Genomic DNA, 58,070 nt, shown 5'->3' with positions numbered 1-58,070 from the left:
TTTATCTGTGTCTCTATGCCCAGAATCTCTAGCTTTTGAAATGTTCTGGACACGGAAGTGGTTTTCCTTTTAAAGAAGGCTATGTAACTATTTTCCATGCCAGACTGATCAGATAAGAGACCAGATTGATGGGCCCAGCCTGAAAGCTTTTGCATTCCATGGGAGGGAATCTCAGGGCTAAGACAGGATTTTTTTTTCTCACATCTTGTCTCTTCATAACCCACTCTTAGGAATATGGTATTGAATTGTCCCAAACCATGGATTGTCATAAAAGGCCAAAGGGGCAATTAGGAGATCTGCTCCTAAGCTCCATCCCTATTCTGGGCCAATATGATTTTTATTTATTTGCTGCCTTGGATAGCTGCACCATGTGGGTCCCACCTTCTCCAGGATGCCAACTGCACTAGCTCTGTGCGAATGACGTATCTTGTGCATTTTTAATTTTTTTCGTAATATAAATATTCTGGTTTTGTATTTTTGTGTATTTTAATCTAAGGCCCTCATTCCTGCACTGTGTTCTCAGGTACATGAGCAATCTCAGGGATAAATCAGCAGCAGCTCCTGGTCTGCACAGCAGGAATACTTTTGTTTGATCATCATGGAGAAAAAATATTTGAAGTGGATAGACTATTGAACTACCTCATTATTATTATTATATATTTTCTTTTTTTTGGCCAATTATGAGCTAGCTTTTCTGCTGTTAAATCATTTTGAAACCCCTCCATCTTTAAAGTTTTCACTGGGGGCGAGGTTTTCCCTGGGTTTTCCTATAGGCCCTATAACTTGATCTCCCCAAGATTGGAAACTGGTTTGAACAGGAAAGGTGGTGCAGAGAAGTTAGGGGAGGCTGGGCCAGGTTAAAGGCACCAAGAGGAAACCAATATCAAGTGAGGTCTGTGTGTGATAGAAGATTACCAGACTTCTAATCCCAGGGCTCAGGACTCTTTACATCTCAGATCCATCCTTCTGGATTGGGCTAGGCCTACCGTGCACAACAGGGTGTATGTGTGTTTAAAAATTTTTTTTTAAGTTTGAGTTCATAAGTATAGTTTTCAGAGGATACCTCTGTATCTACTTTGAGATGCCCAGGTATGGATAATATTAAACAGGGACCAAAATCCAGAACCTTTAACTCTTTGGCTTCCAGATGTTTCCTTTATGGGGCCCAGAGCCAGTGTCCTGCCCTGCTGTATTGGTGATTCATGTCATGGTAGCCAAAGGAGAAAAGGGGGGGAGGGGTTCATTTACTTGCTGTGATCACTGCAAACCTCTACCTCACTGTGTTGAAACGGGGCAAATGCAATAGAGACCGCATTGGGTGATATGTGTCTGATCCTGGGTTCGTTTCTCCCTCAATTTGCAGCCCCTCTAGTTATTGTATTTGTCTGGGCTTTGTAGAACTTATGGGTAGCTAATTTGGTGATTGCTAGGTGGCCTAGTTTGTGTAAATATAATGTGTTGGTCTTTCTATGTTCTTTTGGGGTTTTATTGTTTACAAAACTTTTGTATGAGAAAAATAGCCAAAGCATCTTTGACAAAAGGTTCTGCACCAGGCAAAAGGATCTGAAATAAGCTTGGGACCCTTGAAATGGGGGTCTTGTAATACCCTTTCTCTTGTGCTCTCCTGCCCCATTTCCTATTTTAAATTAGGTCTTTTTTCCTTCAAATTTATACCATCCCTGCATTTTCTTCCCATTTCCTCAATTCCCCTTCCCCCCCCCACCACTGCCCCCTTCAAAACCTACACAAACTTGCATATGAAAGTTTGTAGTATATTACCCTAAGTCTTAAAATGATTTTTGAGGGGCCAGAGAGGTGGCGCTAGAGGTAAGATGTCTGCCTTGCAAGCGCTAGCCAAGGAAGAACCTCGGTTCGATCCCCCGGCGTCCCATATGGTCCCCCCAAGCCAGGGGCGATTTCTGAGTGCTTAGCCAGGAGTAACCCCTGAGCATCAAACGGGTGTGGCCCAAAAAAAAAATGATTTTTGCAAAAAAACTATTAGAAGCTAAGGAAACTCTATCCCTTATTCCCAATTTCTGATGAAAGACTATCACTATTTTTTCATGCCAAACACATACCTTAATTTTAGGGTAGAGAGCAGCAATGAATGGGATCAGGAGACCAAGGAAAGGGAAGATGAATGTATATCCAAGTCACTCAGGAACTTTTGTGTAGGTGTAAGAAATTTAGGTCAAAGTGGCCACAAGATTGTTTAATAGGAGACGGACGAATGTAACTCCATGTTTACTGCTAGAAACCAAAGCTTTGTGTGAAATCTTGAATTTATGGGGAGGGAGGTTGGGAGAGTAGGGAAGCATGTACCTGTCTATTCATTCCCTGGTCCTCTTCCCTCATCCTTGAACTGCAGGAGACTGGAGCCTGTGGGCTTTGGTGACCCCATCCTTGGGAAATGTTTATTTGATGATTGATTTTTCTGTATTGGTTACTTCCTTTCTTTCCCCTTTGCTATCATTTTGCCACATACATGCTGATCCTTTTCCCATTCCCCTTCTGTGCCCTGGGAAAATACAATGAATAAAAACTTATTGGTACTAAAACTGTCATTTCTTTGTTAGATATATAGAGTACTTTTCTCACTCCTTATTTCCTACCTTGGATTGGCACCTGGAAATCACCAAAGAACCATTCCAGTTCTATTGAGACATTTTGTTAGGAATGAGTCTTGAAGCAGTCTTCTCAGCACCTCATTAGAGTGGAGTTTTGTTTCTAGTTCAGGTCTTTTGTCCTTTCCTTGAAAACTTCCGCATTCAGGAGGGGATTAGGAGTTTAGCATGCCTATGAACATTTAGCTCCCCTCTTACAATATGCAGGGAAGGAAATAAGTATTATCAGAGAAACATGGTCTCTATATGTAATTATTATTTGGCCATACTCAGCTATTCTCTGGGATTACTTTTGGCTATGTGCTGGGGATCAAAGAAAGCTTTGATAACCTCTCCAGGAATGCCAGCAAGTCAAAGCTGACCATGGGAACTGCAAACTAATGCTGTCAATGAACTAACTACAAAATGAAAGTGGAAACTTACCAGGATGAAGAGGTATAAAAGTGAAAGTCTTTATGGGTACCCATTTCTAGAGCTTTCTTTGATCATGTTGTTCTGTTATAAGTGACTCTTTGTGCTCAAGAGATGTAAGAGTAGGGCAGTTGCTTTGTATGTCTCCAACTGGCTCAAATCCCTGTACCTCGTGTGATACGCTGAGCGCAGATTCTGGAGTAAGCCTGGCACCAGCAGGTATCATGTGTCACTACCACCCCCCATCAAAAAAAGAAATCCAAGCAAAACCCTTATCAGTAAGTGGAAGCCATAATGAACCAATGCTGTATCTTCCTTTAACACTGCAACTTGTTTTTGGGCCACACGGGTGACACTCGAGTTATTCCTGGCTCTGCACTCAGAAGTCACTCCTGGCAGATTTAGGGGACAGTATGAGATGTCGGGATCAAACCTCTGTCAGCAATGTGCAAAGGTAAACACCCTACCTGCTGTATCATTTCAGCTCCAAGAAAATTTTGCAAGTTTTTGGAGGTATTTTGGGGTTTTTTTTTTTTTTTTTTTTTTTTTTGGTTTTTGGGCCACACCCGTTTGACGCTCAGGGGTTACTCCTGGCTATGTGCTCAGAAATCGCCCCTGGCTTGGGTGGACCATATGGGACGCCGGGGGATCGAACCGAGGTCCTTCCTTGGCTAGCGCTTGCAAGGCAGACACCTTACCTCCAGCGCCACCTACCCGGCCCCTATTTTGGGGTTTTTTGTTTGTTTGTTTTGGGTTTTTTTTTTTTGGGTCACACCCAGCAGTGCTTAGGGGATTACTCCTAGCTCTACGCTCAGAAATGGCTCCGGGGACCATATGGAACCAATGACCTGTATGAATGGCAAACGCCTTACCTCCATGCTATCTCTCTGGCCCTGGTTTTTGGTTTTTGAGTCACTCGGAGGTACTTGGGTTACTCCTGGCTCTGCACTCAGAAATCGATCCTGGCAGGCATGGGGGACCATATGGGATATCTGGATTCGAACCACTGGCTGCGTGCAAGGCAAACGCCCTACTACTGTGCCATCACTCTGGCCCCTGATCCTGCTTTTTTATTTTATTTATTTTTGAATTTTGGGCCACACCAAGCGATCCTCAGGAGTTAGTTATTCTTGGTATTTGGGAGACTACTGCCAGGGAATCCAATCCCGGTAGGCCACCTGCAAGGCAAGAGTGCCCACTGTGCTATCTCTAGCCCCTGTCCTGCTTTGTTTTCTGCTTTTGGGCCACAACCAGGGCAGCTCAGGAAGTAATTATGGCAGGCTGGGGTGGAGGGCATAGGGGATGCTGATTATTGAACCTGGTTCATCCCTACTCGTGCTATCACTACCGCCCCCCCTCCAAAAAAAGGTTCTGCCTTTTTTTAGATGTTAATTTTTTTACATTTTTATTGTAAAAATGAATTACAAATCTTTTGCATTAATAATGCCTTTATTTTTGTCTTTGGGCCACACCCGGCGGTGCTCAGGGGTGACTCCTGGCTGTCTCCTCAGAAATAGCTCCTGGCAGGCACGGGGGACCATATGGGACACCAGGATTCGAACCAACCACCTTTGGTCCTGGATCGGCTGCTTGCAAGGCAAACGCCGCTGTGCTATCTCTCCGGGCCCCATGCCTTTATTTTTTTGAGTAGGCCCTGCAATTTTTGGGGGATTGTTTTTGGGCCACGCTCAGAGGTTACTCCTGGCTCTGTGCTCAGAAATAACTCCCGGCTTGGAGGATCATATGGGACGCCGAGGGATCGAACCGCGGTCCGTCCTAGGTCAGCCGCGTGCAAGACACGCCCTACCGTCTGTGCCACCACTCCAGCCCCCAAGGCCCTGATACTTTGCAAATCCCCAAATCTGAGTATCAAGCCTACAGCACCTTGCACAAAATAGACAATAGGTTTGTGAGAGGTTAGAGACAAACGATGAAATGCAATAAAGACAAACATTTATTTGGGGGGCGGTTACGCCCGTCAGCGCACAGGGGTTACTCAGAAATCACTCCTGGCAGGCTCAGGGACCATATGGGGTACTGGCTATTGAACCCGGGTCGGCCGAGTGCCAGGCAAACGCTCTCCCCGCTGTGCTCTCTTCAGCCCCAGCAGACATATTTTTTTTTGGTTTTTGGGCCACACCCTGTGACGCTCAGGGGTTACTCCTGGCTATGCGCTCAGAAGTTGCTCCTGGCTTCTTGGGGGACCATATGGGGCGCCGGGGGATCGAACCGCGGTCCGTCCTAGGCCAGCGCAGGCAAGGCAGGCACCTTACCTCCAGCGCCACCGCCCGGCCCCAGCAGACATATTTTTAAGAATCGTACCAGAGCTCTAAAGTCCAGTACAATCCTTTTCCAGTCACCACTAGCCCAAAAACCCTTGCAGTTCTGAAGTGGGCGAATAGCAGGAATAGCAGGCCTCATTGAAACGTCCCTGCATGGAAGCCGTGTGCCCCCGGGGTGGCCTCTAGAGGGCGCCTTCGCCAACCCCGGCCCTTTGCGGCCTTAGGAGCCAGTGCGCCCGCCCCGGCCCGCCCCGCGGTCACGTGAGCGCACTCCACTGCCCGGGAGCGCGAGGAGTCCATTCCAGCCGCTCCCGCGTGGCCCCGCCCATCTCGTGAGGCCGGCGGGGGCGTGCTCGGCGCTCGGCGATGACGTATATTCCCCGCGCCACGTCATGAGGAAGTGTTAAGCCTCTGGGAGCAGTTAGGAGAGAGCTCTTGGGGCGCAGCGGTCCAGGAGGTGCCTTGAAAGGCCAGAGAGGTGACTGGGTGGGGGAGGCCCCGGGGAAGGGAAGACGTTTTTTGGGGAGAAGGGTTTCGTGACCTTAAGGGCTGAGCTGACTGGTAAGTGGTAGGGAGGAAGGTGGGAGACGGAAGGAGCCCAAAGTAACCAATGCAGAGACGAAGGAAAAGAATGTGAGGATTCGATCCTATATGTCTGTTATCTATCATTCATTTCTCTATGTCTATTTTACAAATTCTAGAACAGAGGCTCTCAGTCCATTGTCTTTGGTTGCCGATACTGACTGTTCCTACAGCCCCGTTGGATCTGACCTCAGTCTGCCATAAATGTTTGCAAAATGTGGGTGTCATCTGATTCTCCTTTTCTAATCTAGGGTTACGTGACCACTGTCATTTTCTTTCTGTGTTCAATTCCGGGCCAGGAACTATGTCATGGATCAAGGAAGGAGAGCTATCTATTTGGGAACGTTTCTGTGGCAACATTATAAAGGTGAGGAATAATATAGTTCCACAGCACTGATTGATTTGCCTTTGGGGGACTTGAGTAATTTCGTGCCAAGTTTTGTAATTAGAGTTGAGAAATCAGTGACATTAAGTGGAATTTAAAAATGGGATGAGGCTCTTAAGAATTGCAGTGTAGGAGCCAGAGAGATAGCATGGAGGTAAGGCGTTTGCCTTTCATGCAGGAGGTCATCGGTTCAAATCCCGGCGCCCCATATGGTCCCCTGTGCCTGCCAGGAGCAATTTCTGAGCCTGGAGCCAGAAATAACCCCTGAGCACTGCCGGGTGTGACCCAAAAAAAAACCACAAAAAAAAAAAAAAAAAAAAAAAGAATTGCAGTGTAACATTCAGGTTTATATTTCCAGCATCACTGTGCAGCATGAGTTAGGTTTTCCTTATAAAGACTTAAATTTACTTTCCAGCATTTTTGTTTGTTTGTTTGTTTGTTTTTTTATTTCCTGAGTTTTGTGTGTGTGTTATTTTATTCTGTTCTTTTTTTTTGGGGGGGGGAAGGGAGCACAATTATCAGTGGCAAAGTGTTGTTCCTGGCAACACTTAGGATAGGGTACCATGGGGTGCCAGGGATCAAACTCAGGCCTCCAGCACACCAACCTTATATTCCAGCCATAGAGCCCTATTCCTGGTCCTTCTGTTATTCTTAGTACTGTTCTTGAAATTTAGATAGGATAGCTATTCTTTTGGGGGAGAGGAATACCCAAATATGCTCAGGGCTTAATCCTGACTCTTGGTTGAGAAATCACTTTTGGCAGGGCTTGGAGAGAGAATCTGCTGGGTCTGGCTACATGCAAGGTAACATCTTACCTGCTGTACTATCTTTCAAGCTCAATTACTCTTTTTCTGGTGGAGTATTACAGCAAAATGACTAAGGGTCTGTACTCTGAACACACATGAATTAAACCTATGATTACGCTTTTAAGAAATAAATGAAACTGTTCTTATTTACTACTATTTGGAAGTGTCTTTCAGCTACTTGAGGACTCAGTATTTCTGACATTCCCAAATATTCCTCAACTTTTTCTTTAGGAATTAGGACAATGGTTAACACCTGCATGAAACAGGTGTTAATATTAGCACTATTCGGCTTTTCTTTGTATATTAGCCACTGACTGTCTAGCAGCAGATATCAGTGAATTCTTTAGTCAGGTAGACACACTTTACTCATGCACACACACTCATAAATATATGCACAAATGATAGGTGATCTCCAGGTCAGTAGGGAAGTCACTCCTTAAGGAACCATTGCAGAAATGTGTTAGGAAGTACAGGTTCCATAACATGAATTGGAATTATTTTTAAAATCCTGGGCCCAGAGAGATAGCATGGGGGTAGGGCATTTGCCTTGCATGCAGAATGATGGTGGTTTGAATCCTAGCATCCCATATCGTTCCCTGAGCCTGCCAAGAGCAATTTCTGAGCACAGAGCCAGGAGTATCTCTCCAGCCCCAAAATTTAAATTTTTATTAAACTTCAGTTGTTTGAACCACTTGTAAAATTAGAAAATTCAGAGATAGTACACCAAAAAAGATACCCATGTTTTACTTGGCCAACCTGGTTTAATCCTTGGCAACACATATGATCCCTTGAGCCTTCCAGGAGTGGTTTATGAACAGAGCCAGGTTTAAGCCCTGAGCACTGCTGGGTATAGTTTCCCACTCTGCATATCCCTCAAAAAAAAAAAAAAGGGAAGAATAAAAAGAATAAACATCTAGCATAGGGGGCCAGAGAGAGCATAATGGTATGCTTGCCTTGCAAGCAGCTGACCCCTGACCAATGGTGGATCGAATCCCGGCATACCATATGGTCCCCCATGCCTGCCAGGAGCAATTTCTGAGCAGAGAGCCAGGAGTAACCCCTGAGCATCACCAGATATGGCCCGAAAACCAAAAAAAAGAAAAGAAAAGAAAATCTAGTATAGGGGCCGGAGCAGTGGCACAAGTGGTAGGCGTTTGCCTTGTGCATACTAACCTAGGACGGACTCAGGTTCTATCCTCCAGCGTCCCAAATGGTCCCCCAAGCTAGGAGCGATTTCTGAGCGCATAGCCAGGAGTGACTCCTGAGCATCACTGGATGTGGCCCAAAAAGAAAATCTAGCATAATAAGACCCACATACTTATGCCCGCATACTGAACCCTGTGGAATTGTATCATTTTTTGTTTTTGTTTTTGAGTCACATCTGGCTGCACTCAGGGGTTACTCCTGGCTCTATGCTCAGAAATTGCCTCTGGCAGGCACAGGGGACCATATGAGATGCCGGGATTCGAACCATCATCCTTCTGCATGAAAGACAAACGCCTTACTTCCATGCTATCTCTCCAGCCCCTGGAATTATATCTTATATGCAGAATGCCCTCTGCATACATTTTTTTTTTTTTTTTATCATAAGTGTCCTCTCTTTCCCTTCTGAGTGGAAACTCATGACACCAAAGTGGTGGTGAGGAGTTTCTGGTCACATTGCTTCTTTTTTTTTGTTTTGTTTTTGGTTTTTGGTTTTTGGGCCACACCCAGCAGTGCTCAGGGGTGACTCCTGGCTGTCTGCTCAGAAATAGCTCCTGGCAGGCACGGGGGACCATATGGGACACCGGGATTCGAACCAACCACCTTTGGTCCTGGATCGGCTGCTTGCAAGGCAAACGCCGCTGTGCTATCTCTCCGGGCCCCACATTGCTTCTTAATTGTGGAGCTTCTGTGAACCACTCAGCCTCTGAGCTTTACTTTTATCAAGATGATACTTTTATGAAGATGATATTGGGCCTAAAGTATAGTGTGTAGGCACTCGCCTTGCATGTGGCCAATCCTTTACAATCCCTGGCAACGTATATGGTTGCCCAAGAACCACCAGGAGATACCTCTGTGCAGAGACAGGAATAAGCCCTGAGTACTGCCAGGTATGACTCCAAAGCAAACAATCTTTTATAGAAAAGATTATAGGGTTTTAAGCCAAAAATTTAGGTGACATATAAAGAGCTCATCATATCTGAAGGGTAGTAAATAAAGGTTTTATATATGACTTAGTAGTGCTTTATATACTTTCATTGGGTTAAAAGTAACGAAATAATGACTAAAAAATTTCAAAATAAGCCTCTTCAAGGTTATATATAGACTCCAACCAATCGGCTTGGGTACAGTGTCACCCCAGATCCCAGGGAGTATCTGAAGTATTCATCACTTCCCCCTTCACAGTTAGGCCCGATGCCCAGACACATTGCATTTATAATGGATGGGAACCGTCGCTATGCCAAGAAGTGCCAGGTGGAACGACAAGAGGGCCACTCACAAGGTTTCAACAAGTTGTCTGAGGTGAGTGTAGGCAGTCAAATTCAGGACAAATGTTTTGGATGTTGGATTACATTTGAGTTTTGTTGTGTGTATGCGTGCATTATTTGTTTTTGTTTTTTTTTTGGGGGGGGGGTCACACCTGGCAGCTCTCAGGGACTACTCCTGGCTCTACGCTCAAAAATCACCCCTGGCAGGTTCGGGGAACCATATGGGATGCCGGGATTCGAATCACTGTCTTTCTGCATGCAAAGAAAACGCCTTACCTTTATGGTATCTCTCCAGCCCTTGAGCTGATTTTTTTTGGTGGGGGGTCAATCCTGGCAGCGCTCAGGGGTTACTCCTGGCTCTACGCTCAGAAATCGCTCCTGGCAGCCTCGGGGACCATATGGGATGCCGGGATTTGAACCTCTCCTGCATGCAAGGCAAACGCCTTACCTCCATGCTATCTCTTCAACCCCCTGAGCTGATTTTTTTTATTTGTTTTTGTTTTGGGGCCATACCCGGCGGCACTCGGGTCACTCCTGGCTATCTGTTCAGAAATAGCTCCTGGCAGGCACCGGGGACCATATGGGACACCAGGATTCGAACCAACCACCTTGGGTCCTGAGTCGGCTGCTTGCAAGGCAAACACCACTGTGCTATCTCCCTGGCTCCTTGAGCTGATTTTTTAAATCAGGGGTGATGTCTGGATTAATGGCTACGATAAGCACGTTTTGCAATGCATAGCTTTTCGAAGCAGGGTTTGAAGCAGGACACAGCAACTCTCAGCTACAGAGACATACAGAGACATAAACACGGGGCTTAGCTTGTTATGACAGTATTTGCCGAGATCAAATGCGCCCCCCTTTACTGAGCCCCAAAGGGGGCACGCTCCACTATTTGAGAAACACTGCTCTAATTCAAAACATGCACTCAAACCCTTAGCAGCTGTATGAACTGATTTAGTACCTTTAGCTCCCCTTACCCCCATTGGAATGCTTTGTATCCTACTTTAACAGTCATCAAAGGTAGCAGTGAAGGGGTGGGGATGGATCTGTCTTGTATGAGGCCAACCAAGGGATGCGGCCATTCCATCTGGTAGGGGCTAGGATATGGGACTTTGATCCTTAACTCTGAATGGAAGAACCCCTGGCATCTCATATGGTGTTCTGAACATCACTATGTTGTTCTGCTTCTTGCTTAGCTCTCATTAGCAGTTGCTAATCCAAAATAAATCAACAAAATTAAGAGGCTGGAGAGAGGCACATGGCTGACGAGGGACAGACCCGGGTTCAATTTCCAGTATCCCATATGGTCCCCTGAGCCTGCCAGGAGTGATTTCTGAGCACATAAGACAGGAGTAACCCCTGAGTGCTGCCAGGTGTGGCCCCAAAACAACAAACAAAATTAAAATGACATCTTTTATTTTGTTGTTGCTTTTATTTTTTTATTTTATGGGGATGTGGTAGATTTTGTGGGCACACTTGGTGACCATACAGGATGCCAGAAATTGGATTCAGGTTGGCCTCGGTTGCATACAAGGCAGTTGTCCTGTCTACTGTACTATTGCTCCAACCCAGCTTTTAATTTTTAGCTCATCATTTGCTCAGTATACCAGAATAATTAAACTATAGTTTGAATAGTTCTTAAGTTTTTATATTGTTCTTTTACCACCTTGTGAAGTCTTGATCCCAGATTATAAATAAGGATATTGATACGCAGAGAGATTGAATGATTTGCTTGTGATCACATAATAAGCACATGATATGCATGATAGAGACAGAATTCCCTTTCCAGTAGATCTCAATGGTACTAGCACAGTAGTATCAAGTTTACATTTTTCAGTTTCTCGGCTGGTGGCTTTCTGCATATTTGCTTCATTACTCTGGTGAACACTCATGTTACCTTAGCTTTACCCAGATTGATTTTTTTGTTTGTTTGTTTTTGGGTCACACCCAGCAGTGCTCAGGGATTCCTCCTGGCTCTATGCTCAGAAATCACTCCTGGCAGGCTCAGGGGACCCTATGGGATGCCAGGATTTGAACCACTGTCCTTCTGCATGCAAGGCAAATGCCCTACGTCGATCCTGTCTCTCCAGCCCGGCTTTACCCAGATTTCAGGAGAATAGTCTGTTTCCAATCCTAGACACGGATTTGGGGCAAAGTATCTTTTACTTTCCTTCCCCACTCTTTCTTGTACCCTGGCTCATTGTCTTCTCCTCTCTCAGACTCTGCGCTGGTGTTTGAACCTGGGCATCCTAGAGGTGACGGTCTACGCATTCAGTATTGAGAACTTCAAACGCTCCAAGAGTGAGGTAGACGGGCTAATGGATCTGGCCCGGCAGAAGTTCACCCGCTTACTGGAAGAACAGTAAGATGCTGTCGGAGGGGAGAGCCCGGCCTTCACCCCTCCGCCTCCTCTTTGCCCTCATCTCACTCCAAGGCTTAGTTAAGGATCTTCATCCTGCTCCTACTAGCCAGAACTCTGGTTTCTTTGAAGTAGTGTTTCCTTTCCTTTCTCTGAAAGGGGCCGCTGATTTGAGGAGATGGAGGAATTCATCATATCTACCCCAGGCCATACATTGTGATCAAGAATGTAGAATGAAAGAAACGTTGAGAAAGTTGTTTTCTGCTATGACATCTCTAAACAAAAGCTACTCTGTCTCCTGCTTATTCTCTTGGAAGAGATAGGCAGTGCCTAAGAAACCTTTCTGGGAAGAGTTTGTTCTTGCTTAGTCCTCATTAGCAGTTGCAAGTCCAGAAAGGGTTGCAAAATGGGTGGACATTTAATGGGGATTGTTTGCTTTAGCCTGTGGTGCTTTCTCTAGCTGGGACTGCCCGAGTCTGCAGTACTTGTTCTGCCTGGCACCTCCCCATACTGGACCCGGAGGCTTCAAGAACAGAGGGCATTGGGGCCGAAGTGGTGCTGCAGGGTGTAAGGCGTCTCAGCCTAGGACAGACTGTGGTTCGATCCCCCAGCGTCCCAAATGGTCCCCCAAGCTAGGGGCGATTTCTGAGCATATAGCCAGGAGTAACCCCTGAATGTCACTGGGTATGGCTCAAAAAACAAACAAAAAACAAGAGCAGGGCATAGAACTCCCACAGAGCTGCATCCAGGACTGTGCTGTAGTTTTTGTTTTGTTTTGTTTGTTTTTGTTTTCCCTATCCACTGTACTATCACTCTGGCCCCCAGTGCTATCATTTCTTTCCCCTCCGTGGGTCAGTGTCAGAGTAGTTGGTTAGTCTTGCTTCTCTCTGATGCATTAGGGTAGTTAAACTCTGGCCTAGACTTTGCCCTCTTGGTCCCTTACAGAACACATGAGACTCAAAAGTTCCCACCCCATGACTAGAGATGGGGCACAGTTCAAGTGTTTGGATATTTTGGCACTTTACTCTAAGCCTTTTGTAAGTTTTTACTTGACCCTAGCAGGAATTCTCTCTCATTCACATTATCTTGTGAGAAAGCTAATAGGAGTGCATTGTTATGAGGAAAGTGGGAGCTGATAAGTTTTGGACTTCCCCATAAGTCACCAGGACTCAGACTAGTGGTGCCAACAGGCATACCTGTGTGAGTCCAGAGCCACTGTCCTTGCCACTGCAAGACAGGAAGCTGCTTTGGTGGTTTCTAACAGGTCAAAGTGTGGCCGAGGTGCTGCCAAGGCTGTGCTGATCCACCAGGACTAGAGAAAACCCTTTTGGAAAGTGACCATGAAGTCCTAAAAGAAGAAGATAGCCCAGCCCTACAGTGTCCTTTTTAAGCTCCTATTTCCAATCATGAGATGTTCTGTTTTCCATAATATTTCCAGGTGAGAGAATCTAGCTTTGAGTTGGCATGTACTGTGAAGAGTTTGGGAGTGGCTGTATGGAGGCGATGTGATGTTATAAGGACAGGCTCTGCAATTGGACTCCTTAGGCACAAATTCTGCCCTACTCACCAGCTCTCTGATCTGGAGCAGATTACTTAAGCCCCCTGTGCCTCATTCTGTAAAAGGGAAATTTATAGTGGTGTTGGTGTAGGATGAACATATGGGTCATGTGGGGCTGGAGAGATAGCATGGAGGTAAGGCGTTTGCCTTGCATGCAGAAAGTTGGTGTGCTGCCAGGTGTGACCCAAAAACCAAAAAAAATAAGAACATTGGGGCCGGGTAGGTGGCGCTGGAGGTAAGGTGTCTGCCTTGCAAGCGCTAGCCAAGGAAGGACCCCGGTTCGATCCCCCGGCGTCCCATATGGTCCCCCCAAGCCAGGGGCGATTTCTGAGCACATAGCCAGGAGTAACCCCTGAGCGTCAAACGGGTGTGGCCCAAAAACCAAAAAAAAAAAAAAAATAAGAACATTGATATTTATTTATTTTTTTTGGTTTTTGGGTCACACCTGGCAGTGCTCAGGATTACTCCTGGCTCTACGCTCAGAAATCGCTCCTGGAAGGCACTGGGGGACCATATGGGATGCCGGGATTCGAACCACAGTCCTTCTGCATGAAAGGCAAATGCCTTACCTCCATGCTATCTCTCCAGCCCCCCAAAAAATTGATATTTAGGTGTTATCATTAGTATATTTCAACTGAACATAGAAAAGAACTAATCATACAACTCCTGTCTTTAAAGTTATTTTCCATTTGTCAAAAAGGAGCAAACAAATAGCATAGGCAGAGATTCACACAACAGACACTGGACTATTGTCCTGACATGGCACTTGTTGGATGTATGGCCTTGGGCCACTCCTAGCCTATCTAGAGTCTCTTGTTTCTGCTGCAGAATGGAGGGAATGTCATGAACTCCTTTCTGGAATGCTGAGGGCTGTGTGTGTGGTGCTTGGGAAGCAATGCCCATTACACAGTGAAGCTATCACAAGCTAGGAACTGAGAATCTTTTGTTTGTTTGTTTTTGGATCATATCCAGTAGCTCTCAGGCGTTACTCCTAGCTCTGTGCTCAGAAATTATTCCTGGCAGGCAAAGGAGACCATATGGAATATTGGAGATAGAACCAAGGCAATATTCCAATATGGAATATTGGAGATAGAACCAAGGGTGCAAGGCAAACACCCTACCTGCTGTGCTATTGCTCCAGCCCCAGAAACTGAGAATCCTAATCTTCTCAGCCTCTGTCTTTCTGTAGTGCACAGGGACTCTTCAGATGCTCAGCCTTGCCTTCTTTCCCCAATCAGGGAGAAACTACAGAAGCATGGAGTATGTATCCGGGTTCTGGGGGATCTGCATTTATTGCCCTTGGATCTCCAGGAGCTGATTGCACAAGCTATGCAGGCTACCAAGAACTACAATAAGTAAGTGTTCAAGAGTTTCTCTTCCGCTCTCCCTTCTCTCCTCTCTCCTCTCCCATCCTCTCCCCTCTTTTTCTCACTCCTCTTTTCCCCTCTTCTCTCCTCTCTTCCCCTTTTTTCTCTCCCCTCCTCTCCCTTTTCCTCCCCTTCCCTCCTTTTCTCTCCTCCTCTCTCCCTTCCCTCCCGTCCCCTCCCTTCTTTTCCCCTCCCCTCCATTCTCCTACCCCTATATTTCCTTCTCAGCTCCCCTCCCTTCCTTTCCCCTCCCCTCCCCTTCCTCTCTCCTCTCCCCCTCCCTCTCCACACCTGCCCTGGGCTCTAAAAAAAAAAAAAAAGAGTTTCTCTTCCTGGGGACCTCTGTTTATCTTTAATGGCAGCTACTTTCAGGGAGCCAACCTGGGCCTGTATTGGCCTGCATTTGTACAGGAGACAATGAAGGTGGATGTGAATTCTTCAGTTTCTTCCTTCCATCTGCAGGGCAGATCAGAGATGGTTCTGTAAAGCCAAATTTAAATGTGTGCACTATGTCAGTTTTTCCTCCTTAACCATGTACTTCAGGTTTTTTTTTTCTTTTTCTTTTTTTTTCAGGTTTTTTTTTACAAACAGAATGAGTTGGAATGCTACAGCTGTGGCATCGCTATCTTTGAAGATAGATGTTTCAAGACATTTCTGTCCTTTACACAGTGGGTGGTAGTAGTTCAGATGCATAGGGGAACAGTTCACTTATCAGACCTCATATTGTGTGGCTATGGAATATAATATATGTCATTGTCATAGCGGTCTCTTCTCTGCCCTAACTGCTCTCTCCCCTCTCTGCAACAATCTTCCTACCATTGACTAGTCCTGGATCTCATCTCTGTTGTCTTTGGATATTATTATAATACTTTTATTATTATTATTATTATTATTATTATTATTATTATTACTATATCCCACATATGAGTGGAATCATTCTGTCCCTCTTCCACTGACTCATCTTGCTCAAGATAATAATATCCATATCCATCCATGTATGGGCAGATTTCATGACTTCATGGGGCCAGAGGTAGGGTGTTTGCCTTGCATGCAGAAGGACAGTGGTTTGAATCCCGGCATCCCATATGGTCCCCTGAGCCTGCCAGGAGTGATTTCTGAGCATAGAGCCAGGAGTAACCCCTGAGTGCTGCCAGGAGTGACCCAAAAAAAAAACAAAACAAAAAACAAAACAGAAAAAAAGATTTCATGACTTCATTTTTCCTAACTGCTGCATAGTATTATGTGAATGTACCACATTTTCTTTTTCTACTCATCTGTTCTTGGGCACTTGGGTTATTTCTAGATTCCAGCTACTGTGAAAAGTGCTTCAGTGAATATAGAAGTGCAGGTGCTTTTTCTTTTTTTTTTTTTAATTTTTTTCTTTTTTTTTAATTTTGAGAACAAAGATGCAAAGAAAGAGGACAAATTAAAGTTACAGTGGAAGGACAATCACCCATAACATAATTCTCAGAAGAAGTCCCCTTGCTGATATCTTAATTTTGAACTTTCAGCCAAAGAACATTAAGATAAATAAAACAGAATCCATGTACAATTACTTTGTCCCTCAAGTCCCCAGATTGTAACACATTATAATATTTCTTAACAGCACACAAGGCAGTCTAAAGCCATAAAACTTACATAACTCCTTAAACATTAGAGGCATAGTATTTTTTACATTTCCATGTACATGCATATTAGCTTAAGTTAACCTCAAATTTTAAGTGTTTTTTTTTTTTTTTAAGGATTAGAGTCAAAGGAGCACAGTAAAAACAGTGTTAGAGTGGCAATTGTTGTTTGCATAGGCCCACCAAAATATGAGGGGCATGGAAAGGAATAACCTTGGCCTAAATACAAAGAGACCCTACCCCTGAAGTTTCCTGGCATAAGACCAACTCTAGGCTCCAGGCAAGCTAGATCGGCCAATCCAAGACATTGTCTGTAGTGCCAACACACTTTTCATACAGTCTCTGTTGTTGGTATCATGTTTCTGTATTAAAGATCCTGAATCTGCATATCCTACATTGAAGTCAGGATGTGGAGTGTCCTCTCGTTTCACCTCACCATTAAAGGGCAATGCAGAGAGCCCTGTCCTGTAAGCAGGTCGTTGTTGTTGTTGTTAAGTCTTCTCAGTGTTAAGGGAAGTCTCTTTTGAGCAGGTCGTTGTCTGAGCAGTGGTAGGGTCTTCCGTGGTAGAGGATTGCTTCCAGGTGATGTTATAGACATTCCTGGATGTTTCGTGGATGGCTTCCCTGGTTCAGGGGTGAATGGAAAATGCCCTTCCTTCTGAGGTCTGCTAGGTCGTTATGTCAATGTTCAGGGTATAAGGTCCCTTTGCACTACAAGATTTGTGTGTTCCAATCTCTATTAGATAGGATCTTATTTGTATGTATAGTATTTTCCCTTTTTTTTTTTTTTTTTTTGGTTTTTGGTTTTTGGGCCACACCCGGCAGTGCTCAGGGCTTACTCCTGGCTGGCTGTCTGCTCAGAAATAGCTCCTGGCAGGCACGGGGGACCATATGGGACACCGGGATTCGAACCAACCACCTTTGGTCCTGGATCGGCTGCTTGCAAGGCAAACACCGTTGTGCTATCTCTCAGGGCCCAGTATTTTCCCATTTTAATGTGCCTATGCAAAAAAGGAGCAATGCCACGTGGCGTTATTGGCGCATATGGGGGCCATAAGAACAAGTCCAACAATCCCCATGACATGGTTCAATCATAAGCATTAACCTGGGGGACTCTTTCACCAAAATTCCTTGTTGAACAGCTCATAAAGAGAAGATAAAAAGTGGTTAAAGGGCCCGGAGAGATAGCACAGCGGCGTTTGCCTTGCAAACAGCCAATCCAGGACCAAAGGTGGTTGGTTCGAATCCCGGTGTCCCATATGGTCCCCCGTGCTTGCCAGGAGCTATTTCTGAGCAGACAGCCAGGAGTAACCCCTGAGCACAGCCGAGTGTGACCCAAAAGCAAAAAAAAAAAAAAAGTGGTTAAAATCGTCACTGTATAAGAGAATATTTAGAAAAACTTTTAGCTGTCAGAGAAAAAACACAAAATATTCTAAAGAAATACGTGTCCTTTTTATGTCTTTTGAAACAGTTTGGAGTTGTTACACACAATGCACGGCTTTGGTCTGTGATTAGGATTGTGCAGAACTGAACTTAAAATGAGTAATGTGGGTTAGTGATGTTTGGGGGTGGTGAGAGAGTTAAGGAGTAAAAATGAGCTTTGTAGGGGTGTGGGAAAGGGCAGAATACAAAATGTACATTCTGGATACGCAAAACATAACATAAAGATAAGGAATACTCTTAATACATGCAGTGCGTGGGGGCACTAGCCCCCGCGCGTTTTTCCATATGCAGAATGGTCAGAAATTGCCAGTGACAAACAGCGCAACCGAGCAAATCTCAGCACACCCGAAGTTAGGACCAACCATTTCTGGCCGCCTGGGCTGCCACCCAGAAGGCCTGGAGGGAAAGAGGGGAAGGCTGGGGACCTATCAAGGCTCCCAGCGCACCCAAGTTAGGGAGAAGGCCTTTCACATGGGGTCTCCCCAAACCCCATGCCAGCTAGAGCTAGCCTCCAGCTCAAGAGAGGATAGAAAGAGAGCCGGAAGCCAGGATCCGCCCGCCCTACACCCTGTGCCCTTTCCACCCTAGAGCTGGGGGAAGGGCGGGGAAAGCTTGGGACCCCATCCAGAAAGGACCCTCCCTCCCACACCCACCTTGTCTGGCTGCCTGGGCTGCCACCCCAGAAGGCCTGGAGGCCGGGGCAGAAGAGGGGAAGGCTGGGAGCCTATCAAGGCCCCCAGTGCAGCAGGTGCTTTTTCTGTGTTGTGTTTTTATTCCCAGTTGTGCTACTGCCTAGTCATATGGGAGCTCAATTTCTAGTTGTTGGTTTTTTTTTGGTTTTTTTTTTTTTTTTTGGTTTTTGGGCCACACCCGGCGGTGCTCAGGGGTTACTCCTGGCTGTCTCCTCAGAAATAGTTCCTGGCAGGCACGCGGGACCATATGGGACACCAGGATTCGAACCAACCACCTTTGGTTCTGGATCGGCTGCTTGCAAGGCAAACACCACTGTGCTATCTCTCCGGGCCCTAGTTGTTTTTTTTTAAGACATATCCTTAATTTCCAAAATGGCTAGACCACTCAACAGTCCCACCAGCAGTGAATGAGAGTCCCATTCTCCGCATCCTTACCAGCACTGGTTGTTCTTACTCTTTTTGGTGTCTTTGTGGTATGTGGTGTGAGGTGAGATGTTGTTTTGATTTGCATCTCCCTGATGATGTGGAGCATTTTTACATATCTTTTGGCCATCTGTATTTCTTCTTTTAGGAAGTTTCTATTTATGTCTTCTTCCCATTTTCTGATGGAGTTAGATGATTTTTTTCTTGTTAAGTTCTACCAGTGCCATATATATATATATATCTTAGATATTAGCCCCTTATCAGATGGATATTAGGTAGACAATTTCTCCCAATTTGTAGGCAATTTTTGTATCTTGGTCACCATTTCTTTTGAGTTTCAGAAGCTTAATTTAATATAGTTCCATTTGTTTATCTTTACACCCACGTGGTTGGTCAATAGTGTTTCATCCTTGAAGTTGCCTTTAGCTTCAGTGTCATTTTCCTCTATGTACCTTACAGTTTTAGGTTTAATATGAAGGTTTTAGATCCATTTTGATTTTACTTTTGTGCACAGTGTTAAAAAGGAGGCCCTTGGGCCAGAAAGATAGCACAGTGGTAGGATGTTTGCCTTGCATGCAGCTGACCTGGGACAGACCCTGGTTCAATTCCCGGCATCCCATATGGTCCCCCAGACTGCCAGGAATGATTTCTCAGCACAGAGCCAGGAATAACCCCTGAGTGCCAACAGGTGTGGCTCAAAAACAAACAAACAAAAGAGGCCCACGTTTATTTTCTTCCATGTAGATGACCACACAGTGAGTTTTGTATTCCTTGAAAACTGTTGGCAATAGGGATGAGAAGATTGGGAGTATCATTTTTTTTCTTTTTTTTAGCCAGTTTATTTAAGAATTTAACAAAAAAAGAACAACAAAAAACCACCCTAATTCAACCACATATAACTAAATACAGAACTTGTTCAGCTTTATGTCTATCAGTTTTGCTAGTAAAGGTCATCCAATCTCACAAAATGTAGCCAATGCAGTTTTATTGCATGAAACCCCCCTTTTTTTTTTCTTCCAGAAATTACAGATGCAGATGGTCGGGACACCGTGTTGTGGCCCATCAGAGTTGTGTTGTGTCACTGTGGGAGTGGGCGGAGCATTGTGGGACCAGCAGTACAATTTGTGCCTCATGGGGTAACTGTTGCCAATGGACATTCTACACAAAGCAGCACTACGAAAAGGGAAAGTCATACAAGAGAACAGACAGCAAAACAAACCAGTGTTTTACAACCTTTGTTTTTTGTTTTTACTATTTTTCTTATTACAAACATTTTATTCCAAGAAAGTTTGAGAACGTAAGAACTTCACGGTTTCACCTTTTAGAGGTGGCAGTGGATACGACTTGTTAAATGTCAGTGGATGTCACTTGGTAGGTGTTTGTTCTTCCAGGAAGAGTGAGTGATTATAGTGATTATAGTCCTTGGTTCCTTCTCTTATAGTATGTGATTCTGTTCTTGCTTTACTAGGTGTTTCCTGAATGTCTGCTTTGCATATACATCCCGTCATGAGATCAGCAATGCTGTGAAAGAGATGGCCTGGGGAGTGGAGCAAGGCTTGCTGGACCCCAGGTACAGTTAGTAGCTCTGCATTGATAACTTGTCAGGAACACAGGTCTGCAGCAGATAAGAAAAGCCTTCCTAAGCCATGTGTTTGAGCCAGAAACACAGTAAGGATGTGTTTGGAAAGATTCAGGGGAAGAAGAGGGAAAGATGGTCCCAGTCACTCATCATTTAGAATTGGCTTCTTTTTTTTTTTTTTTTTTTTTTGGTTTTTGGGCCACACCCAGCATTGCTCAGGGGTTACTCCTGGCTGTCTGCTCAGAAATAGCTCCTGGCAGGCACGGGGGACCATATGGGACATCGGGATTAGAACCAACAACCTTTGGTCCTGGATCGGCTGCTTGCAAGGCAAACGCCACTGTGCTATCTCTCCGGGCCCAGGATTGGCTTCTTAGGGCTTGCTCAGAACTTCTCTTTTTACCACTCAACAAGATGCTCCAGAAAACTGGTCTCACAATAGGTAACAGAGTTGAGGTGTTTAATTTAAAATGATCTTTATCGGAGTTGGAGCAATAGCACAGCAGTAGGGTGTTTGCCTTGCATGCTGCCGATTAAGATGAACCCAGATTTGATCCCCGACATCCCATATGTTCCCCCATGCCTGCCAGGAGTGACTTCTGAGTGCAGAGTCAGGAGTGACCCTGAGCACCGCCGGGTATGGCCTAAAATTAAAAGATCTTCCTAAAAAAAAAAAAAAAAAAAAAAGATCTTCCTGTGACCAGTGAGATAGTACAAGTTGGTAGGGCCTGCACAGCCAAGCCAGTGTTGTCAGAAGTGGCCTTGGCCCCCAGAGACTTGCCTGGGAGACCCCCTTTCCTATTAAGAAAAAAAAAGTATATAAACTTGGGACAGGAGCAATAGCGCAGTGGTAGGGTACTTGCCCTGCACACACTAACCTAAAATGCCCTGCACACACTAACCTAGAACGGACCGCAGTTCGAACCCCTGGTGTCCTATATGGTCCCCCAAGCCAGGAGCGATTTCTGAGTGCATAATCAGGAGTAACCCCTGAGCGTCACCAAGTGTGGCCTAGAAAGCAAATAAAGAAATAATAAAAATAAAATAAAATAAAATAACTTAAAAAACAAACAAACAAACTTGGGGCCGGAGAAATAGTGTAGCAGTAGGGTGCTTGCCTTGCATGCAGCTGACCCAGGACGGACCTGGTTGGACCCCTGACTGTCACTGGGTGTGGCACCCCCATAAAAAACTAACTAAGGGGCTGGAGAGATAGCACAGCAATAGGGCATTTGCCTTGTATGCAACTAATTCAGGACAGACAGTAATTTGAATCTCGGCATTGCATATGGTCCCCTGTGCCTGCCAGAGGAGTTTTCTGAGCACAGAGCCAGGAGTAACCCCCTGAGCACTGCCGGGTATGACCCAAAAACCAAAAAAAAAATCCAAGAAACAAACTCTGCAATGTTATATTCTTTATTAAGTATTGTTTATGTGAAGAGATTCAAGACATTTTTATTTTATTTTTGGGGGTGGAGTTTGGAGTCATACCCCGTGATGCTCAGGGAACCAGGAATCAAAACCCAATTAGCCATGTCCTTCAGCAAGTACCTTATTCAATGCACTCTCTCTTTCTCTGGGCCTAACTTTATTCCATTTTATAGAGAAGACACCTGAGAGCAGAATGGAGATGACTTCCCATTGTCAGACAGCTGGATTCATCTCTGTAGTTGTCCAGTTGCAGAGTATTTCCCGGGCCCCTCTATTCAGGATCTTGGGACACAGGGATTTTTTTTTTATTTCCCTCAGTATAATGTTTTACCTGGTTAAAAAGAATTAAAATCAAAAGTTGCTGGGAGGGCGTGGCTGGATGGAGAGATAGCACAGCAGTAGGGGCATTTGCCTTGCATCCAGCCGATTCAGGACAGATGGCAGCATCTGTCCTGCTGAATTCCAGCATCCCATATGGTCCCCCGCTCCTGCCAGGAGCAATTTCTGAGTGCAGAGCCAGGAGTAACCCCTGAGCGCTGCTGGGTGTAACCCCAAAACCAAAAAAAAATGTTGCTTGGGGTTCACGAAATTAGATAAGAAGTGGGGCCCTAAAAAAAAAAAAAAAAGAGTGGGGCCAGACAGATAGCAGAGCAGCAGGGCATTTACCTTACACGTGGCCGACTAGGGATGTACCCAGGTTCGTTCCCAGCATCCCATATGGTCCCCTGAGCCTGCCAGGAGCAATTTCTCAGCTCAGAGCCAGGAGTAATTCCCTGAGTGCTGGTGGATGTGGCCCAAAAGAAGAAGAAAAAAAAAAAAAAAAAAAAAAAAAAGGAAGAAAAAGAAAGCCAGAGAGGGTGGTGGATAGAATAGTATAGCAAATAGGGCACTTGTCTTTGTTCATGGCTGACCCAAGTTCAATTCCTGATATCTCATAATGTCTTCCCGGGCACTGCTAGGAGGATTTCCCAAGAGCAGAGCCAAGAGTAACCCTGAGTATCACTGGGTGTGTCAAAGGAAAAGGTGGGGGGCCGGGCGGTGGCGCTCGAGGTAAGGTGCCTGCCTTACCTGCGCTAGCCTAGGAGACGGACCGCGGTTCGATCCCCCGGCGCCCCATATGGTCCCCCAAGCCAGGAGCGACTTCTGAGCGCATAGCCAGGAGTAACCCCTGAGCGTCACCGGGTGTGGCCCAAAAACCAAAAAAAAAAAAAAAAAAAGGAAAAGGTGGGGGGTAGAATTGTACATACATGCTATTACATGTATGAATGAGACCTAGGTTCAGTCCCTGGCACCAAAAAATAAAACCAGATGCAAGCTTGCCAATTAATGGTTATTTTCTAACTCTTGGTTTGAGGGGTGATTTCATGGTTATTATTACACCTTTCTTTTTTTCTATCTTTTTTTTTTTATTATGGGTGGCTGTGTGCTCAGGGATCACTTCTCTTGGGCTCAGGGGGCTATATGGGATGCCAACGATTCAAGGGTTGGTCATGGGCAAGGCAAGCACACTACCCACTATACTATCATTCCATTCTCATATTGTACTTTCTAAGATGTTTCATATAGTATTTTCTGTGAGTGTGGTGGGATATGTGTATATATGTGTCTGTATTCCTGGCTCTGAATTAAGTAATACATATTTGGGGTGGGAGTTTGGACCATACCCAGTAGTGGTCAGGAACTATTCCTGAGAGGGGGATAGCCTACACTCTGTAGTGCTCAGGGATTACTCCTTCGTCTATGCTCAGGAATTACTCCTTCTGGTAAACTTGGAGGGAATCATAGGATGAGATGCCTAGGATCAGAACTTGGTTGGCCCCGGGCAAGGCAACTTGCCCTTCAGGACTATTTCTGATTTTGCATAGGAGTGACACCTGGCCGTGCTTGGGGAGATACATATGCAGTACCAGGATCCTATTGGGGTCAACTGCATGCATGGCAAATGCCTTGCTTCTATCCTGATTTTTGTAGGTTTTTTTTTTTTGGCCACACCCAGTGGTGCTCAGGGCTCATCCTTTTTGGTTTGTTTTTTGTTTGTTTGTTTTTGGGCCACACCCGGCGGTGCTCAGGAGTTACTCCTGGCTGTCTGCTCAGAAATAGCTCCTGGCAGGCACGGGGGACCATATGGGACACCGGGATTCGAACCAACCACCTTTGGTCCTGGATCGGCTGCTTGCAAGGCTATCTCTCCGGGCCCTCAGGGCTCATTCTTTTTTTTTTTTTTTTTTTGTGGTTTTTGGGTCACACCCGGCAGTGCTCAGGGGTTATTCCTGGCTCCAGGCTCAGAAATTGCTCCTGGCAGGCACGGGGGACCATATGGGGCACCAGGATTCGAACCGATGACCTCCTGCATGAAAGGCAAATGCCTTACCTCCATGCTATCTCTCCAGCCCCTCAGGGCTCATTCTTGAAGAGCTTAAGAGGCCATCTTTGTGCCCAGGTTCAAATCCAGGCAAGTGTATTACACACTGGAGTGTACTATCACTCCAGCCCTTAAATAAAGACAGTAAAGAAAATGTTTATGCAGGAGAGAGAAGGTTCTTTGGCAAGCTGATCTAATATATATTCATACCAGGACTAGAACTCTGATCTCAACTCCTTGTTCAGAGCACTTTTTTTTTCAGACCACATTTCAGTAACTCTAGCCTTTATCTCCTGCTTCCTGCCCAGCAAGTTTTTCCCGTATCTGTTTCTCAATCCTCCATGGCTTAGTAACTTACCTATGTAGGACCAGTCATGCAGACAGTGTGGGCTGGGCAGTGTCACCAAGTAATAAGGCTAATGGCTCAACCCACCAGTTTGTGGAACTTGGTGTTCGACTTAGATTGGGAGCCCATCAAGCCTGAAGCTGTGCCCTTTTCATGGTCAAATTTGCACAGATCTACATCTTTTTGTTTTGTTTTGTTTTGGGGTCACACCAAGAGGTGCTCATGGCTTACTCCTGGCTCTGTGCTCAGAAATCCATCCTGGCAGGCACAGGGGACCATATGGGGTTCGAACCATTGTCCGTCCTGGGTTAGCTGTGTTCAAGACAAATGCCTTACCATTGTGCTATTTCTCAGCCCCAGATCCACATCTTTAGCAAAGACAGTGAGTTCATTATAATTAGGCTCTGCCATTCTAGTAGTTGAGATTTTCCCTCTTCCTTCATTAACACCATCCAACTTCTTAGTTTCCTTTATCCCAGAGTATATGCTTTCTAGCAATATTAAAGTGTTTCTTCGAGTCTAGAGTAACAGAAGAAGTTAAATTGACCATAAAGGGTCATGAATAAACTCTTTGACTGAGATGCTTTGAGTAGATCACTTACTCTTCTTTCTCTCGCCAGAAGATAGAGTTGGTAATTTAAAAGAATTGCTAACAGTTACACATTTTTTTCTGCCCAACGTTTTCTTGGTCCTGTGTATATTCTTTTATTTAATTCCAGATTCTGAAGTATTTTCCCCCCCTTTCCTTTTTGTAGTTGTGATGACCAGAGGTTGTACAGTTGTGGAGCTTACCAGGGCTTACCAGAGCTTACCAAACATCTGGTAGTGATCACTACAATGCACAGATCAGTTGTGGTGCTCACTGGGCTTGCACTCATTTAGGTTGTGGTTGTTGTAGTGTTATTGTTGTAGTGCTCACCAGGGATCACACTTTCAGCCATGAGGATGCAGCCCTGGGAGCTGTGCTGCTCAGGAGATGGAGACATACTGTTGTAGCAAAAGGTTGTGAACTTGAAAACTTCTGGGCTCATATGGTGGTACTAGCTTCGTGTTTGTAGACTAAAAGTCACTGATAGTCCCCTAGGGTTAGGGAGTTGTCACTGTTGGCAGTCCTTTGGTGGTCACTCTTGGCTGTGCTCAGGAGACCATGCAGTGTCAGGAATTGAGCCCAGTTTTGTTTTGTTTTTGGATCTCACCTGGTAGTGCTTGGAGCTCACTCCTGGAAGCCTTGGGGGACCATATGGGATGCTAGGATCAAACCCTGGCCCATCCCGGGTTGGCTGCATTCAAGGCAAAAACCCTACTGCTGTGCTATCACTCCAGTCCTATTTTTTTTTTTTTTTGGTTTTTGGTTTTTGGTTTTTGGGTCACACTTAGTGATGCTCAGGGGTTACTCATAGCTCTACACTCAGAAATTACTCCTGGTAGGCTTGGGAACCATATGGGATGCCGGGATTCAAACACGGGATCATTTAGGGTTGGCTGTGTGCAAGGCAAACGCCTTACCGCTGTGCTACTTTTCTGGTTCCAGGCCTTCTGATTGCTAAGGGATCACTCCAGGCAGGTTCAGGGGACCATATGTGGACCAGGGATTGAACCTAGGTTGGCCCTATTTGCTGCACTATATCATATCACTCTGGCTCATGAAATACTTCTTTTTTCTTTTTTTTTTCTTTTTCATGACATATATTTTTTAAAATTTATTTAAAGGAAATTATCACATAGTTGACACAATTGGTCATAATACATTTGTTTCAGGAAGAATAAAGGCAAAGTTTTTTAAAAAAATAAAAAATCTAAAGAGGGGCCCGGAGAGATACCACAGCGGCGTTTGCCTTGCAAGCAGCCGATCCAGGACCAAAGGTGGTTGGTTCGAATCCCGGTGTCCCATATGGTCCCCCGTGCCTGCCAGGAGCTATTTCTGAGCAGACAGCCAGGAGGAACCCCTGAGCACCACTGGGTGTGACCCCAAAACCAAAAACAAACAAACAAAAACCTGGTTCATCTTTTAGGGCCCGGAGAGATAGCACAGCGGCGTTTGCCTTGTAAGCAGCCGATCCAGGACCAAAGGTGGTTGGTTCGAATCCCGGTGTCCCATATGGTCCCGCGTGCCTGCCAGGAGCTATTTCTGAGCAGACAGCCAGGAAGGAGTAACCCCTGAGCACCGCTGGATGTGGCCCAAAAAACAAAACAAAACAAAAAAAATCTAAAGAGATGGAAGAGAAAGAAAAGGTTCAGTAGCAAGTATATTTTTGAAAATCTTTGAATCACCAATTTACTCATTAAAGGCTTAGCAAAAGGTTTAATAAGCTTTTCTTCTTTTTTTTTTTAAGGATGAGAGTTAAAGAAGTACAGCAAAAACAGTGTTAGAGTGGCAATTGTTAGAGACTGAGCGTAGTGTAATGGATACGGCAACTGCTCTCTCCTGCAGCTTACCCCGGGCATTCCGCGGTTCGAATCCCGACCTCCCACATGAGCTTGGCTTCTGGCTGAAGAGTGGCAATTGTTGTTTGCATAGGCACAGCAAAATATGGGGGACATGGGAATGAAAAGTCTTGGCCTAAATACAAGGAGACCTTACCTCTGAAGTTTTCTGGCATTGCATTTTTCTTTTTTGATTGCTGTTTTGGGGCCACACCTGTTGGCATTCAGAGATTACTCCTGACTCTGCAATAAGGAATCACTCCTGGCAGACTTGGGGACCATATGGGATGCCAGGGATTGAACCCAGCTGGCCATGCTCAAAACAAATACTTGTGCTATCACTCTGGCCCCTCATGAATATTTTATTTTAAATAGTATAGATTTTAGGGTCAGAGCAATAGTATAGCAGGTAGGGCACTTGCCTTGCACGTGGCTGACCTGGGTTCTGTGCCCAGTATCCCACATGATTTCGTGAACTAGACTGCTAGGAGTAATTTCTGAGTGCAGTCAGGCGTAACCCCAGAGCATTACCAGGTGTGGCCCCACATAAAAATGGCAAAGAAAAATAAAGAGTACAAATTTCTCTCAGTGAATATGCTTTTTGTAATTATAAAGATTATATAGAGGGCCGGGCGGTGGCGCTAAAGGTAAGGTGCCTGCCTTGCTGGCGCTAGCCTTGGACGGACCGCGGTTCGATCCCCCGGTGTCCCGTATGGTCCCCCAAGCCAGGAGCAACTTCTGAACGCATAGCCAGGAGTAACCCCTGAGTGTTACCGGGTGTGGCCCAAAAACCAAAAAAAAAAAAAAAATCTTGGGGCCGGGCGGTGGCGCTAAAGGTAAGGTGCCTGCCTTGCTGGCGCTAGCCTTGGACGGACCGCGGTTCGATCCCCCGGTGTCCCGTATGGTCCCCCAAGCCAGGAGCAACTTCTGAGCGCATAGCCAGGAGTAACCCCTGAGTGTTACCGGGTGTGGCCCAAAAACCAAAAAAAAAAAAAAATCTTGGGGCCGGGCGGTGGCGCTAAAGGTAAGGTGCCTGACTTGCCTGCGCTAGCCTTGGACGGACCGCGGTTCGATTCCCCCAGTGTCCCATATGGTCCCCCAAGCCAGGAGCAACTTCTGAGCACATAGCCAGGAGTAACCCCTGAGCGTTACCGGGTGTGGCCCAAAAACCAAAAAAAAAAAAAAAAAAAAAAAAAGATTATATAGGGGCCAGAGAGATACCATGGAGGTAAGGCATTTGCCTTTCATGCAGTAGGTCATCGGTTTGAATCCCAACGTCCCATATGGTCCCCCGTGCCTGCCAGGAGCAATTTCTGAGCATGGAGCCAGGAATAACCCCTGAGCACTGCTGGGTGTGACCCAAAAACCACACCAAAAAAAGAAAAAGATTATATATGTTCATTAGAGAACATTTACAAGCTGCAGTATATATACAGATAGAAAGTGAACTCCTTAGAAACACCTCAGGTAATGTTTTGATTTTACGAGGTTCCCTCTAACTCTTCCAGTGTGCCTGTGTGTCTAGACTAGAGCCAGCTTGCAAGGCAAGTGATTTACTCAATGTAATATTACTCTGTCCTCCCCCCAAAAATCTTATTTTTGTTTGGGAGGCCACACTCGGTGCTCAGAAATTATTAAGATAGGGCCAAAGCAATAGTACAGCAGGTAAGGTAGTTCCCTTGCATGCAGCCAACCCATATTCAACCCCAGTATACCATCCGGTCTCCTGAGTTTTACGGAAATATCTCCTGAGCAGAGCTGGATGTGGCCCAAAATCTCACTCAAAATAAATAAAAATCTAGGGTTTAGAACAGAGTTTCCTAAACTTAATTAACCCTTTTCAAAAGAAAAAATAAAAACACTCAGTGTCTCCCTGGAAATCTACTTTCCTTAAGCAAAAAGAACAGAAAGTGTCCTTTTAATTGCACCTGAAGCTGCTACCAGCATTCCCTAGGGTGGAATCATTCACTTTTGGAATCATTTCACAGTTCTGGTCCCTTTTTGTTGTATATGTTTTATTAGCTGGAATATTATGGGGAATCGGAGCAATAGCATGGAGGTAGGGCATTTGCCTTGCATACAGAAGGACAGTGGTTCGAATCCTGGCATCCCATATGGTCCCCCGAGCCTTCCAGGAGCAATTTCTGAGCATAGAGCCAGGAGTAACCCCTGAGTGCTGTCGGATGTGATCCAAAAACAAAAAAACAAAAATCAGCTTATGGATACCTCCATCATACAGACAAGCAGTATGCCTAGAAAAAGCAGACTAGGGGCCCGGAGAGATAGCACAGTGGTGTTTGCCTTGCAAGCAGCTGATCCAGGACCAAAGGTGGTTGGTTCGAATACCAGTGTCCCATATGGTCCCCCGTGCCTGCCAGGAGCTATTTCTGTGCAGACAGCCAGGAGTAACCCCCTGAGCACCGCCGGGTGTGCGCCCCCCCCCCAAAAAAAAAAAAAAAAAAAAAGAAAAAGCAGACAAGTATTTGCCAACAGACATCTACAGTATGGCCAATCTTAGTTCAGTCCGTGGTATATTGACTCTCATATAATGGTCCCTCATATATTGCCAGGAATGAGCCCTGAGTAGTGTGTGGCCCAAACATACACTAAAAATAAACACTAACAAAAATAGTTCATAGTATTTTGTCAGCTTGCTGAATCTAAAGATATATGCATAACATGACATGTTTCAATGAATGAAAGACAGTGTTCTAGTGGACACTTCTATTTGGAGTTAATGTATTGAATGATGTTCCAGACTACATGGATAGCTCAATGGCAGAAAGTTGTCATCATCGTGAGAAAGAGATATGTGCTTATCTTCTGTCTTTTCCTCACTCACCATAGCGATGTCTCTGAGTCTCTGCTTGATAAGTGCCTCTACACAAATCACTCTCCTCATCCTGACATCTTGGTACGAACTTCTGGGGAAGTGAGGCTCAGTGACTTCCTGCTCTGGCAGGTAGGTACCCTCAGCCACTGTACACCTACTGGGAAACTGCGAGCACGTTCACAGCTTAGATTAGAGTGACTCATCCCCATTCCTACCCCTGCTGGCATCCAGGAACTTGGGGGAAGCAGTTGGCTAAAACCTGGAGAAACATCCAGGACATGCTGATGATATTTGTTTTGCCTTTCTGGTTAGTCCCTGGCTTTGTAAACCTGTGGGTCTTGCTTTCAGGAATGCAGACATCTCCATAGAGGAAATATTAAAGCTGTTTAGCCATAATAGAAACAGGGAGCCCTGAAAAAGAACTGACTTCTGCATTATATCCTTGAACATAAATTTCTGTCATGGTAACCTCCCGAGTATCATAGCACCTCTGGGTACTGGCTTTACAGTTACTAGTTTTTCTAAGAGTCAAGGGTCACATCTATGTAAGAACAATCCACAAGGGGCCGGAGAGATAGCACAGTGGCGTTTGCCTTGCAAGCAGCCGACCCAGGACCTAAGTGGTTAGTTTGAATCCTGGTGTCCCATATGGTCCCCCGTGCCTGCCAGGAGCTATTTCTGGACAGATAGCCAGGAGTATCCCCTGAGCACCGCCGGGTGTGGCCCAAAAACCAAAAAAAAAAAAAAAAAAAGAACAACGCACAGTTGTAAAACTATATACTTTTAGGGGGCAGCCATTGCCTCTCAACCTCAGTGATCACAGTGTAGATGACCCTTCCAAAACCCTTATCCAGATGTTGGTTTGTTTGAAAATATCTATCATTTGTTAACTTAGCCCATGGAGAACTTGTAACTTGGGATATTCTTGCTTGAGGAAAAACTAAGGGGAAAGCTGAACTCAGAAGCAGTTCACATGATAAAGTTGCAGACATTTAAGTGCACCTCACTTACAAATGAACAGAACTTCACTATGAAAGATACTTTCAGTCTTTTTTCTTTCTTTTTCTTTTTGTTTTTTGTTTTTGGGCCACACCCGGTGATGCTCAGAGGTGACTCCTGGCTATGCACTCAGAAATCACTCCTGGCTTGGACCATATGGGATGCCAGGGGATCGAACTGCGGTTTGTCCTAGGCTAGCGCCACTGCTCCAATCCCTACTTTCAGTCTTTTTTTTTTTTTTTTATGGTAAAAAAAGAGAGAGGGTGCCGGAGAGATAGCATGGAGGTAAGGCATTTGACTTTTATGCAGAAGGATGGCGGTTCGAATCCCGGCATCCCATATGGTCCCCCAAGCTTGCCAGGAGCGATTTCTGAGCATAGAGCCAGGAGTAACCCCTGAGCACTGCTGGGTGTGACCCAAAAATCAAAAACCAAAAAAAAAAAAAAGTGAGAGAGAGAGAGAGGGCTTTAATATGTTGAGATGTTAGCCTTAGCCATGAGACACATTTGTATATGCATACTTTCAGTCTTAACTATATTGAAAAAACATGTAAAGAGTAGCTAATGGTTTTGTGCCCTACTATCATTTCTAGGACGTTGCTTCTGGACACTGAAAGTTGTTGTTTTGTTTTTGGGTCACACAGAGCAGCGCTCAGGGGTTATTCCTGGCTATGCACTCAGAAATCATTCCTGGTAGGCTTGGGGGACCATATGGGATGCCAGGATTCAAACCACCATTCATCCTGGATTGTCTGCATGCAAGGCAGATGCCCTACCACTGTGCTATCTCTCCTGTCCTCCTGGACACTGAATTTTAAGAGAGTACACTGGTGGGCCAGAGTGATCATTTAAGGATTAAGGGTTGTGCCTTGTATGCTGTTGACCCAAGTTTGATCCCTGAGGCTCCATAAAGCTCCCCAATCCCACTAGTAGTGATTCCTTAGTGTGTGGCCAGGAGCCAAATGTGACCCCAAAACAAAAACAGAAAAAAAAGGGACTATACTAGTAACTATAGCACTTAACAGAATCGCCAGGAATCTGGAACTTGGAGTCTACAAAGAATGTGTGAAATATCATGGTCTGGAAAGGGGATTATATTAACTATATAATCTCAGAGGAATAAAAGAAAAGAAGTAGACCAGTGAGATGGTTAAAATTCAGTTTTCAGCACTTTAGTCCCCTGAGTACTAATAGGAGTCACCCTGACCACTGCTTGTGATCACTGCTAGTGACCCTTCCCTCCCCAATTTTTTTTCCCTCCCAATTTTTTCCCTCCCCAATTTTTTAATATGTTCCTCCTTGTTCTTTTTGTTTGTTTTAATTTTTATTGGGATAGGTATGAGTCATATCCATTTATGTTGGGGGTTGCCCCTGGGGCTCTTGGACCGTACAGGGAGTGAACCCAGACCTCCCAAATGAAAAGTGAACATGCAAGCCCTTGTTCTTTTTCTGTGCTGTGAGTACAGAAATAACCACATCTAAAATGACCCCCATCATTTCAAAACTCAGAGCTTGTTGGCAAACACAAGTCCTCATAACCTTGGGAATAGATAAGTGAACTTAATCTAAACTTCAAACATTTCAAAGTATGTCACTTTGAAGAAGAAATTTACTTATTTCTGAGTAAAGACCTGAGACCTTGGTGAATGTTCCAGGAAAACTGACATTGAATTAGTTGTCCACCAGCTAACACTGTCACAAGACACTGAATTCCCACCATTAATGCTATCTACAGTTGCTGCCAAAAATTTCCCAAAAGCTTAATTAGTGTTTATTATTAAAGTTCTTCCAGTGCTGTGCTCTCGCTGATGTATGTATATTGACTTGTTACACATTCATAAACCCCTAAAAACTTAATATTCTGATCACCCAATTTGGCAGTGGGGGTTGGGGTGGGGGACTACAACCTGCAGTGCTCAGGAATAATCATGGCAGTGCTTGGGGGACCTTTTGTGGTGCTGAGGATAGAATAGAACCAAGGTCAACACCACATAAGACAAGCACCTTTTTTTTTTTTTTTTAAGACAAGCACCTTGGGTCCAGAGAGATAGCACAGCGGCGTTTGCCTTACAAGCAGCCGATCCAGGACCAAAGGTGGTTGGTTCGAATCCCGGTGTCCCATATGGTCCCCCATGCCTGCCAGGAGCTATTTCTGAGCAGACAGCCAGGAGTGACCCCTGAGCACTGCTGGGTGTGGCCCAAAAACCAAAAAAAAGAAAAAAAAAGACAAGCACCTTAACCCCTATATAAGCTTTCAGGTCCTTTTTTTTTTTTTTTTTTGGTTTTTTTGGGCCACACCCGTTTGACACTCAGGGGTTACTCCTGGCTATGTGCTCAGAAATCGCCCCTGGCTTGGGGGGACCATATGGGACGCCGGGGGATCGAACCACGGTCCGTTCCTTGGCTAGCGCTTGTAAGGCAGACACCTTACCTCTAGCGCCACCTTCCCGGCCCCTCAGGTCCTTTATCATCTAATTTTGCATTTGAGGGAACTAAGGCTCTGAGAGGCTCCCTCAAGCCAGAAGGGTAGGGTTGTGAATATATTTTGAAAGGTATGTGTTGACCTCAGAATGTGTGTGTGTGTGTGTGTATTTTGGGAGGTTGTGAATATATTTTGAAAGGTATGTGTTGGCCTCAGAACACGTGTGTGTGTGTGTGTGTGTGTGTGTGTATGTGTGTGTGTGTGTTGAAGGGTTGTCCGTAATTCATAGCAGAGCCTCTGGTGTGTGTGTGTTTCTCCAGTGCATCATACATGCAAAGCAAGCACCCTGTACTGAGCTACATCGCCTGCCCAGCCCCAGCCCTTACCCACTGTGCCATACTCTGTTACTTAAAAATAACAGTGGCAACTACCAGTTGTTCACTGCTGACTTTTATCAGACAGTGTGTCTCCCAGATGACCTCTAAGGGCCAGGAGCCAATAACATAATCCAGATGTTATTTCATAGTCCTAAAATTGGCTCTGGGAGAACTGGTGGAAATGTTGGCCACATATCCTTTGCCTTGCTTTCAGGCAGGTGATCTAACTGCCTCAGATGACCCACCACCACCAGGGAGTGGAGCAAAGGTGGCAGTGACAACTGCAGCTCATAATGCTCGAACCACCTCCTCTCTGAGCTTAGGGTCTGCTCAGCTGCCCCCTTTTCTGGAAGCCTGACTGGAAATGTGTCCTAGCAGCATGCTACTAAACTGTTTGATTTACTAATCTAAACCTCTTCTACTTTTCCCAGACCTCCCACTCCTGCCTGGTATTCCAGCCTATTCTGTGGCCAGAGTACACATTTTGGAATTTGTGTGAGGCCATCCTGCAATTTCAGTTAAATCATAACATGCTCCAGGTAAGTCAGGACTCACCCAACTGGTTGGAATGAAAGAAAAGGTGAGCATTAATTGACCACCTACGATATTCCAGGAATTTGATAATCGTGTGTGTGAGTGTGTGTGTGTGTGTGTGTGTTAGTTGTACTGGGGATTTAACTTAAAGCTTTACCTTGGGGGCTGGGCGGTGGCGCTAAAGGTAAGGTGCCTACCTTGCCTGCGCTAGCCTTGGACGGACCGCGGTTCGATCCCCCGGTGTCCCATCTGGTCCCCCAAGCCAGGAGCAACTTCTGAGCGCATAGCCAGGAGTAACCCCTGAGCATTACCGGGTGTGGCCCAAAAACCAAAAAAAAAAAAAAAAGCTTTACCTTTTATAAGGCAAGTATTCTTCTGAGCTACAGCCCCAACACTGATCATGATCGCTACTATTGCTAATTAGTCAGATATAAATTCAAGACATTTTGGGGGCCAGAGAGACAGCACGGAGGTAAGGCATTTGCCTTTCATGCAGAAGGTCGGTGGTTCGAATCCCGGCATCCCATATGCTCCCCTGAGCCTGCCAGGAGCAATTTCTGAGCATAGGACCAGGAGGAACCCCTGAGCGCTGCTGGGTATGACCCCCAAAAAAAAAAGAAATTCAAGAGCTTTTTAGCCAACGACATAAATTTGGATTCAGGCTGGCGAGATGATGCAGTAGCTGACTGGATTCCTGGCATCTTCAGTGGTCCCCCGGAATAGTCCCTGAGCACTTTTGGGTATGGCCAAAACCAAAAGAAATGAAAAAGAATTACTAACAAGTGCTCAATATATAGAAAACCCAAGAAAGGTTTCTCAGAGAGACAGTTTTTCTTTTTTTGTATTTGTTTTTGGGCCACACTCAGAAGCGCACAGCAGCCAGTTACTCCTGGCTTCGTATTCAGAAATCACTTCTGGCAGGCTCAGGGGACCATAAAGGATGGCCAAGGTTCGAAACTGGATTGACTATGCAAGGCAAATGCCCTCCCTTGTCTGCTATCACTTTGACCCCTTGAGAGACAATTTTTACTGAAGTAAAAATTACTAACAAGGGGCCGGGCGGTGGCGCTAAAGGTAAGGTACCTGCCTTACCTGCGCTAGCCTTGGACGGACGCTCAGGGGTTACTCCTGGCTATGTGCTCAGAAGTCGCTCCTGGCTTGGGGGACCATACGGGACGCCGGGGGATCGAACCGCGGTCCGTCCTAGGCTAGCGCAGGCAAGGCAGGCACCTTACCTCTAGCGCCACCACCCGGCCCACAGATTGGTCTCTTGAGCACTGCAGGAGCAACACCCTCTGCTGAGCTAGGAATAATTCCTGAACACTACCAGGTGTGCTCCAAAACAACAATAACACTGTTCTTGTTTTTCCTCTTTCCTTTTATTTTTGGGCATACCTGACATTGTTCAAGACTTATTCCTGACTGCACTCCCCTGAGCGCACTTCTAGTGGGGATCAGGGTTGAATGCTTACATCGAATCTGGACTGGCTGTATGCAAGGCAAGCACTCTACCCCCTGTGCTCTCACTTCAGTCTCCATTAGCACTGGTTTTTTAAATATAGAACTATATTCTGCAGATTTTAAGTTCTTCTATTTTCGATAATTATATGTGGAAATTAGGAAGTACAGTGGCATGCATCTACTTAGAATTATTATTACATCTTTATTATTACATCTATTATACTCCTTAAATTTATTTTTCTTCAATTAATAGAAGTCTTCCTAGTTGTGCTAAAAAATCATCAGAGCTCCACCCTACACAGGAGATTGAACCAAGCACATGTTCTGCCCCCCCCCTCCATTTTTTCATTTGGAACTAGTAGCGTGCAGGCGCTACTCCTATTTCTGTGCAATAGGGAACAGGTCACTCTTGGTGGTTAGGAAATTAAGCATTGCCAAGGGTTAGAGGTACCAAGTATGAGTGCAAAGGATCAAACTGGGTTTTCTGTATGTATTACAGCCTGTTGAAATATCTTTTCCACCCTCAGCTTCACTCCTTTAAGGATGTTTCCATCCCCTTTACTTAGAGCTGGCAGTGAAAATGGCATTTGGGGGGGTGGTTGGGGTTTTGTTTTGTTTTGTTTTGGGTCATACTCGGCTGCGTGCAGGGGTTACTCCTGACTCTGTGCTCAGAAATTGCTCCTGTCAGGCTCAGGAGATGATGCTGGGAATCGAACCACCATCAGTCCTTGGTCAGCTGGATGCAAGGCAAATGCCCTACCACTGTGCTATCTCTCTGGCGCCATAAATGGCAGTGTTGGACTGGAAAAATAATCCAAAAGTCTGGAATGTATGTTTTCATGTGGGTGCCTGGGTTCTATTCCTGTCACTATATGGTCCCCAAAGCACCAAGGATCAGCCTCCAAGCACTGCTGGGTGGGACTCCAAAATAAGAAAATAAAATAGAGGCCAGAGAGATGGTCCAGCTGGTAGGGCTCAGAGTACTGCCAGGAGTAACTCCTGAGTATTACCAGATATAGCCCACCAAAAAGAAAAGAAACTATGGCAATATATGTGACAGTGAATAACATTAGAATCTCCTAAGCATGTCTCCTAAGCATTACATTTTCCTATTTAAGCCTCAGAATAACCGAGCAGCTTTGTGTCTTTTTGGATATGAAAATAGGGTCACGGGGCCAGTGAGGTGGCGCAAGAGGTAAAGTGTCTGCCTTGTAAGCACTAGCCAAGGAAGGACCGAGGTTTGATCTCTCGGCGTCCCGTATGGTCCCCCAAGCCAGGGGCAATTTCTGAGCGCTTAGCCAGGAGTAACCCCTGAGCATCAAATGGGTGTGGCCAAAAAAAAGAAAAAAGAAAATAGGGCCACAGTAACTATTCCAAGGTCACAGAATTCCTTTTTTTTTTTTTTTTTTTGGTTTTTGGGCCACACCCAGCGTTGCTCAGGGGTTACTCCTGGCTGTCTGCTCAGAAATAGCTCCTGGCAGGCACGGGGGACCATATGGGACACCGGGATTCGAACCAACCACCTTTGGTCCTGGATCGGCTGCTTGCCAGGCAAACACCGCTGTGCTATCTCTCCGGGCCCAGGTCACAGAATTCTAAGGTCAGAGCTAATGCTGCTTTAGTCTGGAGAGATAATGGCCAGGAGGAAATAATGTTTTAAGTCTTCTCTGTCTCCTTGAGAATCAGGAATACCTGAAGAATCAATCTCCTGAAAGCCATTGATCATCTCCCTAGAAAAACTTAAAACCAATCAAATACATAGCATCTGGCATGAAATTATACTTAGCATTGAAATAGACTACTGGGAGGTGGTTTGTGGGTGGTGGGTTGGGTGGGTGTGTGATGGTTTACATATCCCTTGAACTCTTATCAGTTCTCAGATCCAGAACTCCTGGAATAAGTCCATCAAAAATCATGAAAATTGTCAGGCACTTCATCATTCACTCTAAAATGGAGGAAATTGAAAGGGGAAGTTGAGTACAAATAAAAGGAAAATGAGCAAAGTTTCAGTTACCCATTGTCTGAGGAATGATTTTCAGATTTTCCCACATGACCAAAGTTCCCTTCAAAAGCTAAAACCTTGCAAGAGCCAAGGATAGCTTAGTGGTAGAACACTTGCTTTGCATATATGAGGCTCTGGGTTCAATTCCATCATTGCAAAAATAATAAAGATCTAAAGAGGTAGTATAGCAAGTAAAGTACATGCAGGTACCTTAAGCATGTAAGGTTACTTACAAGGTATCTTACATGCAGCTGACCTGGATTCCCTGGCACCACATATTGTCCCCCAGCCTTAACGAGTGAACCAGAAGCAAGCCATAAGCACTGGTGGGTGTGACCCAAAAACAAAAACTAAAATATGACCAGAGAGATTATATAGGAGTTAAGGTGCTTGGCCTTACATGTGGCCAACACTACATATATACCCCAAGAACTGCCAGGAATGATCCATGACCAGAGTTAGGAGTAAGCTCTAAGCAACACAGGTTATATATGCACCCCCACCAAAAAAAAATAGGGGCCGAAGTGATGTATCAGCATAGCAGGTTGGGTGTTTAACATGCACAAAAACAGCCCAAACTTGATACCCGGTATCTCATATGGTCCTCCGAGCCTGCCAGGAGTAATTGAGCACAGAGCCAAGAGTAACCCCTAAGTGCTGCTGAGTGTTGCCCAAAAAACTAAAATGATAATGACAATAAAATAAAACTTCTGAGGACCAGAGATGGCTCAAAAAGCTGAAGTGTGGGCCAGAGAGATAGCACAGCAGTAGGACATTTGCCTTGCAAGCAGCCGATCCAGGAAGGATGGTGGTTTGAATCCCAGTGTCCCATATGGTCCTCCATGCCTCCCAGGAGCGATTTCTGAACGCAGGCCAGGAGTAACCCTGAGCACCGCTTGTGGTGACCCAAAAACAAAACAAACAAACAAACAAAAAAAGGCTGAAGTGTGGGTCAGAGGTAGCTTGAAGGACTAAGAGCTGTACTTGCAGGCAAGAGGCCTAGGTTTTATTCCCAGCTCTACATGGTCTCCTGAACAAAGACCCTTATTACCACTGGTGGAGCCTAAAAATTAAAAAGGCCCAGGATTTAGAATGAGAGCACAGAAGGTAGTATGTTTGCCTTGCACACAGATGACCCGGGTTCAATCTTTGGCATCCCATATGGTCCTCCAAGCCTGCCAGGAGTAATTCCTGAGCACAGAAATAGGAATAAACCTTGAGTGCTGCTGAGTGTAGCCCAAAAAAACAAACAACAAAAATAAGAAAGAGAAAAAAGAAGGAGGTTCAGAAAGGTAGTATAACAGATACGGTGATTTCCTTGCATATGGTTGACTCAGGTTTGATCCCCAGTACTTCACATGGTTTCCTGAGTCAAAAAAAAAAGAAAATAAATTTAAACCTTAAAACTTATCAGTCCTTTTCCTTTTACTAATATTATTACTATTTTAGTTTTTGTTTTGTTTTGTTTTGTTTTTTTGTTTTTGTTTTTGGGCCACACCCGATGACGCTCAGGAGTTACTCCTGGCTATGCGCTCAGAAGTTGCTCCTGGCTTGGGGGACCATATGGGACGCCGGGGGATCGAACCGCAATCCGTCCTAGGCTAGCGCAGGCAAGGCAGGCACCTTACCTCTTGCGCCACCGCCCGGCCCCTACTATTTTAGTTTTACAGTTTGAGGTTTTCTTGTTTTGTTTTGGGGCCACACACCTGGCAGCATTCAGGGGTTATTCCTGGCTCTGCACTCAGAAATCTCTCCTGGCAGGCTGGGGGAACCATGTGGGATGCCGGGAATTAAACCCAGTTCCATCCTGGGTTGCCTGCATGCAAGGCAAATGCCCTACTGCTTTACTATCTCTCTGGCCCCTATTTTAGTTTTTGATCCATACTCAATAGGACTCAGTAGCTGTTCCCAACACAGTGCTCGGGACTCTTTCCTTAGAGTACTCAGGAGACCAATTTATTGACAGAAATTGAATCTATGTCTTACACATGAAAGGTAATTGCAGTACCACTAAGTCATGTATTTTATTTTGTTGTTGTTTTGTTTTTTGGGGCCACATCCGGTGATACTCGGGTTACTCCTGGCTATGCACTTAGAAATCGCTCCTGGCTTGGGGAACCATATGGAACGCTGGGGGATCGAACCACGGTCCATCCTAGGCTCTAAGGCAGACATCTTACCACTTGCACCACCATTCTGGCCCCTACGTATTTGATTTCTTAAAATCCTTTTCAAAAGAAAGCTTTTTAGTTAGTGTGTTTTGGGGTCACATCTGGTGGTGCTCAGGGGTTACTCCTGGTGGAAATTACTCCTGGCAGGTTCCGGAGACCATATGGGGTTGCAGGGATTGAACCCAAATCAGATTAATGCTAGGCAAGCTCCTTACCCACTGTTCTATCACTCCAGAGAAAGCTTTTAGAAATGTGTCCTCTGGGGCCGGAGAGATAGTATGGAGGTAAGGCATTTGCCTTTCATTCAGAAGGTCATCGATTCGAATCTCGGCGTCCCATATGGTCCCCCGTGCCTGCCAGGAGCAATTTCTGAGCGTGGAGCCAGGAGTAACCCCTGAGCACTGCCAGGTGTGACCAAAAAACCACACACACAAAAAAAAAAGCAGATTGACAGGGCCTGGAGAGATAGCACAGCGGCATTTGCCTTAAAAGCAGCCAATCCTTGGGCCGGAGAGATAGCATGGAGGTAAGGCGTTTGCCTTTCATGCAGGAGGTCATCGGTTCGAACCCCGGCGCCCCATATGGTCCCCTGTGCCTGCCAGGAGCAATTTCTGAGCCTGGAGCCAGAAATAACCCCTGAGCACTGCCGGGTGTGACCCAAAAACCAAAAAAAAAAAAAAAAAAAGCAGCCGATCCAGGACCAAAGGTGGTTGGTTCGAATCCCGGTGTCCCATATGGTCCCCCGTGCCTGCCAGGAGCTATTTCTGAGCAGATAGCCAGGAGTAACCTCTGAGCACTGCCGGGTGTGGCCCAAAAAACAAAAAAAAAAATGTGTCTTCTACATTGTTTTTTGGTGCCTACTATATACAATAAATACGGCTTTGCTAGTAATTGCTGGAGATTAGAACAATTGCATTTTTCTAGTGATGCTGTTGAGGATGATGGTAATGGTGATGAGGATAATGATGCCATCTTTCAGCACTTCATTGTACAAGTGATGTTCTGAAAGGTTAACTTGTTGGCTCTGAATTAGACAATCCCCAAGTATTTTGCTCTGGAATTTCTGGTATATTTTTTTTATCCTCTTGCATTTCCTACTGCTGTCAATGACTCATTAATATTCCTCTTTCACTTTCCTTCCCATTTACTGTTTTAAATCATTTATAGTCAAGGAAACCAGTCAGTCATACTTGAAGTTTGATCTTTTTCACAGCAAGGAAAATTGGTTCTTGTTTTTATTTTGTTTTGGGCCACACCCAATAGTGCTGAGAGCTTATTCCTGACTCTTTATTCAAAGATCATTTCTGGCTGTGCTTGGGAGACAGATCATATGTGATGCTGGGATTGAACCTGGGTCAGCTGTGTGAAAGGCACAGACCTTATCCCCTGTACTATCTTCTTAGCCCTCTGGCTCCTTCTTATGTCTTATAGAATTAAAAAAATATATAGTAGATACTGTTTTTAAGTCTAAATTGTATTTGGGCTTAGGCAATGGGCAAATGATTCTGCTATTTCTTGAGATGGATCAGTTATTTGAGGATAACTAGGAGAGAGTTCCATTCAGTATCTATGAATCATATTTGTAAGTATTCATTGAGACCTTTTATTTAGATTTTATATTCTTTACATAGATTCATTATCATGCTACAAGGTATCTACTATGAGTGCCCTGAAATCTTTCTTAGTAGGCTCCTTTGCAGTCCTTGCTAGGACTGTACTGACAAGGTTTTTTTGTTTTGTTTTGTTTTGTTTGTTTTTTGGGTCACACCTGGCAGTGCTCAGGGGTTACTCCTGGCTCTTCTACACTCAGAAATCATTCCTGGCAGGCTTGGGCGACCATATGGGATGCTGGGATTTGAACCACCGTCTTTCTGCATGTAAGACAAATACCCTGCCTCCACGTTATCTCTCCGCCCTGACAAGTTCTTTAGAAAAATTTTCTACATAAAAAGCAGAGAGGAGGGGCTGGAGAGATAGCGTGGAGGCAGGGCGTTTGCCTTGCATGCAGAAGGACGGTGGTTCGAATCTCAGTATCACATATGGTCCCCCGAGCCTGCAAGGGGTGATTTCTGAGTGTAGAGCCAGGAGTAACCCATGAGTGCTGCCGGATGTGACCCAAAAACCAAAAAAAAAAAAAAAAAAAAAAAAAAGTAAAAAGGAAGCACAGAGAAGATATTCCAGACTAAAAACATCCTGCCCAGTCTCCCCTTTTTTGTATCCTATATTGTGATCAAACTGGATTCTTCATAGGCTTTTGTTTTCTTTTTAGGGACCACACCTGGCTTGCTTGGGAACAGGCCAGTCTTGGTAGAACTTGGCCCTCAAGACTGGCAGAACTCAAGCCAGTGGTTCTTGGACCCCACAAGGAGTAACCCCTGAGCACTGCTGAATGTGGCCCTAAAACAAACAAAAAGTTTATTTATTTTTTATGGGGAGATTGATTTGAGCCATACCTGGCAGTATTCATGTATCACTCTTGACAGTGCTCAGGATGTCATATATGGTGATTTGGAGATTAAACCAGCAACAACCATGCAAGGCAAGCTTAATCTCTGTTCTCTCTTCTCTTCTCCTCCCCCCCCCCCACTCACCCAATATTTTTTTTTGTTTGTTTGTTTGTTTTTTGTTTTTGGGCCACACCCGGCAGTGCTCAGGGGTTACTCCTGGCTGTCTGCTCAGAAATAGCTCCTGGCAGGCATGGGGGACCATATGGGACACTGGGATTCGAACCAACCACCTTTGGTCCTGGATTGGCTGCTTGCAAGGCAAACACCACTGTGCTATCTCTCCGGGCCCTTTTTTTTTTTTGGCACCCAATATATTTTAAAACAACATTTAAAGCCATACTTAGTGGTACTCAAGCACTATACCTAATAAATCACTTCATTGCTTGAAGATCCTTAATGCTTCAGGAACTATATTAAGTATTAGTCATCAAACCTGGGTCTCTAGCAAGAAAGCCATGCACACTAACCCTTTTGAACAATCTTCCTGGTCCCCAGTCAATGTTTTGAAGCCAAACACTTGCATCCTCTTTCTAGATTGCCAGGGGTAAATAAATAACTTGAGAGTTTATGTACAGGAAAAGATATCCATCTTCCCAGTTCTGTCCATCAGAGAACAAGAGGCTGAATACCTAAAAGAAGTTTACATCAAGACCTCTTTTTTGTTGATGGGTCACAGCCAATGTTATTCAGGACTTAGTCCTGACTCTGTGCTTCTGTGCTCTTGGATTATTTCTGACAGTGCTCAGGGGACCATACTTGGTGGCAGGAATTAAACCAGGGTCAGCTGTGCAAGGCAAGTATCCTAACTCTCTGCTATCTCTCTAGCTCAATCAGAATTTCTTTAACATTTGAGAGGTTTGGGCCCGGAGAGATAGCACAGCAGTGTTTGCCTTGCAAGCAGCCGATCCAGGACCGAAGGTGGTTGATTCGAATCCCAGTGTCCCATATGGTCCCCCGTGCCTGCCAGGAGCTATTTCTGAGCAGACAGCCAGGAGTAACCCCTGAGCACTGCCGGGTATGGCCCAAAAACCAAAAAAAAAAAAAAAAACATTTGAGAGGTTTTCTGGTTTTTGTTGTTTTGTTTTGGGGCTATACCCGCCAGTTCTCAGAGATCATTCCTAATGGGACTCAGGGAACCATATATGGTGTTGGGGATCTAACCTGGGTCCCGCACATCAAGTATCCACTGTACTCTCTCCAGCCTATCTGAAAATTTTTATACTCATCTTTTTACATAGGTATATGAAGAAGGTATACAAGTCAAACATTTACTCATAATGAAGCATAAAAATATTTATTTTAGAATAAAATTTATAGGCCCAGAAGAGAGCTCAAATGGCTAATACATGGGTGTTTGCATGCAGAAGGTCCCAGCTTTTTATCCCCAGCACTATCTGGTCCCCTGAGCACCACCAGGAACAACCAAGAAGCAGGAATTTGCCTTGTGGGCTTGGAAGGACCATCTGTGGTGTTAAGGATCAAACCCAAGCCATATGCAAGGCAAGTTGGACAATTGTTTAGCCTTCCCAGAACCTACTTTTATCTAAGTACTATCATTGCGTAATGTGCAGCTCAAATTATGTCTGGTTTTTTTTTCTAATTTTTATTTTGATCAAAGTGTATTACAAATCTTTCACAGTATGTCCAGGAGATGTTACTGCTACTGGATATCTATCAACCACAATTTCTCTTACCTTCTGTTATGCATGACTCCTTTTCATGCCTCCTTGCTGAACCTTGGCCACATTCGGCTTTAAATATGAAATTTTGTGTAGAAAATTTTGTCCTAGAGAGCCCATAAGCATGTGGATTGCTGAGACTATATCCTGTGTCTTATATGTAGGATCCAGGAGTCTCCTGATCAGTCAGTAAGAAGCCTTTCTATCAGTTTGGAAAGTCTTAGCCACTGCTCAAGTTCATTTTCATCTTCCAAGCTTCACAAATGAGCTTACTGTAATAGCAGAAGAGTAATCTTAAGTGTCTGAGATCATTCAAAGTCTAGAGGATAGTGCCAGAATATTTCAGAATTTTCATTTTTTTAATTTGTGCAGAAATCTTTATTTTGGTAGAGCAAAGTGGGGAAGTCACCCCTAAGAGTGCTGAGGTAACCCAAGGTTTCCATAAGCAAAGCACATGCTTTAGCCCTTTGAGTATCTTCCCAGTCTGCAGCAGGTCTTTTTTTTTGGGTCACATCTGGCAGCGCTCAGGGGTTACTCCTGGCTTTACACTCAGAAATCAATCACTCCTGACAGACTCGGGGGACTGAGATGCCGGGATTCAAATCACCGTCCTCTGCATGCAAGGCAAACACCCTACCTCCATGCTATCTTCCAGCAGGTCTTTTTTATTGAGACCATAGCGAGAGAGAGAGAGAGAGAGAGGAGAGGAGAGAGAGAGGAGAGAGGGGAGGGAGGGAGGGAGGGAGGGAGGGAGGGAGGGAGGGAGGGAGGGAGGGAGGGGGAGGGAAGGAGAGAGAGAGAGAGAGAGGAGAGAGAGAGAGAAGAGAGAGAGAGAGAGAGAGAGACCATAGCAGTTCAATTACCTACTTTGAAACTCCTTATCTATCTCTAACAACTAGAAAATACCCCTCAAGCTTTATCATGGGGGTCTGTGTATGGCCTATCACTTTAAAGATGAGGATAGAGGGGCCTAGATATTCACAGATTGACTTAGACATGTACATCAGTACCATGATACAATGTCACATGTGATAAAGGTCATTGTGGTATGAATTGCCAGGATGGAAATACAGCAGTTTCTTACCCAGAACTAAGTTTTGATAGGTTCTATTGCCCACCGGACTGGCAGGAACTGAGCCTTTGTGGCAAATGGCAAGACTTGGTTTTGTCCTGTGCCAGGAAGGTGCCCCCACCATCTTACGATGACAGGGTCATCCAAATGAGTACAGATTTAATTTTCACAGGTCATCCAGGTGCAGAGAGGAAAAGCCAGTCTCTGCCCTCCAGGAGTTCATGGTTTGGAGACCCACTGGGACTTCATGTTCACCTTCTCTTGAGAGCCTTCAGGGGATTATTTGTCTTAGAGAAAAGAAAACTATGAATATCTGTTCTCTAGGCAGAAGGCTTTCTATGGCTTAAGAGAGTAGAACCCACTTATCAGAATGTTCACAGGAGATACTGCTGGAAGTGTTGGGCTGGTCTTCAAGAATAAGGCAGGTCTGGAGCTATACTTTAAAAATCTTGTGGGTCTTTGGAAGAATGACTTGGTGAACAACCTGAGAGGCATGCCATTGACAGAACTAGCACTTTCCTTATAGCATGACTAGACAAAAATAACTTGCAATTTTGCCTCTTCTGTTTGCTTGTTTTAGTTTCCACCACCCACCTTATCACCAGAAGTGCTCAAGGTTTATTCCTGACTCTGTTTGGGATACATGGAGTGCCCAAGGATCAAACCCTGGTCAGCCTCGTGCAAAGCAAAAGCAAGTGTCGCTCCAGGCCTCTCTGAAGTTGATAGAGACTGGAAAGCAGCTTGTTTGCTTTATTGCTCTGCAAGAGAACCACTGAGAAAAACGCGGGTTCGATCCCCCAGCGTCCCAAATGGTCCCCCCCAAGCCAGGGGCAATTTCTGAGTGCTTAGCCAGTAGTAACCCCTGAGCATCAAACAGGTGTGGTCCGAAGGAAAAAAAAAAAAGAGAAATACAGGAGTTGGGAGGGAGAGATAACACAGCAGGGAGGGTATTTGCCTTGCACGCAGCCTACCTGGGTTCGATCCCCAGCATCCCCATGTGGTTTCGCCGAGCCTGCCAGGAGTAATTTCTGAGCACAGAACCAGGAGCAATCCCTGAGCACTGCCAGGTGTAACCCTCCCAAAAAAACAACAACAAAAGAAATACAGGGGAAGCCTCGGAGCAACAACATAGTGGGGAGGACATTTGCCTTTCATGGCCACACCAGGTTCTGTCCCCAGCAGCCCTTGTGGTACATCCCCTAAGCCTGCCAGGAATAATTTCTGAGTGCTGCCAACTTTGCCCATTCCCCCCAAAAAAAAATAAATACTGGTGTGGGCCAAAACAGTAGTACAATAGCTAAGGCTCTTGCTTTGTATGCAGCTGAACTGGGTTTGATCCCTGGCATACCTTATGGTCCCCAGAGCACTTCAAAAAAGATTTCTGAGCACAGAACCAAGAGTAAACCCTGAGCATCCTTGCGGTGTGGCCAAAAAAAGAAATACAGATGTTCCCATCCAGAACATACCAGGGCAAACTCCACAATGCCACTGCCCTGTCTGTAACCTAGGATAAATACTACCCAGCTTTTCCAGAGTATCTGACAGTATCCACTGTTTGACTTGTCCCATCCCCACCTAAAAATGATTTTTTTCACTCTTCTTCCCACTTTTAACAGAAGGCCCGAGACATGTATGCAGAGGAGCGGAAGAAGCAGCAGCTGGAGAGGGACCAAGCTGCAGTGACAGAGCAGCTGCTGCGAGAAGGGCTCCAGGCCAGTGGGGACACCCAGCTCCAACGGACGCACTTGCACAAACTCTCAGCCAGACGGGAAGAGCGGGTCCAGGGCTTCTTGCAGGCGTTGGAACTCAAGAGGGCTGACTGGCTGGCACGTCTGGGCACTGCATCAGCCTGAATGAAGCTGGGCTTCTGCCATCGGCCCTGCCTTCCTTTGCCTCCAGGGCCCCACTCCCCTTTCTTTTCCTGGTGAAAGGCCCCTCCTTCCTGATGATGAATGTGTTCCCTTGGCTTGGCAAGGGAGTCCCAGAAGCCAGATCTGCTGGCAATAGATTTCTCTGACTGTCTGGGACAGCAGCTTCTGGGGAGAGTTGAGGGTAAGAGTCGCCCACAAGGACACTAAGCCAGCTCTGACCACCAGTAGCAGGGAATACCATCTCTACTGCTGCCTGCTCCTATGCCTTTGCCTCCACAGCTTGCGCTCCTAGATGCACTTTCTTTTCCCATGATACCTCCTTTAGCACAGGGAATGGTGGGTAATTTCCATTTTCCCCTAAACCCAGCCCATCTTTCTTTACCCACCAATTTTCACAAAAGCTTTGGCTCTACCTTAGATCTGCTGGTAAATCGCTTATAGGCGGTCCAGCATTATTTGGGCAAGGAGGGGAGGGAGAGACAGAAAGAAAATTGGCCCATCTGCTGCTCCTCCCCCTTGGCTCTCCACCTGGGATTTTCTATTGAAGTTCCCCCTGCCACCACGCAGTGCTGATTGCTCACTGAAAGGCTCAGCGCCCCCAATGGCTCGCGGAAGCCAGGCGGGTGATTACAATCCAATTACCTATTGTCGACTCAGCCCACACAAGCTTTTCTCCTCCTCTTGCAGGGCATGGGGCCAGGCTTCACTCCCCTGTGAGACAGGCCCCCTCCATGGCTACGGTGTAACAGAAGGGCCTGTGGGCCCTAGTGAATCTAATCCACTCCAGGCTTCTTCCCTGTAACACATCAGCACTAAGAGCACAGAAATATCTCTTTCCCCTGAGTCAGTCCTCTCTCACCCTCTCAAACTTCACTTTTCATCACCTCAACCCTTGAGGCTTCTTAGCAGTTTTTCCTGGCCTTCTGAGTAGTTCTTGAGATGGTCTGTTCTCTATATAGCCATCTCTGCTTGTGAGGACCAGCACTGTCTAGCAGAAAGAAGAGGGCAGAGTCAAGGGGCTGTGTCCTTTCCCTTCACTCACTCACCCTGGTAGACCTAGAGGCAGAGATGCTGAGAGAATTAGTGCCTTTGAAGAGCTCTGAACAGCTTTGTTTCAGGTACCCAGTGCAACAAGCACCAGCCAGTTATGCCAACCAAACACCAAACACTACTGTGTCTCCAGCACCTCCCTCTAGGGGAAAGGTGAGGTTTTGCTAGCAGTGCTAGGAGCACACCCTTCAAGCCCTCCCCATGAGCCAGCCTTCTCTTCCCCTTATCCATACCTGGATACCTGGCGCCACAGACCCTTTGGCATCATCTTTGCTCTCAGAATTAAGCATGTCAGACACGGCGATCGCAAAGCCAATCAATGCAGCCTTTGGCAAGCCCCCTCCGCACACCTGGCACTCCCTACCACCAATCCTGGCACAAGGTTCCCAGAGAGCAGGTGCTGTACATTTTCCAGCTTTACAGTGGGGCTGCTGACAGCTTTAATTAGGAAGGCATGAATTATGTGGCTATAACGCGGAGCCTTACAATTAAGGCGGGAATGAGGGGCTGGAGGCAGCAAAGGGGATCTGCCCTGTGATCATGGCTGTTGAGGCCTGCCTCCGTTCTGTGCGCTTTACCAAATAGGATTGAGATTATTGGTGATTAATGGGGCTGGCATCTCTCTTTGGCCCAAGGACCTAGATTCTGGGAAAGGTAGGGTAGGGTGGGGTGGGGTGGGATGGGATGGGTTGAGTCGAGTCGAGTCGAGATGAGATGGCCCAGGAGCCATCTTAGGGGCAGAACGAAGCACTAAGGAGCCATGGCTGCCCAGGAGCCAGGGGGACAAATGACTTGAACTTGGCCGTGGTTGCTTTCTACCGGTCTGATATATACAATCCAGCTGCAAACCCGGCTTCAAGAAATTTGAGTGGGTCCCGTTTAAGTGTCCTCCCACCTGAGCGCCGGCCGGGCCGCGGCTGGGGGATATTTATGGTGTTCTTGTGCTGTCCCGGGTGTCAAATAGAATCTCAAAAACTCCGATGTCGAACTTGTTTGTGGACGTGCCGCGGGAAGGTCCCTTCAGGTGCGCCGGGCTGGCGGCAGGAGCCTCGGAAGAGCCCTGCGCCTTCCAACACCTGTTCCTCCTGCTCGCTCCTAATCCCGGCGCTCCTGCACCGCCTCCCGGGCTGGCTCGGGCCGGGAAGCCGCCTGCCAGCGAGCGGGAGGGACTCGCCAGCTGCGTCCGCGGCGCCCGGCTCGGTGGCCGGGGTGGGGGCCGCGGGGCGGAGGGGGAAGGGCCGTGGCGGGAGGGCCGCGGGACCTTGCAGGCCTGAGGTCCGGGCGGGCCGCGGCTGCTAGCGGGGGCTCCGCCGGCACTTGGGGAGACAGCGGTTGGCCGCGGGTGCTGAAAGGACAGCTCCACCTGCCCCGCTGCGCCCGAGCGGCGCCTCCGCGCGCGAAGTGCCCTGGAGCCCGGCCCCAACTCGGCGGGGCCGCCTCCAGGTGAGGTGCGAGGAAGGTTCCCGGAGTAGCTGGCGGCTTGGAGCGGCGCGCGCGCGCCCGCCCGCTCCCCACTGGGGTGCCAGCGGTGGCTCGAGGAGCCGCGGCCGGGGCCTCCCGGCGCCCGCTTCCTCCCGCCCAAGTCCGGCGGCGCGGCGCGGCCAGGCCTCGGAAGACCTTCCCTCGGGCCCCGGTGGGAACGGGAAGCGGAGCGCCCGCCCGAGATGCGCCCGGAGCGCCGCGCGGCTCGCAGAAGTGGGCGGCTCGTTGCATAAGGCAGAGCAAGTTGGTAGTTGGCGCGAGCCCGCGGAGCGCGGAGCCCGCCGCTCGCACCCGGCCCGCCCGCCTCCCCCACCGCGCCCCCTCCCCGGCGCCGCCGTCTCGCGCAGGGCGCCCTCCTCCCGCCCCCTCCCCGCTCCCTCCAGAGGAGGTGAGTTTAAACCCCGCCCACGTGACCCCGGCTGGGCCAATGAGCGGCGGCGGGAGGTGAAATCCGGTTCTAACCGGTCCGGGGCTCCCAGCGCTATAAAAACTTTATAAACCCCCCGGAGCCGAGCAGTGTGAAGAAGAGGCGAGAGCGACCCCTGGACGGCCCGGCCCGGCCCCGCTAGCCCGCCCGCCGCCCGTGCACCCGCGCCCAGCGCCCTCCGCTCCGCTCCGCGGCCCGCCGCCAACGCCGCCACCATGCCCAAGAGAAAGGTACGTGGCGCGAGGCCCCGGGCGCCGGGCCGCCGATGCCGCCGCCGCCCCCGCCTCCCCGACTGGAGGGCGCGCGAGGTGGCGCCGCGCGGTGCGGGAGCAGCCTCCGCCGCCCGCCCCGGGACTCGCGGCGGCGGGCGGCCCCGGGCGCACCCTGCGCGGCGCCGATGCCCGCGGGCGCCAGAGGCCATATTGGGGGAGCGGCGGCCGCGGCGGGAGAAGCCATGTTGGCGGCTGTTTATCGCGCTCCCCGCGGGCCGGCGCCCCCTCCCCTCCCCCACCGCGCCCGCCCCGCCCCGCCCCTCCCGCGGGCGGGCGATTCAAACCCGAAAGGGCGGGAAGGCGGCGCTCGGCTTGGCGGGCGGGGGAGCGCTGCCGCCAAAAAACCGCTGGCGCGAGGGGCGGGGCTTCGCGGAGGCCCCGCCCACGGCTCCGAGCGCAGAGTAGTGAGCGCCGCGCCGCCGCCCCCTCGCTCCCCTGGCTGCGCGCGCCTCCCGCCGCCCGCCCTCGACGGCTGCCATGGCAACTGCGCCCGGGCCCCGCCCCCGGAGGGGGCTAGCTTGCACCATCTGCAGCTGTTGCTTCTGCCTGGCGCGGGCTCTGCCCCGTGCTTAACTAGCTCCTGCAGGGCCGAGCCGAGCGGAGCCCGCGCTTCCAGGCTTGGCTCAGCTGAGACCCGGCGAGCTGGGTCTCTCCTACGCCGCACACCCCAAGCTTCCCCAAACGAGCGCCGCTGCAGCTTTTCCCAAGCACTTGAGCCATTTGCACGGCAACTGCTCTCTCGGCTCGGATGCTAAAAACCGACTTGTATGTTCTTTAGTGTGTTTTTTTTCCTAGGAATCTGTAGAACTTAGTCTTGTTGGCAGGCCCTCCAAAGCTGCAACTTTTTCAAAACCCTTTTTTGTTCGTCTTTTATAGGCTGAAGGGGATGCTAAAGGAGACAAAGCCAAGGTGAAGGACGAAGTAAGTCTTACTCTCATTTAGAGGTTTACAAAGCTTGAATTCCTTTGGTCATTAACTATGCCTCTAATACTGGCCTGGCCTGAGGAGGCTCTCAGAATACAGTCGGAACAGATTGCCAACGATTTTTAATTGAATTAAATTGTCCTCTTCCTAACGTGGTTTTTTTTTTTTCTTCTTTTAACAGCCACAGAGAAGATCTGCAAGGTTATCAGCTGTAAGTGTTGTCTGCTTTTAAATTTTATTTATCCCTGGGACTAAAAAAAAAAATGCATTGGAAAGGTTATTTCTTTTCCAGTAAATTATAGTTGGTGGCTGTTTTTGTTTTAGTCTACTGTGAACCAACACCTGCCTGAATTTGCTGGTTCTGATATAGTGGGAAAGTTAAGATTTCTGAAGGCTAAAGCAAGCCACAGAAATTTGGCAAAGAAAGACTTCTAGACCACTGTATCCTAATTTGGTTTGGAGTTGAGTTCATTCTGGATTTTGTACTGACACATAACTCATTTTCCTCTCTCCCCCTATAACAAAAGAAACCTGCTCCTCCAAAGCCAGAGCCCAAGCCTAAAAAGGCCCCTGCAAAGGTGAGTGATCCTCGGAGATGCTCCTAGAAATTGTGTAAGGCTGACTGCCTTCCCATGGTGCTACAGGAAGAATAACAACTACTTCTATTGGCACACATATTTTAATAGCTGTCATCAGTGTACAGAAAATTTTGTCGGGCCCGGAGAGATAGCACAGCGGTGTTAGCCATGCAAGCAGCCGATATAGGACCTTAGGTGGTTGGTTCGAATCCCGGTGTCCCATATGGTCCCCCGTGCCTGCCAGGAGCTATTTCTGAGCAGACAGTCAGGAGTAACCCCTGAGCATTGCCAGGTGTGGCCCAAAAAAAAAAACAAAAACAGAAAATTTTGTCCTTGGGTATTAAATACCCAGGGTATTTATACTCTGATAAATTTTGTGTGCTCTAGACAGAAATGATCCGTTTTGATCAGTTGCTTTTGGTGTGGGATTACGTGTTGTAGTTTGTGTTTGTATTCAAATAAACCATTCAGCAGAACATTCTGGTAATATGGAATGAAAAGCTATAGCTTTTTTTTTTTTCTCCCCCCATTTAGAAGGGAGAGAAGGTACCCAAAGGGAAAAAGGGTAAAGCTGATGCTGGCAAGGATGGAAATAATCCTGCAGAAAACGGAGATGCCAAAACAGACCAGGTATATCTGTTCTTTTCCTAAAGTCTGCTCGTGCATTCAGTTTCTCGTCCCAAAAGCTGTTTACTTAACTGCCTTTTCCTTGATCAACATCATTAAGCGTTCCTTTCAGTAGAATTCACTTGTGATTTTTCCTCTTGGCTTAAATGTTTGATACTTCACTATCTCTGCCATTCAGCGAAGAACACTGGTATGAGCGCCTTGTCCTGAAATGTTGAGTTGTACTACACCATAGCTTTTTCCAACTAGAATGATTCTGGTCATCAGTGCTGGTGTAAATCAGCTTTTTCCCTAATTTTATCATAAGGTTCAGAAAGGAACAGTTACCTGCCTTGTCATTTTTGAAAATGTGTTGAGTTCAGTGTTGAACATAAAATTGGGAGGAACATGTTGAGATGGAGTGTAAATGGTTTCAGAATGTATTGATCTTTTTCTTTTTTTTTTTTTTTTTTTAGGCACAGAAAGCTGAAGGTGCTGGAGATGCCAAGTGAAGTGTGTGCATTTTTGATAACTGTGTACTTCTGGTGACTGTACAGTTTGAAATACTATTTTTTATCAAGTTTTATAAAAATGCAGAATTTTGTTTTACTTTTTTTTTTTTTAAAGCTATGTTGTTAGCACACAGAACACTTCATTGTTGTGTTTGGGGAAGGGCATAAGTCACAAATAGAAAGTCTTCAAAGCTGGACTGCCCTAGGGAGAAATTATTTTCCCCGCCAGTTTTGAGGCTTCCTCTTGATTCCCAAGAGGAGGGATTCCTTGATGTTGACACATTCACCACCTTGGCACCCAATGCCATGTGGTGTGGAAAAACTAAAATGGGTTTTGATGTCCTGTCTCCCTCTCTGCCTTCAGCATAGACTCGACTCCCTTAAACCCAGAGAGACCTGTTGATCCTGGACTCCCAAAAAGTGATTATCAGGATGTTAGGGCTGGACTTGAGAGCCCCCACTGAGGCAGCAGCCCTCAAAGTAAAACGGTTCCCTTTTTTCGATTGTGAGTCTTCAGATTGATCATTCTGCCATTTTCCTTTCATTTCCTGAAAGTCAGGGTCGGCTTGTGAAAAGTTGTTAAACAACATGCTAAATGTGAAATGTCAACCCTCACTCTAAACTTTCCCTGTTCAGAGCATCAAATGAAGATGTCATTGGGTTTTATAGTGGCTTTCTGATTTTGGTAGTCCATTGAAGAAGGGAGTTTGAAAGTTATTGTATACTGTTAACGATTGTCTGCCCATGTCCTGCCTGAAATACCATGATTGTTTATGAAAAGTATCTTTAATAAAGCTGGATACAGTTTGGCTTGGAATGCTGCCTCGAATTTTTCCCTAGGAGTGGGGGAGCATGGTTTCTCCCAGCTCTTGGGACAAGGCTATGTTCTGATGTGAGGTAAAAGTGCCAGTGTACAATCTAATCTATAGAGCTAGGAAAGCTCTCAAGAGTTGTGGGGTTGGGTATGCATTAAATTACTTCTTGAAGGGTTTTTGGGTCACACCTGCCAATATTCAGGGCTTAATCCTGGCATGTGTAGGGGACCATAAATGGCATACCAGATACTGAACACAGGTTGACTACATGCAAGACTTAAAGTACCTTACCTGTTGTACCATCACTTCAGCTCATGAAGTGTTTGGGTTTTTTTCCTAAAAATAATTATTCACACAGCTAATAGTTGAAATTCTGAAGATGATCTAGATGCTGCAACAAGCTTGCCTTCTTGGGTTTAGGCAGTTTCTCTCAAAATCCATTCCTGAATTTATGGTACACAATTTTTTTTGTTTTTTGGCCACACCTGGCGATGCTCAGAGGTTACTCCTAGCTATGTGCTCAGAAATTGCTCCTGACATGGTGGACCATATGGTACACAATTTTTTGTGTTTTGTTTGTTTTGGGGTCACCTGGCAGCGCTCAGGTTACTCCTGCCTCTACACTCAGAAATCACTCCTGGCAGGCTTGGGGGACCATATGGGATGCTGGGATTCGAATCACTGTCCTGCACGCAAGGCAAGGCAAACGCCCTATCTCCATGCTATCTCTGGCCCCTGGTACACAATTTTAAGCTGCCTCGTGTAACCAATCCAATGATGCTCCTACTCTTGGCTTTGATGCTATGGTTGCACTTTATCTTGTGCTTGAGGTAGCCTCAATAGCCACAGGTGAAGATATGCAAGTGGTAGGTTTCAGAGCTGCAAGTCTTCCCAATGACATCCTCTTCATCTTGATATTGTGTCAGGGACTAAAAAGGCCAAGAGAGAATGTACTTAGTTTTTTGGTTTGGGGGTCACACCCAGACACTTGAGTTCCTGGCAGGCTCTGGACTGGGCTGCCAGGAATCAAATTGGAATCTGTCCTGGGTTGCTGCGTGCAAGGCAAACGCCCTACTGCTGTTATCACTCTGGCCCCACGAGTTCACATTTTTTATCTGTGGTTTTAGCTTTAGCCTCTACAGCAAGACAGCTGCTCTACATTTAAAATTTTATCAGGATTGTAGTCCCTACTAATTTTTAAGTTATCCCTGTATCAGGAGAACATTACTGCATCAGTAAATCTATTGGTGTATGGGTGGTACTGTGTCAGTCATCTCAATGGTTAACTGGTCTAGCTCCAAAAAGATACAATGGAGACCATTCTAATTCATTTGGAGTAGAAGAGCAAGAGGTTAACAAGTAACAAAGTCAGGCCTGAGAGATAACATGGAGGTAAGGCGTTTGCCTTTCATGCAGGATGTCATCGGTTCAAATCCCAGTGCCCTATATGGTCCCCGGTGCCTGCCAGGAGCAATTTCTGAGCCTGGAGCCAGGAATAACCCCTGAGCACTGCCGGGTGTGACCCAAAATCAAAAAAATAAAGTAACAAGGGGCCGGAGAGATAGCATGGAAGTAAGAGCGTTTGCCTTACATCCAGAAGGATGGTGGTTCGAATCCCGGCATCCCATATGGTCCCCCGTGCCTGCCAGGGGCGATTTCTGAGCACAGAGCCAAGAGTAACCCCTAAGCGCTGCCGGGTGTGACCCAAAAACCAAAAAAAAAAAAAAAAGAAAGTAACAAAAGTCAGGTGCTTGCTATGGATGTCATCAATCCTGGTTCAACCTCCAGTACATGCTATGTATGGTCCTCACAAGCACCATTGGGGGTTACCCAAAACAAAATGTGAATGAGTTGGGGCTGGAGTGGTGGCACTGGACGTAAGGCCTTACGTGTGCCATCCTAGGATTGACCGAAGTTTGATCCCCCGTCATCCCACATGGTCCCCCCAAGCCAGGAGCTAGGTGACGGCCTGAGTGTCACTGGGTGTGGCCTCCCCCCCAAAAAAAACTGAATAAGTTCATGTGAAGTATAATATACATTTTCACTTACAGAATGTAAACAAATAAACCCTTTACCTAAAGGGGAAAGAGCTGAAGGGTTTAAATCTTTGAAAAATGGCCAACAGGGACCGAAGAGATAGCATGGAGGTAAGGCGTTTGCCTTTCATGCAGAAAGACGGTGGTTCGAATCCCGGCATCCCATATGGTCCCCCGTGCCTGCCAGGGGCGATTTCTGAGCATAGAGCCAGGAGTAACCCCTGAGCACTGCTGGGTGTGACCCAAAAACCAAAAAAAAAAGAAAAATGGCCAACTGATGGTCCTGTTTGTCAAGGTAGGAAGCTGTAATCCTTAAAAGTATGGTAAAAAAAAAAAAAATGGTACCCCCCCCCCCCAAAAAAAAAGAGAAAAAAAAAAAAAAAAAAACAACTGCAAAAATGGCCAGAGAGGTAATGCAGCTGGTAGGGCTCCTGCCTTGTATGTGGTCAATGCAGGTTTGGTCCTTGGCATCACATAATAGTCCCTGAGCCTGCCAGGCATGATTCCTCAGTTCAGAGCCAGAAGTTTTGGCAGGTGAGGCCACAAAAATGATGGTACCAGAGAGCTCAAAGGTTTGGTGTATGGGGCCGGAGAGATAGCACGGAGGTAGGGTGTTTGCCTTGCATGCAGAAGGACGGTGGTTCGAATCCCAGCATCCCGAGCTGGTCTCCCAGCCTGCCAGGAGCGATTTCTGAACATAGAGACAGGAGTAACCCCTGAGCACCTCCGGGTGTGACCCAAAATCCAAAAAAAGAAAAGGTTGGTGTATAATCCTTGCTTGGAGGGGCTGGGTTTAATCTTTTGCACTTGAAATCCAAGCCTCACCTCCACCTTTTCCCCCAGCACTGCTAGGAGCAACCCCTAAGCAAAATGCCCCTGAATATTGCCACCACTTATCCTGCCCTCACTCCCTATGAGGACATTGAACAGTCTTAGATAATAATTAGTGCCATCCCTGACATGAACCAACTGAATGTAGAATAGAACAATGGATTCCCTCCCCCCAGCCCTTCTTTACCCCAGTCATCAGTATCATAGGGTAATTTAAATTTCCGGTTTTGGTGGGTTTTGTTTTGGGGCCACACCTAGACCTAAATTCTCCTGGCAGGCTCGGGACCATGTGGGATGCCAAAAATCAAACCCAGGTCTATCCCAGGTCAGCCAAATGCAAGGCAAACACCCTGCTGCTTCTGCTATCACTCTGGCCCAAGATTTCCAGATTTTTAAGAAGTTTTTGGTTTTGGTTTTGGTTTTTTTTTTTTTTTTGTGGTGTTTTGGTCACACCCGGCAGTGCTCAGGGGTTGCTCCTGGCTCCATGCTCAGAAATTGCTCCTGGCAGGCACGGGGGACCATATGGGATGCTGGGATTCGAACCGATGACCTTCTGCATGAAAGGCAAACACCCACCTCCATGCTATCTCTTCGGCCCCCAAGATTTCCAGATTTGGGCCCGAAGAGATAGCACAGCGGTGTTTGCCCTGCAAGCAGCCGATCTAGGACCAAAGGTGGTTGGTTCGAATCCCGGTGTCCCATATGGTCCCCCGTGCCTGCCAGGAGCTATTTCTGAGCAGACAGCCAGGAGTAACCCTGAGCACCGCCGGGTGTGGCCCAAAAAAACCAAAAAAAAAAAAAAAAAGATTTCCAGATTTTTTTTTTTTTTTTATTTTTAGGCCACATTTGGTGGTGCTGAGAGGTTGGTGCTCAAGGGATGTGCTGCTGGGGTCAAACCTGAACCTGCATACAAAGCATGCTCTTTAAGCCTGTTGAGCTGTCTCTTGGGCCCTCCAGATTGCTTTTACAAATGAGGCAGTGCAAGGGGTAAGGGGAGCACCGAAGAACAATAGTACAGTGGGTCTGGTGTTTGCCTTGCACAAGACCAACCCAGGTTGAATACCTGAGCCCCATCAGCAGTATTTCCTCAGCACTGCTGGGTGTGGTCCAAAAACAAACCAAAAAAAAAAAATTTAAATTAAAAAACAGGAGTAGGGGGGGCCGGGCGGTGGCGCTAAAGGTAAGGTGCCTGCCTTGCCTGCGCTAGCCTTGGACGGACCGAGGTTCGATCCCCCGGTGCCCCATATGGTCCCCCAAGCCAGGAGCAACTTCTGAGCACATAGCCAGGAGTAACCCCTGAGCGTTACCGGGTGTGGCCCAAAAACCAAAAAAAAAAAGAAAAAAAAGAAAAAAAAACAAAACAGGAGTAGGGGGATTGATGTTCAAGCCTGAGGATTTTTCTCCTTGAGAAGTTCAGGATAAAGGTGGTTCTATGAACCA

At 46.5% G+C, this 58,070-nt stretch overlaps 2 protein-coding genes and 1 long non-coding RNA gene across 3 annotated transcripts; all 3 read left to right on the top strand.

Annotated features, from left to right (window-relative positions):
* Nucleotides 1-5,673: 5,673 nt before the first annotated feature.
* Nucleotides 5,674-47,928, top strand: DHDDS (dehydrodolichyl diphosphate synthase subunit). Its single transcript, XM_049774937.1, has 9 exons — nucleotides 5,674-5,795; nucleotides 6,199-6,266; nucleotides 9,479-9,595; nucleotides 11,781-11,923; nucleotides 14,717-14,833; nucleotides 20,497-20,598; nucleotides 30,018-30,132; nucleotides 34,232-34,339; nucleotides 46,843-47,928. Exons 2-9 carry the CDS (start codon nucleotides 6,204-6,206, stop codon nucleotides 47,077-47,079), a joined length of 1,002 nt encoding a protein of 333 aa, XP_049630894.1. The 5' UTR covers nucleotides 5,674-5,795; nucleotides 6,199-6,203; the 3' UTR covers nucleotides 47,080-47,928.
* LOC126011452 (uncharacterized) lies at nucleotides 33,236-33,647 on the top strand. Its single transcript, XR_007496764.1, has 3 exons — nucleotides 33,236-33,259; nucleotides 33,461-33,553; nucleotides 33,623-33,647. It is a non-coding gene; the product is annotated as an uncharacterized LOC126011452 (long non-coding RNA).
* A 2,328-nt stretch (nucleotides 47,929-50,256) lies between the features above and the next one.
* On the top strand, nucleotides 50,257-53,757 carry HMGN2 (high mobility group nucleosomal binding domain 2). The gene is made up of 6 exons (XM_049775136.1): nucleotides 50,257-50,286; nucleotides 51,205-51,249; nucleotides 51,434-51,463; nucleotides 51,780-51,830; nucleotides 52,365-52,460; nucleotides 52,913-53,757. Exons 1-6 carry the CDS (start codon nucleotides 50,272-50,274, stop codon nucleotides 52,946-52,948), a joined length of 273 nt encoding a protein of 90 aa, XP_049631093.1. The 5' UTR covers nucleotides 50,257-50,271; the 3' UTR covers nucleotides 52,949-53,757.
* The last annotated feature ends 4,313 nt before the right edge of the window (nucleotides 53,758-58,070 follow it).

This window comes from Suncus etruscus, chromosome 6 (genome assembly GCF_024139225.1).
Source record: "Suncus etruscus isolate mSunEtr1 chromosome 6, mSunEtr1.pri.cur, whole genome shotgun sequence".
Lineage (NCBI taxonomy): Eukaryota > Metazoa > Chordata > Mammalia > Eulipotyphla > Soricidae > Suncus > Suncus etruscus.
Note: the sequence above shows the minus strand (reverse complement) of the source record. Positions and strands in the feature narration are given on the sequence as shown.

Coding starts and splice junctions, on each gene's coding strand:
- DHDDS (XM_049774937.1), top strand. CDS start 6,204: ATGTCATGGATCAAGGAAGGAGAGCTATCTATTTGGGAACGTTTCTGT. Junction 9,596..11,780: donor GTTTCAACAAGTTGTCTGAG/GTGAGTGTAGGC, acceptor CTCCTCTCTCAG/ACTCTGCGCTGGTGTTTGAA. Junction 34,340..46,842: donor TAAATCATAACATGCTCCAG/GTAAGTCAGGAC, acceptor CACTTTTAACAG/AAGGCCCGAGACATGTATGC.
- HMGN2 (XM_049775136.1), top strand. Junction 51,250..51,433: donor AAGCCAAGGTGAAGGACGAA/GTAAGTCTTACT, acceptor TTCTTTTAACAG/CCACAGAGAAGATCTGCAAG. Junction 51,464..51,779: donor GATCTGCAAGGTTATCAGCT/GTAAGTGTTGTC, acceptor CTATAACAAAAG/AAACCTGCTCCTCCAAAGCC.